The sequence below is a fragment of the Scyliorhinus torazame genome, chromosome 18 (genome assembly GCF_047496885.1).
Source record: "Scyliorhinus torazame isolate Kashiwa2021f chromosome 18, sScyTor2.1, whole genome shotgun sequence".
In the NCBI taxonomy this organism is placed as follows: domain Eukaryota; kingdom Metazoa; phylum Chordata; class Chondrichthyes; order Carcharhiniformes; family Scyliorhinidae; genus Scyliorhinus; species Scyliorhinus torazame.
The window spans coordinates 1,596,506-1,667,815 of NC_092724.1; the positions used below are offsets into that span (position 1 = coordinate 1,596,506).

At 52.4% G+C, this 71,310-nt stretch overlaps 1 long non-coding RNA gene across 3 annotated transcripts; it reads left to right on the forward strand.

Annotated features, from left to right (window-relative positions):
• Nucleotides 1–4,127: 4,127 nt before the first annotated feature.
• Nucleotides 4,128–60,008, forward strand: LOC140394888 (uncharacterized). Of its 3 annotated transcripts, none has more exons than XR_011936065.1 (5): nucleotides 4,128–4,281; nucleotides 9,556–9,781; nucleotides 20,143–20,342; nucleotides 28,654–28,770; nucleotides 58,562–60,008. It is a non-coding gene; the product is annotated as an uncharacterized lncRNA (long non-coding RNA). The 3 variants fall into 3 exon arrangements; XR_011936064.1 differs by lacking the exons at nucleotides 4,128–4,281; nucleotides 9,556–9,781 and adding exons at nucleotides 19,850–19,991; nucleotides 26,814–26,961; XR_011936063.1 differs by lacking the exons at nucleotides 4,128–4,281; nucleotides 9,556–9,781 and adding an exon at nucleotides 19,850–19,991.
• Nucleotides 60,009–71,310: the final 11,302 nt, after the last annotated feature.

A 71,310-nucleotide genomic window follows, 5' to 3' on the forward strand; every position in this document is an offset into this window, starting at 1 on the left:
ACTACTACCTCTGGCAGCCCATTCCAGACACTCACTACCCTCTGAGTGAAGAAATTGCCCATCTGGGCCCTTCTGAAACTCTCCCCTCTCACCTTAAACCTATGCCCTCTAGTTTTAGACTCCCCTACCTTTGGGAAAAGATGTTGACTATCTACCTTATCTATGCCCCTCATTTTATAGACCTCTATAAGATCACCCCTAAGCCTCCTACGCTCCAAGGAAAAAAGTCCCAGTCTATCCAGCCTCTCCTTATAAACGGTGGGAGTAGGGAATGCTGCCCCAGCGAATGGAGCTGTGCCGGGAAACTGGCGGCTGTGGAACCAGAGAATCTGCCTCAATGCTTTAATCTCTAAGCTAAGAATTGTACTGCCCCTGTGACCAGCCCCGCCCCTGTGACCAGCCCCGCCCCTGTGACCAGCCCCATCCCTGTGACCAGCCCCGCCCCTGTGACCAGCCCCGCCCCTGTGACCAGCCCCGCCCCTGTGACCAGCCCCGCCCCTGTGACCAGCCCCGCCCCTGTGACCAGCCCCGCCCCTGTGACCAGCCCCGCCCCTGTGACCAGCCCCACCCCTGTGACCAGCCCCACCCCTGTGACCAGCCCCGCCCCTGTGACCAGCCTCGCCCCTGTGACCAGCCCCGCCCCTGTGACCAGCCCCACCCCTGTGACCAGCCCCGCCCCTGTGACCAGCCCCGCCCCTGTGACCAGCCCCGCCCCTGTGACCAGCCCCGCCCCTGTGACCAGCCCCACCCCTGTGACCAGCCCCGCCCCTGTGACCAGCCCCGCCCCTGTGACCAGCCCCCTCTGTGACCAGCCCCGCCCCTGTGACCAGCCCCGCCCTTGACCAAACCAGCCCCTGTGACCAGCCCCGCCCCTGTGACCACCACGCCCCTGTGACCAGCCCCGCCCCTGTGACCAGACCCACCCCTGTGACCAGCCCCGCCCTTGACCAAACCAGCCCCTGTGACCAGCCCCACCCCTGTGACCAGCCCCGCCCCTGTGACCAGCCCCACCCCTGTGACCAGCCCCGCCCCTGTGACCAGCCCCGCCCCTGTGACCAGCCCCGCCCCTATGACCACCACGCCCCTGTGACCAGCCCCGCCCCTGTGACCAGCCCCACCCCTGTGACCAGCCCCGCCCCTGTGACCTGCCCCACCCCTGTGACCAGCCCCGCCCTTGACCAAACCAGCCCCTGTGACCAGCCCCGCCCCTGTGACCACCACGCCCCTGTGACCAGCCCCGCCCCTGTGACCATCCCCGCCCCTGTTACCAGCCCCCCCCCTGTGACCAGCCCCGCCCCTGTGACCAGCCCCGCCCCTATGACCAGCCCCACCCCTATGACCAGCCCCACCCCTGTGACCAGCCCCGCCCCTATGACCAGCCCCACCCCTATGACCAGCCCCGCCCCTGTGACCAGCCCAGCTGAGTCCAGTTAATGCAGCCCTGACAGGAATTAAATCTGGGCTTCCGCCATTACATATTGAATCATTCTGGACCCTGCCATCCTGAATGTTGAAAATTGGCCATTTTGTTATGGGTAGAAATTGCGTGAAGGAAATTATTGCTCGGACGTGGGTTCTGTCTAAATGCACCGAAGAGATTCAACAGTAAGTAAAATAAAGGAACAAAACGTTACAACCGTAATTCATAAATAGCCTCCTGTTTGTGTCTTCAGTTTATTACTTTCTCATGAAGTGAGACATTCAGTCGTCTTGAGAAAAAATATCTGATGCCTGAGGGAATAGACCATGTGACAGTTTTAATCTACTTACATGGAGTTATCAGGGTTTAAAAGCAGTCATGTGATGAGATGTCGTCAGAGTAATGCCTCAAGCCAGGTTCATCCAATTTAACCTTTTCATTTCCAAAATCTCTTCTACAGTTCATTGTTCGAATTGAATTTCAGGCAGCTTATATGGGAACTGTTTCGGGTCTTGGATGTCTGGCTGAACAGATTCTAAATGCAATCACCAACCAGATATTTAACTTTAATTTTTAATCCATTGTTGTTTACAACCAGGTGTGAAGACGAGCAGTCCCGGTTATACCAAAGCCAACTTGATGTGGGGACCAGACAGCAGTTTCTAATGATTGTAGCATCTGTGTCGTGTAAAGATCCCAGGGTTTTTCTTTTGTCCTGTTTTATAGCAACCACCTGCATTTATGTAGTGCCTTTATGTAGAAAACATTGAAATAAGCTTTACTAGAGGAGAAGAGAACACAAAAGGATAAAAGAATGGATAGTTTTTAAAAATTCGTTGATTTGGATTTGGATTTAATTTATTGTCCCGTGTACCGAGGTACAGTGAAAAGTATTGTTCTGTGTACAGTCCAGACAGATTGTTCCATACATGAAAAACATACGATAGATGCACAATGTAAATACATAGACACAGACATCGGGTGACGCATCGGAGCGTGGTACTGCTCAGTAGAGGAGATGTATGAAGAGATCAGTTCAGTCCATAAGAGGGTCATTCAGGAGCCTGGTAACAGCGGGGAAGATACTGTTTTTGAATCTCTTAATGCGTGTTCACAGACTTTTGTATCTCCCGCCCGATGGAAGAAGTAAGATGTGGGCGTCATTGCCCATCCCTAATTGCCCTTGAACTGTGAGTCTTGCTGGGCCATTTCAGAGGGGAGCAGTTAAGAGTCAACCACATTGTTGTGGGTCTGGAGTCACATGTCGGCCAGACCAGGTAAGGACGGCAGATTTCCTTCCCGCAAGGACATTAGTGAACCAGATGGGTTTTTATGACAGTCATTAGTGTCAGCACTACGGCACAGTGGTTATCACTACTGCCTCAGAGCTCCAGGGTCCTAGGTTCAATTCCGGCCCGGGTGACTGCGTGGGTTTCCTCCGGGTGCTCCGGTTTCCTCCCACAGTCCAAAGGTGTGCAGGTTAGGTGGATTGGCCATGATAAATTGCCCCTCCATGTCCAAAAGTTTAGGTGGGGTTACTGGAATACGGTGGAGGCATGGGCTTAAGTAGGGTGCCCTATAGCAGCACAGTGGCGCAGTGGTTAGCACTGCTGCCTCACGGCGCCGAGGTCCCAGGTTCGATTCCGGCTCTGGGTTACTGTCCGTGTGGAGTTTGCACATTCTCCCCGTGTTCACGTGGGTTTCGCCCCCACAACCCAAAGATGTGCAGGGTAGGTGGATTGGCCACGCTAAATTGCCCCTTAATTGGGAAAAATGAATTGGGTACTCTAAATTAAAAAGCTTTTCCAAGGGTTGGTGCAGTGTAGAGATGCTATGATTCCATGGTTCTATTTCATAGTCATCATTCGACATTTAATTCCAGATTTTTAGGGAATTGAAACTTCACCATCTGGGATTTGAATCCGGGTCCCCAGAGCGATAGCTGAGCTATCTGGATAACTAGTCCAGGGACACTCTGCCACTGCCGCTGCCTCCCGCCTGGTGGTTGAGTCATGTTTGAGTCACACTGTGAGTGTTGGGAAAGGTGACCAATACCTGGTCCTGATGAAAGTTCACGAGCTGAAACGTTCCACAGATGCTGCAGGACCTGTCAAGTATTTCGAGCTTTTTCTGTTTCCATTTTACAACCAATAGCTTGTTTGAAAAGATGGATTTTGAGAAGGTCGTTAAAAGTGAAATGCAGAACGGAGGAGTTTGGGAAGAGAATTCCCCAAAGTGACTCTAACAGTTAAATGGTCTGTCGCTGACATTCAACAAAGGTTCGGTGTCAGAGGACTTGCCCGAGGACGGAATTAACCAGGATGAGGATTTTAAATGCAATGGACAGGACTGAAAATAATGATGTTGTTAAAATGATTGCCATTTAGCACAATAAATATATTAATAATCATATACTTCAAACAAAACTCAAAAGTTACCCATTACTATTCATAAAACTCTACAAAAGTGATTCCTTGCCTGGGGCTCACTAAAAGGCCTGAATATGGTCAGAATTATCAGTCTTCTTTGGTGAAATTACCTGACCTCCATGTTTTTGTTTCCTCTGGACTTCACTGTCTTTGCAACCTCGTGACAAGCTTTCGTCTTTCACCCTCTATAAATTTAAGATTGTGCAAGACTGTGCTGTCTGAATCCTAACTCAACCTTCGCCCTCCTGTGTCCATTGATCGCGGATCTCAGCCGGCCCACACCTCAATTTTAAATCTCTCATCCTCGTTTTTAAATCTATGCATGGCCTATTCCCTCCCCATGTCTGTAACCTCCTCCTGCCCTGCAATCTCCCAGGTTTCTGGGTTCATTTTTATATTCAAAAGAGTAATTGAGGGACACTGGATTGGTGAGTAAGTACGACACTGATGTCTGTAAGTTAAGGAACTATCAGGAAAAAGGTTTGTGTCCAGATTCATACTTTACCATCTGACTTGGGAACCATTCATCGCCTGTTTATCTGGAAGAGAAGACAACATAAAACTAGAGACGTAAAAAGAAAAGAAAGGATATTAGGCTGGAGAGGTAAAAAGAGAATAGCAGGAAGGAGCGGTTACGAGGGAAGGTGGGTTGAAGCAGTAGGCCCATGGTTAATGCCATTCTAGCCCAGGGGCTGGGTACAGGCTGACGATGCCAAGAATGGGGCTCTGACAAGCTGGAGACCTGGAAGTGCAGCAGAGACGAGGGTCCAAGTTTCCATTGAATGTCAAACAATCAGAATGACATTGGCATTAAGTTTGGTAATGGAACCCAGGCATAGAGTGAGGTCACGGGGTGTGTAGTGGAGGTGAGGAAGGGTCGCAAAGTGTCTCAGCCCTGGTATTAAACCCTCTGCAAGTTGTTCCTTGGACTTAAACTTGTAAAGGAATGGAAAGAATATTTTTATTTGGGTACTGACACTCACATTGCAAATCCAAATTTGGTTAATTGTACACAGGTCAGTGATTGGCTAATTGTGAATCTATGGAATTTGACGGATCAGTAGAATGAAAGGAAGAGAAAATACTGAGGCTTCACACGAGAGGCACAGTAATCTCACAATTGTTCACTTATCTACATGAAGGTGGCAATGGGACAAGGTTGAGAATTTTACTTGTTAATCCAGCCTCGCTATTCAAGGCCAAAGCTCAAATACACTCTGTGGGAAAGTGGTCAAACAACAAGGCACAGCCACAGGTCAAATAGAGGCTAATTACTTTAGCTGTTGGAAGTTCCTTTAGATTAGTGAATAACTGTTTAGATTCTATCTGAATCCAAATACAGGGGGCGCGATTCTCCGCTCCCGCGACTAAGTGCCCACGCCATTGTGAACGGCGTCGAGGTTCACGACGGCGCGAAACGGCCCCGATCTCGACCAATTCAGGGCCCAAAAATGGGATAGGATCGGGGCCGCGGGAAACACGGGGGGCGTGTCGCGAAAGCAGCGTCGTCAGCGCGCGCCAGGCATTGGCGCCGCATAAAAGCGCCGCCGCGTTATCCGCCGCGTATCTGGCGTCACCCGCGCATGCGCGGTTGCCGTCCTCCCCGAGGCCGCCCCGCAAGAAGATGTCGGATGGATCTTGCGGGGCGCGGAGGAAAGGAGGTCCTCCTTCAGAGAGGCCGGCCCGCCGATCGGTGGGCACCGATCGCGGGCCAGACCCCTTTTGAGTCCTACCCCGGTGAAAGAACCCCCCTCGCGCCTCCACAGGCCCCCCCCCCCCAGCTGTTCCCGCCGGCGGCGACCAGGTGTGGATGGCGGGAAGACATTGTTTTGGGCTGGCCGCTCGGCACATCCGGGCCGGAGAATAGCGGGTGTAGCGGAGAATCGCCATTTTGGGTGTCCTGGGCGATTCTCCGGCCTGCGCCGCACAGAACTCGACGGGGCCGTTCTCGCCACTTGGGTGAATCGTGGGAGGGCGTCGGACCGGCGTCGCGAGGAAAAATGGCGTGCCAGGCGATTCTCCCAACCGGCGCGGGAGCGGAGAATCACGCCCAGGGAATTCGAGAAACCAAGACACTTACAGAGTTTCTGGAAAAAGATTTGCTTGCCCTTTGCTTTACCTGAAACTCACTTTTCCTTTACAAGAATACTTAGCAACAGTGGCGCAGTGGTTAGCACTGCTGCCTCACGCCGCCAAGGACACGGGTTCGATCCCGGTCCTGGGTCACTGTCCGTGTGGAGTTTGCACATTCTCCCCGTGTCTGCGTGGGTCTCACCCCCACAATCCAAAGATGTGCAGGGTAGGTGGATTGACCGCGCTAAATTGCCGCTTAATTGGAAAAAAGAGAATTTGGTACTCCAAACTTAATAATTGAATGAATTAATTAATAAACAAGAATACTTAGCACATCTAAGATAAAGAAATGGTTTCTAAGAAAGGGATAAAAGCAAAGGAAGAGCCCGTCATTGTGAAGACTGAGTGATTAACTGGAGTGATTTACTTGCTGTTTCTACAATTTTCTTTCCTTTTCTCTTTTTCCAAAAGTCCCAGTCGGGTAGAATTCCCGATTATTACTGCTATCATTATCATTATTATTACTACTGGTTGCCATCTGTAAGAAAAGGAAAGAATGGACTTTGGACAAGTTTCGATTTATTCCAATAACTTCTCATTTCCAGGATGGTGGTTGTAGGAACAACAACCACTCGCATTTATATAGCGCCTTTGACATTGAAACATTCCCCAAGGAGCTTCACGGCAGTGCAACCAGCCAAAAGCTGCCTGATGCGCTAAGCGTCAAGAACCACAAAGACATGTGAGACTTTAATTCAGGCTTTAATATACTACATGGGAGGCTTACCCGACACAGACGACCCCAGACAGAATGGGGCCTGTCCCAGAAGAGGTTCTTATACTGACTCCCGGGGGAGTGGCTAAGGCGGAGCTCTCCGTGGCCAGTTACCTACCAGTGACCGAACCTCTGCAGAGTTACAGTACAATACACAGTATTACAGGGCCACGTTACGCACAACTATTATATACTATGTACAATGGTAGGGAGGTACAGTGGTGTATCACCACACTGCCAACTAAAGCCAGGTAGGGTTTGAACATGAGGATTTAAAATGGAAGGTAATGGGGGAGACGGAATATGACTCAGCGGACACAGGGCTGCTGGGTGAGTGGAAATTGATGTTGTGTAGAATACAGAGAGCAGGGGTTTGGATGGGCTGATGTTTATGGATGATGGAGGATGATAGGTTGGCCAGGAGAGCATTGCAAACATTACCTGGGTAATAAGGACACGGATAAGGGTTCAGCTGCAGATCCAGGGCAGAGATTTACAAAGGTGGAAGAGAGCTGCCTCCTGATGGTGAGATAATGGGGTCTGGAACTCAACTCGGGATTAAAGATGAAATCGAGGTTGCGAGTCGCCTGCCTCAAACTGAGATGGAGGGTGGGGAGCAGTGTGGAACCTGTGGCAGGGTTTTTAAGTAATAATTTTTCCGGAATGTGGGCTTTGCTGGCTAGGCCGGTATTTATTACCCATCCCTAATTGCCCTTGAGTAGGTGATGATGAGCTTCCTTCCTGAACCCTGACAGTCCGTGTGGTGTAGGTACACCCACAGTGCTGTTAGGGAGGGAATTCCAGATTTTGACCCAGCGACAGTGAAGGAACGGCAGTATATTCCCAAGTCAGGGTGGCCAGTGAACAGTGTTTGTGACATACAAACATGAAATATGAATTAGCAGCAGGAGTAGCCCATTCGGCCCCTCGAACCTGCTCCGCCATTCAATAAGATGATGGCTGAATCTAACTGACCTCACTTCCACATTCTGCCTCCCACTGATTCCGTGTTAATCAAGAATCTATTCCCTCTGCCTTACAAATATTCAGTCAGCGTACCTCCATCGCTCTCCAGGGACGAGCGTTCCAAAGACTCACGACTCTGAGAGAAAGGAAATATTTTGGGGTTGAGGGGGTGTTTTTTGATCTCCCTGATGTTTAACCTAAAGAGAGTGAGATTCATTCAGGAATGAATGCCCGAAAAGCAAGAACAACACAGAGGCAGCGAGGGAGTTGGTGACGAGGTGGAGCAATGTGTTGTCTCTCTACATGTGGAATGCAGAGTTTTAACGTCCAACTCCCTCCGTGTAAGTGATGGATAATTCGGCCAAAGCTAACGCTAATTGTATCTATGGAAATTGACCGATAGGTCAGAGGAGTGAGAGAAAGTGAGAATACGGAGGTTTCATACAAAAGGCACAGTAATCTCACAATTGTTCATTTATCTGCACAAACCCACAGCAGTCAGCAGTGGGACGCGGCTGAGATTTTTATTTCTTAATCCAGCCTCACATTGTGCCCTATGATGGTGACACAAATTATGGGCTGGATTCTCCATTATTGGGACTATGCCCCAGGCCGGCATCAAAACGGTGGAGATTTACTCCTAAAACTCCTGGATTAAAGAGGCACGAATTCCCAGCCCTGCGATACGCCCCCCCCCCCCCCCACCTCTGGGTCAGAGGCCGCGCGTGCCAGCGCCATGCCGTGCTTCATTCTCGGACCGTGGCGGTAGACCCCCCGATCGGCCACGCGCCCGTCCCTCACACCCGCACAATCATTCTCCGGCCGCCTGAAAGGCCCCCCCCCCCCGGCCTCCGATCTGCCTGCCCCCGACCAGGGCGGCCGTGGACTGAGTCTGCAGCCGCCGCGCCAGCATCCCGACCGGCTGGAGCAGGTTAGTTCCACGCCGTCGGCAACTCGGCCGGTCGGGGACGGAGAATGTTGGAGCGGGCCTCTGGCAATGGCCCCAGCGTAGCGGCCTGCTCTCCAGTAACGCCACTTTGCTTCCTGACAGGGGTCTCTCTTCTGGGAGTGGTCAGCACAAGCAGTCATTGGATGTTCCTGAGAGTAAGGTCAATTCAGGGGCTCCAGTTCCATTGCCGACGCCTCTGGCACAGACGCCTCAGCAATGAGAATGTCATGTAGGTCACATCGGAAAAGGTCAGAAGCAAGGGTTCCGCCATTATCTGTACATAAGGTATACGACACAGAAACAGGCCATTCTGTCCATCCAGCCCATGCTGGTGCTATCCTCTCCTCAGATCCGAGTTTTGCTCCAGAGCTTTGACGGCATTGACACCAGTGGGACCGAGCAGACCAATTTTTTACACCCTGCAGATTTTGTTTAACCTCAAAACTTAAATTTCAACCTTAATTAAATGTCCCATTCTCCAAGTTTATTTTGTGAAGTGCTTTTTCTGTGTGCTTCTGAGTGAAGGATGTCAGTATCAGATTGGAAGAATTTCCAACATAGCTTTAACTATGTGGCTTTAATCTTCAGCAATGGTGACCCACGACTGTGACCCGATGATTTCACTCGCAGAACCAAACTTACCACAAAGTGACACCCCCAGGCAGGCCCTGCATTGCCTAAGAACAGGACATAGTCTGCCTTTACTAATTTGACACAGGATTATTACAGCTTGTGGGAGAGGCAGTGCTTTCATCCCTAAGGTCCACCCTGGTCTTGAACCTAGGTTCAAGACATGAAATAACATCCACCCAGTTGTCTGAAATCCCCACTAACCTCAAAATAAATGATGCATCGCACTGAAGCCTATTTCTGATTTGAAAGTACACACAATCTATCTGTATCTGTGGAGTACAATGTTGTCTCGTTGTGTTTCTGCCTACAGTAGCATTGCACCAATCCTCTCCTGCTGCACTGGGCGGATTTTAGTCTGAACTGGTTTCTGGGGTGAAACCACAAGGGTGAGTTAATTTGCCAGCCAGCAGAGACAGCAGGAAGCCACGGTGAGTTCAGATGCAGCACCTCATTTAAATAGTGAACGTCCCATCCTGAATGAGTGCGAGGAGGACTCGGCTGTTGCTAACAGGTATTGGCCGCCTCATTCTTTCCAGGTAAGCGGGCTTTGGGTGGGGGGAGCGGGAGGGTCAGAGTGTGGGAAGGCCGTGACTTTCCTTTTCAGGCACTGACCACCTGAGATCCTGACAAAGGTATGTTTAGACTGACTGACAACGACTCCTCTGCCTGCACCCACTTCTGCTTAGCACAAAAGCCAAGACAATGTTCCCTCGCCAACCTTGTTTAAAATTGCATTGGGTCTCTGTTCATTGCACAGTAGAACAGTAGCACAGTGGTTAGCACTGTTGCTTCACAGCTCCAGAGTCCCAGGTTCGATTCCCGGCTTGGGTCACTGTCTGTGCGAAGTCTGCACGTTCTCCCCGTGTCTGCGTGGGTTTCCTCCGGGTGCTCCGGTTTTCTCCCACAGTCCAAAGATGTGGATTGGCCAGGATAAATTATCCTTAGGTCAGGTGGTGTTACGGGGATAGGGTGGAGGTGTTGGCTTCAGTCGGATGCTCTTTCCAAGGGCCGGTGCAGACTCGATGGGCCGAATGGCCTCCTTCTGCACTGTAAATTCTACGATTCTATGAAAAACGGTGGGCTGGATTCTCTGTCCCATCACGCCAGATTTCTGGTTCACCCTGCCGGCGAGATGCTCTGTACCCGGCTGGTCAATGGGGTTTCCCGGTGTGGGGCAGCCCCACGCCGCCAGGCAGCCGCAAATCGGAGCATCCCGCCGGCGGAGAATCCAGCCCTCTAACTTAATAATAATAATCTTTGTATTGTCACAAGTAGGCTTACAGTAACACTGCAATGAAGTTACTGTGAAAAGCCCCTAGTTGCCACTCCAACATCTGTTCGGGTACACTGAGGGAGAATTCAGAATTCTCAGCCAGTACGGGAATTGAACCCGCGCTGCCGGCCTTGTTCTGCATCACAACCCAGCTGTCTAGCCCACTGAGCTAATTCCAGCCTAATTCAGGAAGGGTATTAAATATGATGTATGTAATATCACCTTCCCACTACAATACCACAGATTAATTTCAATAATCCTCCTCTCAATTAAATAATACGTTGGGCAGCAGGGTGGGGCAGTGGGTTAGCGCTGCTATCTCACAGCACTGAGGTCCCAGGTTTAATCCCGGCCCCGGATCACTGTGGAGTTTGCACATTCTCCCCATTTCTGAGTGGGTTTCACCCCCACAACCCAAAGATGTGCAGGGTAGGTGGATTGGCCACGCTAAATTGCCCCTTAATTGGAAAAAATGAAATGGGTACTCTAAATTTATACCAAAAAATTGAATAATAAGTGAAGAATTTGCAAACTATTAGTATTTACTGATCCAGCATACTGAAAAATCCAAGAATTTATAGGAAAAGTTGTCTTTTAAAAAACTTTCAGAGTCCTCAAGGATTCAACAAGAGTCCAATGTTGTCACTATTACCAGCTGTATCTGATTCTGTGCTGCATACACGAGTCTTCACTGGGCAGGCATTCCTGTGCAATTGTGTTCTTTGTGGTGAATCCTCAACAGGAACTGGACCATCAAATTGTTACCCGCCAAGGCAGAATTACCCCTCAGAGAATTTCCAAACACAATCATTGAGAATTTACTGTCCACATCTGACAACATGTGTAAATAACCCACGCTACACACGCTCAGCTAGGTCTCAATAAATGTGACATGACACTGGTACATATTAATGTTTTGTCAGTTACATTGTTGAGGTTTGTTAATATCAATTACATTGTTGTGGGAAACGATGATGGGTATTTGAACATAACTAGGGGATAGCTGGGTGTGAGTGAGGAGTGTTGACACTGGATAAGGTCAATAAACTCTCTCAGTAAGGAAAGGCTCTGGTTGAATTCGCAGATTTGGGGGCTATGTCCGGAGGATCCGTAGCGATTTAAGTGGGAAAAATCAGCGACCTGCAGCTGTCGTGCCATACAACGTGGCTGTGCTCGGACCCGACCTGCCAGATAGTGCCCTCCTGGATACCCCCTTGCCACCCCCGGGCCACCCTCCCCAGCCCTCACCAGCCCTCACCGAAGCCCCCCCCCCACCCCCGGCCAGCAGCACGGCTCCCGCCCGGCTGTTGGCGGCGCTGGGTACAGTCCGCAACGGCCACGCCAGGTTCCTGACCGCTGACACCGCGAGTCAACCGCGCGGTTGGGAACTCAGCCCATCGGGGGCAGGGCATCGGGGGCAGGGCATCGGGGGGAGGGCATCGGGGGAGGGTCTTTAGGTAACGTCCTAAGGCCGTCCCAATGGCGTACTCCTCAATGCTGTTTTGGACGGTCCGAGCATCCGAAAACAGGCGCCACTCCGAATTTCATCGCAAATGGGGATTCTCCGCCTGATCTCCGATTCCAAAATCAGGAAACGGAGAATCCCGCCTTCCGTGTCTTAGTTTTGACTTCACCAACTGCAGTTGACCTTGTTAATAGGGCAGAACTTCACTTACTTTCTGATCATTTAATCAATGGTATATTACATTGTAAACTTTGTGAACTTGCCTAGCTCATTTTAGACAAGTTTATAGTTAAATAGTTGACTGATTGACAGTTAATGCAAGAAAGGATAAGATAAAGTAGCATTCAACTGGCCAATGGAATAGCTCCGTTTATTCATGACAAGAATTGAAGGCAGCGCGGTGGCGCAGTGGGTTAGCACTGCTTCCTCACGGCGCCGAGGACCCAGGTTCGATCCCGGCCCCGGGTCACTGTCCGTGTGGAGTTTGCACATTCTCCCCGTGCCTGCGTGGGTCTCACCCCCATAACACAAAGATGTGCAGGGTAGGTGGATTGGCCACGCTAAATTGCCCCTTCATTGGAAAAAATGATTTGGGTACTCTAAATTTTTTTTTTTTAATTATAAGAATTGGTTAAAGGTTTCAAACTAGTTAATATCAATTTTGTTTTACGTCCATTTTAAAAAATAATTGAAGGTGAGAGTTTAGATTTGATTCTGGTTTGGCAGCTTCCGGCGTTCTGAAAATTAATGCTCAAGAATGAAGCTATCTGGATTGAAAGAACACAAAGGTTTGCCTAAATGGTCTGGGCGGAATGTACCCTCCCACCCCCACCCCCACCCCCACCCCCACCCCTACCTCCCCTCATCTCCTCAACTCCATTAGGCAATTCAGCCACTAGATTGTCAAGAATCAGCTGTAGCCAGGACAGTGTTAAATTACTTGGCCCATCAACAGACATCAGTTAAAAAGGAGACTCCATCCTAGTTAGTTTTTTAAAAAAATATATTTTTATTCTCCATTTTCACATTTTCTTCAGAATTTACACCCCACCAACAAACAGTGAACGGTAACGAATACAATGTCAAGCCCCTTATCAACAACAACAATCACATCCTCCCCCCTCCCCCTCCCCCAAGCAATGGCCCACCTGACAATATAAGCATCAAATCAGGGACGCCGACAGTGTCCCTGCTGATTTCATCTGTGGGAAGTGCACCCATCTCCAGCTCCTCAGAAACCACGTTAGGGAACTGGAGCTGGAGCTGGATGAACTTCGGACCATTCGGGAGGCAGAGGTGGTTCTAGATAGAAGCTTCAGGGATGTAGTTACTCCGAAGAATAAAGACAGATGGGTGACGGTGAGAGGGGCTGGGAGGAAGCAGTCAGTACAGGGATCCCCTGTGGTCGTTCCCCTTAGTAACAGAAGGATGTGGAGGCTTTAGAGAGGGTGCAGAAGAGATTTACCAGGATGTTGCCTGGTATGGAGGGCATTAGCTATGAGGAGAGGTTGAATAAACTTTGTTTGTTCTCACTGGAATGACAGAGGTTGAGGGCAACCTACCGGAGGTTTACAAAATTCTGGACAGAGTGGATAGTCAGAAACTTTTTCACCGGGTGGAGGAGTCAATTACTAGGGGACATAGGTTTAAGGTGCGAGGGGCAAGGTTTAGAGTAGATGTACGAGGCAAGTTTTTTACGCAGAGGGTAGTGGGTGCCTGGAACTCGCTACTGGAGGAGGTGGTGGAAGCAGGGACGATAGTGACATTTAAGGGGCATCTTGACAAATACATGAATAGGATGGGAATAGAGGGATACGGACCCAGGAAGTGTAGAAGATTGTAGTTTAGTCGGGCAGCATGGTCGGCACGGGCTTGGAGGGCCGAAGGGCCTGTTCCTGTGCTGTACTTTTCTTTGTTCTTTGTTCTTTGTTCAAATGCCAGGAGCATCCGGAGGTGGGTGAACTTGCGGCATGGGTTGGTACCTGGGACTTCGATGTTGTGGCCATTTCGGAGACATGGATAGAGCAGGGACAGGAATGGTTGTTGCAGGTGCCGGGGTTTAGATATTTCAGTAAGCTCAGGGAAGGTGGTAAAAGATGGGGAGGGGTGGCATTGTTAGTCAAGAACAGTATTACGGTGGCAGAAAGGACGTTTGATGAGGACCCGTCGATTGAGGTAGTATGGGCTGAGGTTAGAAACAGGAAAGGAGAGGTCACCCTGTTAGGGGTTTTCTATAGGCCTCCGAAAAGTTCCAGAGATGTAGAGGAGAGGATGGCAAAGGTGATTCTGGATAGGAGCGAAAGCAACAGGGTAGTTGTTATGGGGGACTTTAACTTTCCAAATATTGACTGGAAACGCTATAGTTCGAGTACTTTAGATGGGTCTGTTTTTGTCCAATGTGTGCAGGAGGGTTTCCTGACACAGTATGTAGATAGGCCAACAAGAGGCGAGGCCGTATTGGATTTGGTACTGGGTAATGAACCAGCACAGGTGTTAGATTTGGAGGTAGGTGAGCACTTCGGTGATAGTGACCACAATTCGATTACGTTTACTTTAGTGATGGAAAGGGATAGGTATATACCGCAGGGCAAGAGTTATATCTGGGGGAAAGGCAATTATGATGCGATGAGGCAAGACTTAGGATGCATCAGATGGAGAGGAAAACTGCAGGGGATGGGCACAATGGAAATGTGGAGCTTGTTCAAGGAACAGCTACTGCGTGTCCTTGATAAGTATGTTAGGGCAGCACGGTAGCATTGTGGATAGCACAATTGTTTCACAGCTCCAGGGTCCCAGGTTCGATTCCGGCTTTGGTCACTGTCTGTGCGAAGTCTGCACATCCTCCCCGTGTGTGCGTGGGTTTCCTCCGGGTGGTCCGGTTTCCTCCCACAGTCCAAAGATGTGCAGGTTAGGTGGATTGGCCATGATAAATTGCCCTTAGTGTCTAAAATTGCCCTTAGTGTTGGGTGGGGTTACTGGGTTATGGGGATAGGGTGGAGGTGTTGACCTTGGGTAGGGTGCTCTTTCCAAGAGCCGGTGCAGACTCAATGGGCCGAATGGCCTCCTTCTACACTGTAAATTCTATGATTATCTATGATAATCTGTGATGTACCTGGCAGGCAGGGAGGAAGTGGTCGAGCAAGGGAACCGTGGTTTACTAAAGCAGTCAAAACACTTGTCAAGAGGAAGAAGGAGGCTTATGTAAAGATGAGACATGAAGGTTCAGTAAGGGCGCTCGAGAGTTACAAGTTAGCTAGGAAGGAACTAAAGAGAGAGCTAAGAAGTGCCAGGAGGTGACATGAGAGGTCTTTGGCAGGTAGGATCAATGATAACCCTAAAGCTTTCTATAGATATGTCAGGAGTAAAATAATGACTAGGGTAAGAGTAGGGCCAGTCAAGGACAGTAGTGGGAAGTTGTGCTTGGAGTCCGAGGAGATAGGAGACGCGCTAAATGAATATTTTTCGTCAGTATTCACACAGGAAAAAGACAATGTTATCGAGGAGAATACTGAGATTCAGGCTACTAGACTAGATGGGCTTGAGGCTCATAAGGAGGAGGTGTTAACAATTCTAGAAATGGTGAAAATAGATAAGTCCCCTGGGCCGGATGGGATTTATCCTAGGATTCTCTGGGAAGCTAGGGAGGAGATTGCTGAGCCTTTGGCTTTGATCTTTAAGTCATCTTTGTCAACAGGCATAGTGCCAGAAGACTGGAGGATAGCAAATGTTGTCCCCTTGTTCAAGAAGGGGAGTAGAGACAACCCTGGTAACTATAGACCAGTGAGCCTTACTTCTGTTGTGGGCAAAATCTTGGAAAGGTTTAAAAGAGATAGGGTGTATTATCATCTGGAAAGGAATAATTTGATTAGACACAGTCAACACGGTTTCGTGAAGGGTAGGTCGTGCCTCACAAACCTTATTGAGTTCTTTGAGAAGGTGACCACACAGGTGGATGAGGGTAAAGCAGTTGATGTGGTGTATATGGATTTCAGTAAAGTGTTTGATAAGGTTCCCCACGGTAGGCTCCTGCAGAAAATACGGAAGCATGGGATTCAGGGAGATTTAGCAGTTTGGATCAGAAATTGGCTAGCTGGAAGAAGACAAAGGGTGGTGGTTGATGGGAAGTGTTCAGACTGGAGTCCAGTTACTAGTGGTGTACCACAAGGATCTGTTTTGGGGCCACAGCTGTTTGTCATTTTTATAAATGACCTGGAGGAGGGCGTAGAAGGATGGGTGAATAAATTTGCAGATGACACTAAAGTCGGTGGAGTTGTGGACAGTGCGGAAGGATGTTACAAGTTACAGAGGGACATAGATAAGCTGCAGCGCTGGGCTGAGAGGTGGCAAATGGAATTTAATGCAGAAAAGTGTGAGGTGATTTATTTTGGAAGGAATAACAGGAAGACAGAGTACTGGGCTAATGGTAAGATTCTTGGCAGTGTGGATGAGCAGAGAGATCTTGGTGTCCATGTACATAGATCCCTGAAAGTTGCCACTCAAGTTGAGAGGGTTGTTGAGAAGGCGTACGGTGTGTTAGCTTTTATTGGTAGAGGGATTGAGTTTCGGAGCCATGAGGTCATGTTGCAGCTGTACAAAACTCTGGTGCTGCCGCATTTGGAGTATTGAGTGCAATTCTGGTCGCCGCATTATAGGAAGGATGTGGAAGCATTGGAAAGGCTGCAGAGGAGATTTACCAGAATGTTGCCTGGTATGGAGGGAAGATCTTATGAGGAAAGGCTGAGGGACTTGAGGCTGTTTTCGTTAGAGAGACGAAGGTTAAGAGGTGACTTAATTGAGGCATACAAGATGATCAGAGGATTGGATAGGGTGGACAGTGAGAGCCTTTTTCCTCAGATGGTGATGTCTAGCACGAGGGGACATAGCTTTAAATTGAGGGGAGATAGATATAAAACAGATGTCAGAGGTAGGTTCTTTACTCAGAGTAGTAAGGACATGGAATGCCCTGCCTGCAACAGTAGTGGACTCGCCAACACTAAGGACATTCAAATGGTCATTGGATAGACATATGGACGATAAGAGAATAGTGTAGATGGGCTTTAGAGTGGTTTCACAGGTTGGCGCAACATCGAGGGCCGAAGGGCCTGTACTGCGCTGTAATGTTCTATTCTATTCTAAATAAAACAAATCCTCCCAAGGTGGGAAAAGAAAGGAAAAAAGTTAAAGGAATCAGGAATCGCCCCTGGTCACCGTTGACATATACGGTCCATCTCCAACCCCTCCCCTAATATTCAATGGCATCCAATCCCCGAAAGAGTACCGTGAATGACACCCATGAATTGTAGACACCCCCCACACGCCCCTTCCAGACTCCTCCCCTCCACTTTCTCTTGTAAACCCCTCCCCCAACCTCGGCTTAAACTGGCCAGCGTGGAGGCCCCCACCCGGGTCTCCTTCCCCCTTGCCCAGTCCCAGGAAAACCAAGAAATCCCCTTTAGCACACAACCCCTGCATACACACCCAAGCCCCAAAGAACCAACATTGCAAATGATCTCTTCACTTGTCCAAGTATATACAGCGTTGACTCATTTAGCACATACACCAACACGCAGTGAAAAAATAAAGTTACATGAGGCTACATCGGTACACGACCATTTCTCAATTCTGCATCACTCCTTCTGCCTTCGCAAACTCCTCCGCTGCTTCCGCCGTCCCAAAATAAAAGTCCTTGGATTTGTAGGTCACCCTCAACTTAGCTGGGTATACTATGCCGCACCGCACCGTGCTGATGTACAGTGCCTTCTTCACCCAGCTGAAGACAGCCAGCCTCCTCGCCAGCTCCACCGTAAAGTCCTGGTATATTCATATACCAGCTCCAGCCCACTGGACCACCCGCTTCTGCTTTGCCCAGCACAGGACCTTCTCCTTCACGCTATTCCTACGGAAACACAGAGTTATTACTCTTGGCGGCTCACTCGCCTTTGGTATAGGCCTCCACGACAGATAAGCCCGATCCAGTTCATATCGGGAGGGATCGTCCCCCTCCCCCAATAGCTTTGCCAACATCTATGATCTATGATCTATGATCTATGATCTATGATCGTGGCAAAATACTCCGTCGGCCTTGGGCCTTCCACACCTTTGGGCAGCCCCACGATCTTCAGACTCTGCCGCCTGGATCTGTTTCATCCAAGTTATTCTTGATCAGTGGCTGACATGTATCAACAAATTGAAGTGAATTTAAATTTTCAACTCGAGGGAGGTTCTTAAAAATGTTGTTTTAATTTATAGTCTAATTATGCTTTCAAAAATTTTTTTTTAAATGTTTTTAAAAATAAATTTACAGTACCCAATTTTTTTATCAATTAAAAGGGCAATTTAGCTTGGCGAATTGGTCTACCCTGCACATTTATGGGATTGTGGGGATGAGACTCACGCAGACACGGGGCTATTAAAAATTCTAAAATGAAAACAGAAAATACCAGGAAGACTCTGGTGACACCTGTGAGTCCATCTGGCTCCTCTTCAGAGCTGAAGAGAGGCAAAAAGGTGATGGATTCAAAAAATTCTAATTGGGTGTGGTTACTGGGATACGGGGATAGGGTGGAGGGCTTAAGTGCGGTGCCTTTCCAAGGGCCGGTGCAGACCTGATGGGCCGAATGGCCTCCTTCTGCACTGTAAATTCGATGATTCTATGATAATTAGATATCGACTGGAAAACAATTGGTCGGCTAAGGATTAACTGTCATTGACTGCATCAGATAAATATTTTTCCAAAATATTATCTATATCATTTGTGAAACATTTTCTCATTGTATGGCACATCGCTCTGCCACTTAACTGATCTGCATATTGAATATTGCACAGAGCATAATCTGAATGGACAAGGAACACATGACAGAGCATGAGATTATTTCACAAAGACTAGTCTTTCTATTACTTTAGATACAGAAATGCAGCCTTCAATGTTGTAATGGTGTGTTAAATGGATTCCGTGCTGTACTTTTAATCCTATTTATCAAAAATGGAATGAGGTAACATGTGTCCGATTTCTTCAGGAAATGTTTGAAATCTTTATAATGGCCATTTCTCATGCAGAATGCATTTAATTAGCAGTAATATCGTTTGTACCATTGAGCAAATATGTTGCACAAATAGCATAACATAAATTAGAATATTTATTTTCAACCTGATGAATAATGAAAAATGAAATGAAAATGAAAATCGCTTATTGTCACAAGTAGGCTTCAATGAAGTTACTGTGAAAAGCCCCTAGTCGCCACATTCCGGCGCCTGTTCAGGGAGGCTGGTACGGGAATTGAACCGTGCTGCTGGCCTGCATGGGTCTGCTTTAAAAGCCAGCAATTTAGCCCAGTGTGCTAAACCAGTCCCTGGTGGTTCTTTATAAATAAAAGGTGGTTCTTTTAACATATATTTTGCCGAGGGTTTGGAATTGCAGTCAACAGAAAATAAATGAGAATGGTGACCTCCATTTTCACTGTCTAACTTTCACGTGTACTGTTAACAGACAGACAGCAGAAACAAACCAGTTCTACGAAGAGCTGCCTGTTACATTCAGGATATTAATTTCATTGGATAATGAAAGGCAAGTGTAACCGCAAAAGGAGACAGATCATAAGGTAGTTTGTGGGTCACTAAAACTTCAGAGATTTGACTGTTCTGAGGTGGCAGAGAATGCCCCTATTGATGGATTTATTTGGCCTCTTTTGGGTCATGAGACAGGTCTTAAGACGAACATCCTTCCTGGTCATGAGGTTCCAAATTAATTAGAATTGTTAAGGTTTTTTCTTCACATGCAAATCACATGAACAAAGCTAATATAAAAGCCACCGCATTCAAACATTGTCAGACAACTGGGGCATTTGATTTAACAGCAGTTTCCTTATGTTTGCAAGTGGTGTGCAGGACTAAGGGGAAGGCAACAGGGACAAAGGCAATAAATAAAATAAACTAAGAGTGGGAAATGGAAAGATAAAGAAAGTAACTTAGTGAAGAAAAGGAAATTTGAAAAATGGAATAATGTTTCAGAGCAAGTGTTATATTTGTTTCAGAGTTTCCCAAGTTACATGTGGTGATAATTGACTATTTTGTAACCTTATGTTTGGTGTGAATTAGTATTTAGCTATTGTAACTTTACTGTGCTTGTTTGATCAATCCTAATTTACAATTGTATTCTTCAGTTTGACTGTAGGTTCTCTATTTCTGCCAAGCAAAAATTGTGATGCTCTCTTAGAAACAAAGAACATGGGATGAGTTTCTCTGTCTCCGAGTTGTGAGGTTGTGGAGCACAATTGTTTTCCCAAGACAAATGCAGCAAATGGCGATAAACAGCGACATCAGCCATGGATCATCTCACGGTTTTCCACTGTTCAAATTAGAGGTACTAAAGTACGAAGTTTATTTGATTTACTTCAAATGTAATTTGTGCGAAGTTTCTTTCTTTCGATAACCAGAGAGATCCATCCTGACAGGTGAGGAATGAATATATTCCTAGACTTCAAATACTGTGCAATGCCAGCGATTTCACTGCATCTCATTTGCCCAAGTTCGCCTTTTAATATTGAATATAAAACCTAGCTGGGCGTACACTTTATCTTGTATTTGATGCTGATAATTCCTGAGTAGTATTATTGTGGAACTTTTCAAATGTTCTGAGACAGCTGTTGACACTTAACTGGGACAGTACTTATTTTATCAAACCAATGTGTATTGAGAACATTGTGGTTAGATCTCATCAACAGTTCAAGCTAAACATTAGCAAGGCACAGTTGGCATTTTGGAAAAGAAGTTTCTAATGTTAAACAGAAATATTAGATGTGATTTACAGTAGGAGTGGTTCTATTCATAGATTGATGTGATTAACAAGTGCTGGTTCAAAACAACTGAGATGAGATTGCACCTAAGAGGTATTTTATGAAATACCACCTTTTCGTCAATGATAATTGTCATCATCCTACTGGGCTCCATTGTATAATGTGCGCACTCACAAAGTCATGAGTTAACAGGATTTACTGGGAAAATATCTGCAGTCTAGAAAATGTATTCCTATCTTAACTGATTAAACCAATAATGATTCCATTTTATTCGCCTCGATCATTTTTAAAATGATCTCCTCAAGTGAAGTTCATTCAGCTGAAAGCTTCAACAGCTGTGTGTGAGTGGGGCTATGGTGACGAGGACGGAATGGCAGCGAAATAATTATAGTGGCTGCAATGCCAGATTAATAAGGAGTGTCAATCCGGAGGACGGGTGACCTGAGGCTGGCAAGCCCCACACGTCAACCCAGGTTTTACTGATGCCACGGGCACTCAGCAGGTCAGTCATCTGTGTGAAGTCAACTATTGGAGGGAGAAGGGAGCATTTTCTGGTAAAAGTAAAGTATTTTGCTGCTGTATTTGTATTTCATAAAGTCAAATCAACAGAGTATAATACACAAAGGGTGGAGTTCTGCTCTTTACTCACATTGTAATTGGATAGGGAAGCTAAATGTATCATAATCACAGACACAGAACCCTATCTCCAGGCATGTAACTAGCATTTTACTTTTTTTTAAATTTAGAGTACCCAATCATTTTGTTTTCCAATTAAGGGGCAATTTCGTGTGGCCAAACCACCTACCCTGCACATCCTTGGGTTGTGGGGGTGAAACCCACGCAAACACGGGGAGAATGTGCAAACTGCACACGGACAGTGACCCAGAGCCGGGATCGAACCCGGGTCCCCAGCGCCGTGAGGCAGCAGTGCTAACCACTGCGTCACCGTGCCGCCCAACTAGCATTTTACTATTTGTAAGTGGGAAGAAACAGTTATTTTATCATCTTTAGAAAGTGTTTCTGTTACGGACAGGAGGGGGAATAATTTAAGCAGCACTAATTTCTCCTCTTGCTTCCCATCCATCAACAGAAAGGTGTTTTGATGTGTTTCCCTCTTTAAAAGGCGGGGTATATTTCCCAGTCCGTCAGTTTTGGTTTGATCAGATTTTCTATTGCCAACCCCACATCAAACTGGAGATGGGGGTGGGAAGTTCGGGTGCTGACCCGAAAGCGATGCTCCGACTCCCCCGCTGGTGGCGTGAATGAGGCCCACAATGTACGCCGGCGGGGGGATGTAAATAAATCGGATAGAGCGAGCCCGATGCTCTGGCCCTTTGCTCTGGTCCAGTGGCCGGGAATCATATGGCCACGGGTCACTTGTGGCCTCTACCAGTGTGGCCCTGTCATGGGGGACCCGTGGTGGGCCGGAGACAACCGTTTCCCGCCTGGCCTACCTCAGGGTCCACTGCCAGGGCCACACTGGTCGAGACCATCAGAGCCCCTCCAAGGGCACCCCCCCCCCCAGCAATGCACTGCCTACCCACACCTCCTCTACCAGACCCCCCCCCCCCCACTCCCCCCCCTACACCCCCACCCCCGGGCAATGCACTGCCTACCCACACCTCCTCTGCCAGACCCCTCCCTCCCACCCCCCCCCCCACCCCCAGGCAATGTACTGCCTACCCACACCTCCTCTACCACCCCCCACCCCCCCCCCACCCCCAGGCAATGTACTGCCTACCCACACCTCATCTGCCAGACCCCTCCCCCCCACCCCCCACCCCCACCCCCAGGCAATGTACTGCCTACCCACACCTCCTCTACCAGACCCCTCCCCCCCCCCACCCCCACCCCCAGGCAATGTACTGCCTACCCACACCTCATCTGCCAGACCACTGCCCCCACGCCCCTCCCTCAGGGACCCTGTAATAGGGAGACACCAAGGACAGCACGGTGGCGCAGTGGTTAGCACTGCTGCCTCACGGCGCCGAGGTCCCAGGTTCAATCCCAGCTCTGGGTCACTGTCCGTGTGGAGTTTGCACATTCTCCCCGTGTCTGCGTGGGTTTCACCCCCACAACCCAAAGATGTGCAGGGTAGGTGGATTGGCCACGCTAAATTGCCCCTTAATTGGGAAAAACGAATTGGGTACTCTAAATTTAAAAAAAAGAAAAAAAAGGCAATAGGGAGACCCTCCCCCACAAGGACCCCTGTAATAGGGGATCCCTCAGGGACCCCTGCCTAAAGGTACCCCCTCCACAGACCCCCCACACACATACTCCTCCTCCCACACACACTCACAGACCCCCCCCCTCTAGAAAAGGGATCCCTGGCTGGAATGGAATTTAAAAAAAATTAATTTACGGGATGTGGCCGTCGCTCGCTAAGCCGGCATTTATTGCCCATCCCTAGTTGCCCTTCAGAAGGCGGTGGTGAGCTGCCTTCTTGAATTGCTGCATGCCCTGGGGTGTATGTATACCCACTGTGCTGTTAGGAAGGGAGTTCCAGGAGTTTGAGCCAGAATAGATGGTGCTTGATGGTCGCGATGGGCTGAAGGGCCTCTTTGTGTACTATAAAACTCTCTGACTCTGTTGGTGCCTGTCTCAACCATTAATAATTGAAAGCAAGATTGTGGAGCCTTCGTTTTAGCAGATAATCTTCTGGCAAACCTGGGTAATTATGAGGGAACACTACCCCATACCCAAACGAGAAGAAATCACGAGCGAAATGGCTCGGGCAAAAATATTCACCAAGCTTGATGCCTCAAAGGGTTTTTGGCAGATTCAACTGGATCAGTCTGGCAGGAAGCTGTGCACTTTCAACACTCCATTTGGCAGATACTGCTACAATAGGATGCCATTCGGCATCATCTCGGCCTCCAAGGTGTTCCATCGCATCATGGAACAGATGATGGAGGGCATCGAAGGGGTACGTGTCTATGTAGACAACGTTATCAACTGGTCCACCACACCACAGGAGCACATCAGTCGTCTCCAGCGTGTCTTTGCACGAATACGAGATCAGGGCCTGCGCCTCAAACGAGCCAAGTGCTCTTTTGGCCAGACTGAGCTAAAGTTTTTGGGGGACCACATCTCCCGGTCAGGGGTGCGGCCAGATGCCGACAAAGTGGCAGCCATCGCAGCCATGCCGCAGCCGGCAGACAAGAAGGCAGTGTTACGCTTTCTCGGGATGGTCAACTTCCTGGGGAGGTTTATTCCTAACCTTGCCTCGCACACAACGGCTCTTCGCCACCTGGCCAAAAAGACAACGGAATTCCAGTGGCTGCCCGCACACCAGAAGGAATGGGAGGAGCTCAAGATCAAGCTCACCACCGCCCTGGTGCTGACATTTTTCGATACCACACGGGAAACAAAGATCTCAACTGACGCCAGCCAGTCCGGCATTGGGGCGGTACTCCTGCAACGGGACGACACCGCCTGTGCGTCACGGGCCATGACCCCCACAGAACAGCGCTATGCGCAGATTGAAAAGGAGTGCCTGGGTTTGTTGACCGGCATCGACAAATTTCACGATTATGTGGATGGTCTTCTGCAGTTCACTGTAGAGACCGACCATCGCCCCCTGGTCGGCATCATTCAGAAGGACCTCAACGATATGACCCCTCGCCTCCAGTGCATTCTGCTCAAGCTCCGGAGGTACGACTTCCAACTTGTCTACACCCCGGGAAAGGACCTCATCATCGCGGATGCTCTGTTCAGGGCGGTGAACACACCGCGGGGGGGTTCGTCTGTCAGGTTGACAAGTAGTCTTCACATCGGCCAATCTGCCGGCCACTGACGCATGTCTGGCCCACATTTCCCGTGAGACTGCGGCTGACCCCCTTCTACAGCGTGTAATGCGCCACATGACGGGAGGGTGGCTCAAGGGGCAGTGCCCACAATTCTACAATGTCCGGGACGATTTGGCCGTTATTGATGGTGTCCTCTTGAAGTTGGACCGGATCGTGATCCCACACAGCATGCACCGGCTTGTCCTCGAACAACTGCACGAAGGCCATCTCGGGGTTGAAAAGTGCAGGCGGAGGGCCCGAGAGGCTGTGTACTGGCCGGGAATCAGTGACAACATAGCCAACATGGTGCTCAACTACCCCACCTGCCAAAGGTTTCAGCCGGCGCAGCCCCCTGAGACGCTTCAGCCCCATGAGTTGGTCCCCCTGGGCGAAGGTGGGCGAGGACCTCTTTCATGTGCTCGGCAGGGACTAAATCATTCTGATTGACTATTTCTCAAATTATCTGGAGATCATACGCCTGCACGACATGACCTCATCAGCTGTCATCCGGGCATGCAAAGAAACCTTCGCTCGCCATGGAATTCCGCTCACTGTCATGTCTGACAACGGGCCTTGCTTTGCGAGCCAAGAATGGTCTTCCTTTGCCACTTCATACAACTTCACACACGTGATGTCCAGCCCCCTTGCATCCCCAGTTGAATGGCAAGGCGGAAAAGGGCATCCACATTGTGAAGCGGCTCCTCTGCAAGGCTGCTGATGCCGGATCGGACTTCTAATTAGCCCTGCTGGCCTATCGCTCGGCCCCACTGTCCACGGGCTTCTCGCCAGCCCAGCTGTTGATGGGTCGCACCCTCAGGACCACTGTGCCGTCCATTCATGTTCCTGACCCCGACCATGCTCCAGTACTGCAAAGGATGCAACAGCAGCGTGCTCAGCAGAAGGTGGCACATGACACTCAGGCAACTGATCTTCCTGCCCTGGCGCCTGGAGACAACGTCCGCATACACCTTCCGGAGGGTGGCTGGTCGGCAACCGCTGAGGTTCTCCGCTGCGTGGCTCCCCGCTCGTTCCTGGTTCGCATGCCTGATGGCTCCATTCGCCGATGTAATCGGCGGGCCCTTCGTCTGGTTCCGCGCTCGCTACGAGATCATGCACCGGTGCCACGCCCTCCTGTTGTCCCTGATGTCAACTTCGTTGAGCTTCTTGCCACTCTGCCAATTCCTCTCTCGCCTGTGGCCAGGCCCATTCCTCAGCCGGTGGATCCTGACCCACCCTTGAGGCGGTCAACCCAAATTCGTCGCCCACCTGATAGACTGGACTTATGAGCCTGTTAGCACATTGGACTCACTGAATTGTTTTACAGACTGTTAACGTGTTTCTTTCTTGTCGTTCCAGGAGTTCTCTTTCAATATTTGATGATTGCACTTGTTTTGTTTGTGCTACAACCTCGTTGCTCTGTTGCACCTGACACCTTCCTCTGTATATAGTTTAGCCTCATGTACATGTTGTAAATATTGCGCACACATACTCAGATGCACTCAGTACACACTTCTATTTATTAGCATGTAGGCACATGTCCTTGTGAAAAGGGGGGATGTCATGATATCCATATTAACATATCATGGTGCAATCACACACACACTGATGGACAGGTAGACGGACCAACCAACACACGCACAACATCGCAGCCAATCACCAGTGAGAGCACACGCACTATAAAACAGGGAACACCACAGTTCCCGCTCATTCTACCAGGAGATAGCTCAGAGCACAGAGCTCACAGTGCGCCACTCAGACATAGACCATGTGCTGTGTGCCTCACTAAGATAGTGAGAGGGCTGGATCCACAGGTTAGCTGGTGAAGCACGAACCACAGCCAGCAGTTAGTAATTGTTATTGTTTAAGACAATAAAACAGAGTTGTACCATCACAGCCGTGTTGGATCATTTGTGCATCGGAACACCCAACACGACAGTCTGCAGCTCTATATAGCAGCAACACAGACAACAGTCTGCAGCTCTATATAGCAGCAATACAGACAACAGTAATATTTCCAGTCACAGGTTTGAGAAGCGCTGTCAATGATCCTTGGCAAGTTGCTGCAGTAAGATAGTACACACTGCAACCATGGTGGGCCAATGGTGGAGGGAACAGGTAATTAAGTTGGTGGATGTCAATGGTTAATTATGGTACCTAATGAGGTAGGTCTTGTCTCTTGGGGTTGGGCCCTTCCCACTCCTTCCAGATGATTCAGCAACCTCTTGCTCTCGTGCCTCCTCTTCTTCTCAGACATGGTCACTCGGGTTTGAGGATGACTTGCTGCTCCTCCAATTGAATGGGTTCTGAGATATCGGATAAATCCAGTGCACGTTTAACAGACTCTGCCAGATGTGGCACAGATGCTGCTGGGAGGATCGGGTGGATGAGCGGTTGGGAGGTTTGTGCGCGCTCTCTCGAATCCCGTTACTTCACCTCTGCCTATTTCCAATGAAGTCCCGCGACGTGTCCTGCTCCTTCCCAAATGAAACATCTGCATTTTGGTAGGTCGCAAGACAGGGACTCCCATGAACCACGGGGGGTGTTTTAATTTCTTTAGCGATGTTTTGAGGACATCCTAAAGTGTTTCCACTCTCATGCTGCCAGTCTCCTGCTGGTGCCAAGTTCTGAGTAGGGTAGTTACTTCAGGAGACTGGCACATGGAGCACGACCGATATCTCCCCAATGGAGTTGGTTTTGAGTGACTTGTGCCTTGGTGCTGGGCATATTGGCCAAGGTCTTCCAGGCCGGACAAGAGCTCCCAGTCCTTAGACAGTCTTTAACTCAAAAACCCATCTCCTTTTCAGTCCCAGAGTAATTTTTGCTAAAAGGTAACACAATCTCAATGACTGAGTTAAAATTATTCCAACTGACCTGAACATGTTGCCACCTGTAACAGAAACTTAGCAACACCCACATCATTTATATCGATAGCAATTCTCATTCTTAATAGGAGACAATTCTAATTTCCACTTCATCAAATGGTTTTTAACACAATGATTGGAAGAGGAAAATGAGAATATTTTAAAATTGACTGAGTGCAAAAATAACCTCGACAGCTTGAATAAGTCTGTAAACAAGCACTTATTATTAAACATGGGGAGGCTGGGAGATGGTTTGCAGCATAACAATTAGGAATAGAGACATTAGCTTATTTATATCTCCCCTTCCATTTCCTAAAGGGGCACATTCTACTGCCTTGACTGAGATTGGAGGAGGTTACACCACTGAGTTAGTTACTAACTGTCCACTCAAAGTGAGGGAGCTGCAAGTAGCAATTTTAGTTCTGAAATTTAGTATGGCAAAATATAATTGTGATCTATCGAAACATTCGATCGGATCCAAAAAGTGAGCCCTTGGGCTGGATCCTCTGATCCTGCGGCTATGTTCCCAGGATCCGTCTGGTCTTACAACCAGAAGGTTGGCGGCGCCCCTGCACTGACCCTCCGCCAGGCGGGGGGGCTAGCAGCCAGACAGTGCCTGCGGATATGGCCGGAGAATGGCTGGATCCATGGGCACGCACGCGCACAGCAGCGGCCGCACTATGCACCATGGCGCCAGTCATGACCCGGCCTGTCAAAAACTACCCCCCCTGTAACCAGCCTCGCCATCCCCGGACCACCCCCCACCAGTCCCCCAGGCCCTGCCGAAGCCCCCCTGCCAGTGGGATGGCTCCCCCCCCCCGACTGTGGCGCCGCTGGACACAGTCCGCAGCCGCCACACGAGGTCCCTGAACGTTGTGAGGACGTGCGACTGATGCCGTTGGCGACTCGGCCCATCGGTGGAGGGCCGCACGTGACACCCTGAGGCCGTCCATACGGCGTGCGCCATACTCCCCGGGGTACGCTGTTTTTGAGGGGGCGGAGCATCGCAAACTCGGCACCCCCCCCCCCCCCCCCCCGCCCCCCCCCCCCCGATTCCAGTGTAAAGGTGGATTCCCGGCCGATTGCCAAACGTTGTTTCAGCGGCATCGATTGGAGAATCCTGCCCCTCATGTCAACTTTGCAAAGAAGTGTCTCTCAGTATTCTGGCTAATATTCATCCCTCAATGAACACTACTAATGGCTGCCCTTTAACCTCACTGCTGTTGTAGGATCTGGCTGTGCGCTAATTGGCTGTGGCGTGTGCCTACAAAACAATGATGGCAATCTTCAAGAAAGTAACTCATTGGTTATAGAGGCCTTTGGGACGAGGAGGGCACCATCCAAATGTAAGTTTGCTCTTTGAAACATAACGTACTGGCATCAGCCTGCTTAATTGTGGCACCTTTGCCAGTGGGTTTGTAGGTTCAATTCCCACACCAGGATGATCAAGTCTGACATTTCCGAACTGAGGGAGTGTTCCACTGTCGGGAGAGATGTTAATTCATGGATTCGTCTGACATTCCTCACAGCTAAAAATAAACTAAGTGGTTATTTTTTTCCCGGATTTGTTCAGATGTCGATGTAACAACAAATTAATTGAGTGTAAATACTTTCAGCTGTCATCAGATATGGGAAAAGACAAATCCAAGTGCAAATTGTTCCTGCCTTTTAAATCAATTCTGTTTTAGCAATTCTTTATGTTGAAAATCTCCACTCTTTAACCATTGAATCTTCCAATGGTTAGAGCACAGAAGGTGTGTCCATAGCTGCCTCTCTGTAACTCCCCTGCGAGGCGCTCTCGTCACAATCCCCTTTCGAAAGCCACAGTTGATGCTGCCTCCGCCCATTCTCGGGCCGTGCATTCCACATCCTAACCCCTCGCTGCCCCTTCCTAAATTACTGTTGCTTCTTTCGGAAATCACCTTAAATCAGTGTCCTCTGGTTTAAATCAGTGTCCCCTTGCGCCTGTGCACACACCCTTCATCATTTTGAACACCTCGATTAAATCGCCTCGCAACCTTTTTTCTGAGGAGAACGGCCCCTCTATTTTCCAATCTAACCACATACCTGGGGTGGGATTCCCCATCCAACGATGCTGGAAACGAAACGATTGGGCGGAGAATCGCGCGTGAGCCGATAATTGTTGCCCGCGCTGGGCGCCTGATGGAATGCCATGCTCCGGCGTCTCGCCAGCGGTGCCAATACATTTTACTCCGCATGTACAGTAAACACTGTTCACGTATCATTAACGGGCCCGACCCGGTATTCTCTGGAGCCTCCGCGGTGCTCTTTCTCTGCCAGGAGGAATTACCGACAGTGAGTCTGTGCCCGAGCCCCTAACGTTATCCTGGGTGCTGCAGCTGTGCCAACTTAACTGGTGTCTAAATTTATGGCCTTATGGGCCCTAACACTGTGTCTAGGTGGATCCCCAGACGGTACAGCAGGAGCGGAGGAGGCGGTCTGCTGTGGCTCCTGCCCTGCGATCTGGGTCCCCTTTAGCGATGGTGCCTGGACGGGGCCGGCAGTCTCTCGGGTGTCCCAGGTGGCGTGATGTCGCCCAGTTCTGCCCGTTGCCCGAGGGTAGCGCCAGGGATGGTGGCGGGGAAACCTGAGGTGCTGTGGTGTTCGGCACCCTCCCACAGGGGTCGCCGGCAGGGCCCCCATCATCTCCCCCTCCTCCTTGGGAAGCAGCTATCCCCTGAGGCTCCTCTGTTAACTGGTGCTGCCAGTCTTACAGGTCAACTCTTGCCCAGGGTCTCAATGCACGCAGCCATGGAGCTCAGGGACTGGGCCACCTCCCTCTGTGACTGGCTCAGATCAGCAGCACACAGGAAACACTCTCGACGCTCTCGAGTACCCTCGCAGGGCACCCCTGCTCCAATCACGTGCACCAAAAAAAGTCAGCTTGGCACTGCCAGGCAGGCACCAGCAGTGTCAGGACACCCCCCTGCCCAAAGGGGTCCACCCATCCCCTGGGAGACCCCCATGAGCCATTCCATATGGCCCCAACTTGTGGGGTCCAGCGCTGACCGGCGCTCGCCGAGGTCTGTGAGGCAAAGGGTTTGAATCCCAAAGCCTCAGCTACCTCGGGAATTGGCACATTAAAGTGAGACTCACTGCCTCGCTCTAATATGCAGATTTACCAATAAGTGATCCCGCCTATTGATGGTGAGATTTACATCACAACGTCTAACGGGATCTCGTTCAATCTCGGGAGGTGTTACGAGCCGGGTTGATCCCGGAAGCCGGGGTCTTCCAGCTTTCATTGGCCACGCTGGGCCGCTTTGTGCTGCGGTGGGCCACACTGGGCCATGCTGGGCCACACTGGGCCATGCTGGGCCACACTGGGCCACACTGGGCCACACTGGGCCATGCTGGGCCACGCTGGGCCACACTGGGCCATGCTGGGCCACACTGGGCCACGCTGGGCCACACTGGGCCACGCTGGGCCACACTGGGCCACGCTGGGCCACACTGGGCCACGCTGGGCCACACTGGGCCACGCTGGGCCACGCTGGGCCACGCTGGGCCACACTGGGCCACGCTGGGCCACGCTGGGCTGCTTTACAGGTGCAGCGTGGCCAATCGATTGCGCCCCTAGAATTATTTTCACCACTGGGGAGCTGAACTCCGAGATCGGGCTGCATCTCGAAAGGGTGCCCCAATCTCTAAGTGAGTTTGTGAGTCCCTCCCACCCATGGGCAATGTCACCCCCCCACACACATGGGCATCACCCAATACACCCCCAAGTGAGGCCCCCCTCTTCAGCCCCCCCCCTACACGCCTTTGCAGGCCCCCCCTTCTAGGACCCCACCCGCCAGCCCCCCAACTTCCCAGAGGCCCATTCTTACCTGCCCTGCAGCCCCTCCCCCCCCCCCCCCCCCATCGTTCATACCCCCCTCTACCCTCCTTTCATGGGAATGGCTCCCCTCGGGCCATGACCCTTGGCACTGCCACCGTGGCACCTGGGTGGTGCTCCTGCTGGCTGGACAGTACCAACTGGGCATCTTGGCAGTGCCAATGTACCAGCTGTGATGTGCCATGGTGCCAGCTGGGCAGTGCCAAGGTGCCCGCATTCCTGGAGGGGAGCCAGTGAGCAACCTTGCAATTTCGCTACGCACCCAGTGGCCTACGATGGCCTGGGAGTCTCCCTGGGTGCCGTTCCGCCTGGTCCAAGTTTGTGTGGACTGTTTGAACGGTGCCCAGTGTGGCTTCCTGGGGAGGCCAGTAGATACCGGATAAGTAGGCCTTAAGAAGGTTTAAGGCCCACTTACTGTGAGTGCAGCTTATCCCACCCATTGTGGGCGGCTTCCTGATCGTGACGCCTTGCGGGACTTGGGTAGATCCCACGAGGCGTTGTGGCTGTCGGGAAGTTCGCGGGAGGCTTCTCCCGGGATGTACCAGCCATGCCGCGATCCCATTGGTGCATGGCCAGTAGATCACGCCTCTCTGTTTCTCTCTCCTCAGACACTATCAGATCTGCTGAGTTCCTCTGTTTTTATTTTAAAACCGTGGTTTCATTGCTGTAAAGAGTCCTGTGGAGATGCCAAGCTAACATCTCTTCCCACGTCTACTAATTGGAGAGAAGTGGGAGCGTTTCTAAAATGCCTTAGTGCGTGTCTAAGTAGTTACAAATAATGGAAGAATAATGTCCAGGCCCCGCTCTACACTCCTTCTGGTCAGGGTACAGGATGGGTGACTCCAGGTGAATGGTCATTACGCGGAGGTCCAGCAATGATTTTGATGCCTTAACGTGAGAGAAATGAGGAGAGTGTGGAATTTGAAAATATTTTCATAAACAAATGGTATAAGTGGGTTTAATGCGTCTCTCACACTTTCACTAGTTTTTGCTCTCCAATGTGATTCCAGTAGGCTAAACTTTGCTACTTTGGTAAAGTTTGCTCATTAATTCCCATACATTATCAGACAGGTGAACAGCTGTGTTTAATTCTGTGGCCTGTGACCTTCCCTTTGTCATCCTATGCCTGGTGTTTGATGGGGCTGGGACGATAAGGGGGTGTTCATCTGTCATTGCTCCATCATGTCCATTCTTCTGTCAAAACAAAGTGGTTACGGTTGGTTCACTTAAACCACAAGTTGCGTCAAAGCAGTTTCCTCTTTTCTGTAACATGTTAAGATATTAGCTGGCAGACCAACAGGGTGTGGATTTAGACAAGTGCAACCAGCAGAACTGCCTCGTAAATTTCACCCCGGTGATTTCTGAAGCCAAGTGATATCGATGTGAATTACTGAAGCTGGTAACTGAAGGGTCGGGAATGTTCCACTTTCACCGAAAGTAAAGATTGATTACTCAGTCTTGCCATTGTATCAGTGAGACCAGAAGACATCATGTGCACTCTTCTCAAATGATACAGAGAAATGGATGTGTGTGATTTTGTAAGGTCAGCCTGTTTTAAATAATTGTCAAACACTCCCTGCTTCGATTGACTAATTCACAGGGGCGTGTGCGCGAGCAAAATACCCACTGATTCAGCAGGTCTTAAAGGACTGCTGCTCACAGCTTAAGCAATTCTGCACAGCTAGAAAAGATTAAAGCTTTGAAAATGGAAGCTATCGAGGCCAAGGGTAGGACCCTCGTTGAGAATGAAACTCTGGAGGTCTTACTCAAAAAGATGGGCTTCAGGGCGGCATGTAGCGCAGTGGTTAGCACTGCTGCCTCACGGCCCTGAGGACCCGGGTTCAAATCCTGGCCCCGGATCACTGTTTTGTGGAGTTTGCACATTCTCCCCTGTCTGCGTGGGTCTCACCCCCACAACCCAAAGATGTGCAGGGTAGGTGGATTGGTCACGCTAAACTGCCCCTTAATTGGAAAAGAAATTGGGTAATCTAAATTTATTTAAAAAAAAGATGGGCTTCTTTATTTAGCAAGGGGTGGTGCATTTGAGATAGCAGCGGTGTGGTAAGTTGGCTGTAGTGGAGTTAATGTACTCTTTAATTTTCCTAGATTGTAGGAGCAGCAACAGCAATTTGCATTTATATATAACCCTTTTGGCAGATTAAAAACATCCACGACAGTCTTATCAAACAAAAATTGACACAGAACCACATATAGAGATATTAGAACAGGTTATCTAATGCATGATCAGAGATTTACACTTAAAGGTGAAGAGAGACAGGCAGAGAGCCTTAGAGAGGAATTTCCAGAGTTTAGGATCTAGGCATTTGAAGGCAATGGAAAACCGCTCAAATTTGGGGGTGTGGCAGAGGATAGAACTGAAGGAGTGCAGAGATCTCGGAGGGATGTAGGGCTGGAGGAAGTTCCAGAGATCTCGGAGGGATGTAGGGCTGGAGGAAGTTCCAGAGATCTCGGAGGGATGTAGGGCTGGAGGAGGTTACAGAGATAGGGAGGGATGTAGGGCTGGAGGAGGTTACAGAGATCTCGGAGGGATGTAGGGCTGGAGGAGGTTACAGAGATAGGGAGGGATGAAACCTTTCAGATACTTTCAAACACATAACTGGCTATGTTGGTTATAGTAGAGTTCTGCTGTCACAAAATGTTTCTCACCATTATGTACCACCAAGTATACAGCCAGCAAATTACACGTCCCCGTATTCACACAAGTGGAATAGCGTCCAGGCCCCTTAGTGTCATAGAGTCATAGAATTCATAGAATTTACAGTGCAGAAGGAGGCCATTTGGCCCATCGAGTCTGCTCCAGCCCTTGGAAAGAGCACCCTGTCATAATATACATCAGTACATTATGGTGCAATCACATACACACACTGATGGACATGCAGTGGGACCAATCAGCATACACAACACCGCAGCCAGTCACCAGTGAGAGCACACGCACTATAAAGACAGGGGACAGGAGAGTTCCCGCTCATTCCAGCAGCAGCCATCTCAGAGCACAGAGCTCACAGCCTGCAACACAGACATTCACCATGTGCTGAGTGCCTCACCAAAGCTAGTGATAGGAAAGGGTCTATAGTTAAGCTGGTATATACCCACTTTTACATGCCCATGTTAGCATAGTTGAACAGTTAATAAAATAGCGTTACACCACTTCCAGCATTGTTGGCTTGTTCGTGAACCAGAGCACCCAACACGACACACCCTACTTAAGCCTACGCCTCCACCCTATCTCTGTAACCCCACCTAACTTTTTGGACACTAAGGGTAATTTATCATGGCCAATCCACCTAACCTGCACACCTTTGGACTTGTGGGAGGAAACTGGAGCACCCGGAGGAAACCCACGCAGAAACGGGGGAGAACGTGCAGACTCCGCACAGACAGTCACCCAAGGCTAGAATTGAACCTGGGACCCTGCAGCTGTGAAGCAACTGTGCTAACCACTGTACTACTGTGCCACCCACACAATGTCAATGGCCAAATATCTATGATGAGGGGGGGGGGGGGGTTTACTGGGGAGAAGGCAAGCTTGCTGCCCAGTGGGAAAGTCAATGGTAAACAGACTGTTGGAAATGCTTCCCTGTAATCAGGAAGAATCAGAGCAGTGTGATGGAGGGGGGAGGGAATCCGAGGGCGACAGTCAGGAAAATGGGAGGGAGGCAAAGAATGGGGATTTGGCCTGGCCCACAAGCAGTGGCACAGAGTTTCTGTACTGCCAGGCTTCCCAACACCTGGGAAAGCGGTGTGTCAGCAGTTCAGTCTAAATTAGGCTCTCTGCACAGTGGGAGGCAGATTTAAATATAATAATTAAATGTTCTGCCTCTTCACAGAGGTGATAGATGTGCAGCCTGGCATGTTACTGTATAAATGGTCGCATTCAAGGATGCGCAGGTGCAGATACACAGCATGCTTTTCTTAAATTTTGCACGTCAATCCAATCAGGCAACTCTTTTGAAATATAACCCGTGCGACTGGTATTCACTTAAAGTAAAAGTGCCGCAGCCTCATTTAAACTCTTAGAGAAACCACACAAACTGTCTCCCATTGGGTCATTATAAAGATATTACCCAGAGAATCCAGAGCGGGGTTCCATACAGAGATTGAAGCCCGAGTTCCCAAAAGCTCAGAGCTCCGACTATTCTCAACTCATTATTTTTATTTACTCACTCACCCACTCATGACAATTTAAGAGATTTCACGAGTGCAGCAAATAAAAAACTGGGCCACGGTGAAGACTGGCAGTAATTACAACGATAAAACTGAGTAAGCATTGTGGGAAAATGGGTCCTGTAAATATAAATGCCAGCTTGAGACAGGAATCTTCAAAACGGCTGAAGAGGCTGGTTTAGCACAGTGGGCTAAACAGCTGCCTTGTAGTGCAGAACAAGGCCAGCAGCGCGGATTCAATTCGGCCTCCCCGAACAGGCACCGGAATGTGGTGACTAGGGGCTTTTCACAGTAACTTCATTGAAGCCTACTTGTGATGATAAGTGATTATTATGATATTATTATTATGTAACTCCCACTTTCAATGGGACTGTCCTTGCTGCCCACTCCCGGGAAAAACATGGGGAATATCACCGTCAGGTAACTAAAATAATGTGCGAATCCATTAGGAGGAATTTGCACGTGAAATTGTGATCACCTTTCATACCGAGAATGCAGCCAAGCCACTGGCAGGCTATTGGCTTTGGCGGGGGTGGGGAGAGGGGGAAGGGGAGGTGGGGGGGGGGAGAGGAGAGGTTGTGGGGGAGGGAAGGGAGGTGGTGGGGGGGCGGGGATGGGGGGGAAGGTGGTGGTGGGAGAGAGGAAAGGTGGTGGGGGAGGGGTGAGGAGAGATGGTGGGGGAGGGGAGAGAGGTGGGGGAGGGGAGACGAGAGGTGGTGGGGGAGGGGAGAGAGGTGGGGGAGGGGAGAGGAGAGGTGGTGGGGGAGGGCAGAGAGGTGGTAGTGGGAGAGGTGGTGGGGGAGGGCAGAGAGGTGGTAGTGGGAGAGATGGGGGGGGGGGGGGGGCGGGGGGGGAGATTTGGCTTCCAGCCCGTTAATTTCACTCAAAGTAACGGCAAGTTGCTGTTTGTATGTTCTTGTCGGTGAAGGGCCGGAAGCTCAGTATGGTCAGCAGGAGCGGAGACTGGGAATGGGTCTGCTTACGGGCACCTGGATTCCCGATCCAGGTGGCGGGAAAGGAGAATCCCGGCCAACTTCTTCGATGTGGAAATAGAAATATTGCGATCGGTCATGAAGACCACACATTAAAACAGCAAAGAAGGTTCTGATTATTCTTTTTTTAAATTTAGAGTACTCAATTTCTTTATTCCAATTAAGGGGCAATTTAGCGCGGCCAATCCACCTAACCTGCACATCTTTGGGTTGTGGGGGCGAAACCCACGTAAACACGGGGAGAATGTGCAAACTCCACACGGACAGTGACCCAGGGCCGGGATCGAACCTGGGACCTCAGCGCCGTGAGGCAGCGGTGCTAACCACTGCGCCACCATGCTGCCCTTGAAGGTTCTGATTTTAACAGGCTGGCCAGCTCTGCTCCTTATCTCTGGAACCTTGCAAACTTAGAGCAGTGACGACACCTTTTCACACATTAGGAAATATATCTGGGCTAAAAGGCTGGGCTAATAGGTAGAATCCAGCTTTAAGTCTGCCGATTACAATCCCTTTGTTTCTAACCACAAAACTGAAAAGACAACACTGGGCGGCACGGAGGCACAGTGGTTAGCACTGCTGCCTCACAGCGCCAGGATCCCGAGTTCAATTCCGGCCTCGGGTGACTGTGCAGAGTCGGCACGTTCTCCCGTGTGTGCATGGGTTTCCTCCGGGTGCTCCGGTTTCCTCCCACAGTCCAAAGATGTGCAGGTTAGGTGGATGGGCCATGATAAATTGCCCCTTACTGTCCAAAAGGTTAGGTGGGGTTACTGGGTTACAGGGATAGGGTGGAGGTGTGGGCTTAAGTGGGGTGCTCTTTCCAAGGGCCGGTGCAGACTCAATGGGCCGAATGGCCTCCTTCTGTACTGTAAATTCTATGAACCTAGCATCAAAGAGCCTAATTATGGGAAACTAAACCCGAGCAGTGAGATATTGACCAAACCCCATTTATAAAACATTGGAGATATGTCTCAAACAGGTGCTGCACTCCCACACTGCAAGAACATCATGGGGCTGTGCACTCATTTAAATTTAATGAGCTTTGTGACTAGTTCAAGCACTGACTCAAAGTGCTCAAAGTGTGCACATAGTGGGCGAAATTCTCCCCAAACGGCGCGATGGCGCCGACTGGCGCCTAAAACGGCGCCAATCAGACGGGCATCGCGCCGCCCCAAAGGTGCGGAATGCTCCGCATCTTTGGGGGCCTAGCCCCAACATTGAGGGGCTAGGCCGACGCCGGAGGGATTTCCGCCCCGCCAGCTGGCGGAAACGGCCTTTGTTGCCCCGCCAGCTGGCGCGGAAATGACATGTCGAGGCGGCGCATGCGCGGGAGCATCAGCGGTCGCTGACGACATTCCCGCGCATGCGCAGTGGGGAGAGTCTCTTCCGCCTCCGCCATGGTGGAGACCGTTGCAGAGGCGGAAAGGAAAGAGTGCCCCCACGGCACAGGCCCGCCTGCGGATCGTTGGGCCCCGATCGCGGGCCAGGCCACCGTGGGGGCACCCCCCGGGGTCAGATCGCCCCGCGCCCCCCCCAGGACCCCGGAGCCCGCCCATGTCGCCTTCTCCCGCCGGTAAATAGGTACTTTAATTTACGCCGGCGGGACAGGCAATTTATCGGCGGGACTTCGGCCCATACGGGCCGGAGAATCCAGCAGGGGGGGGCCCGCCAACCGGCGCGGCCCGATTCCCGCCCCCGCCGAATATCCGGTACCGGAGACTTCGGCAACCGGCGGGGGCGGGATTCACGGCAGCCCCCGGCGATTCTCCAACCCGGCGGGGGGTCGGAGAATGACGCCCCAGTGTGCAGAATGACACAGACCTCCACCTGGAGGGCACCAGCCCTCAGCACCCAGCAGTCCGATCACCACACCAAACTACCCCTGTCCTAACTTTCAGATCAAAGCGGAATGTTGACAAAATCCTCGCGGTGACCATTTCAGTAAGCACAGATATTTCTCAAGAAATCCCACATCCTTCCAATAATCAACTGCTGTCATTGCTGGGTAAAGGGATCACCACAGTATTTACAGAACTGACTTTCCATGCAGCTGTGTCATTACAATGGTGAGCTCTGTTTCAAAAAATTCAGACTGTGATCTATTTCAGAAGTTCCTGGACTCTGAAAATGTGAAAATTCAAACCCACACTTTAATACACATGTACAATGTCGTCCAAACTAACTTTACTCCTGTGCAATTGGACACCGAGTTTCAATTTCCCACCATTTGTTACTAATTAATTTCCCCAAAGTCCTTGAAAAGTAGCTGTTAACTTGTGGCCAATACTGTTTGAGAAAATAAAACATTTCTGCTAATGTACACGACTCATATTGTATTATTGTACAGTGATATAATCACACCAGTTACACCTCTTGTTGTAAATTTGGAACCAGGTGTGAATCTGCTACGATGTACGTCCTTCCCTCGGCAGTTTATTGCATCGACACAGAGGGCAGGATTGCCCGTTCTCCCAGCCGTGTGTTTCTGGGCGGCACGCTATTTGCTGATGCCGGGATTCTATACTCCCATGGCTTGTCAATGAGATTTTCCATTGGAGTCACCCCTACGGAGCCGTGAAACCCCCGGGCAGGGATGCGCTGCCGAGGCGAAAAATGAATGGGAAAGGTCAGAGAATTCCAGGCAGAGTTCTCTGTGTAACCCGCGTGAAAAAAAAAAGCAGCAACTAGAATTTACAGCCCAGGGGTGAAATTCTCCATAATCGGTGCGATGTCCGCCGACCGGCGCCAAAAACGGCGCAAATCTGTCCGGCATCGCGCCGCCCCAAAGGTGCGGAATCCTCCGCCCCTTGAGCGGCCGAGCCCTAACCTTGAGGGGTTAGGCCCGCGCCGGACTCATTTCCGCCCCGCCAGCTGGCGCGGAAATGACATCTCTGGGCGGCGCATGTGCGGGAGCGTCGGGGGCCGCTCACAGCATCCCCGCGCATGCGCAGTGGATGGAGTCTCTTCCACCTCCGCCATGGTGGAGACCGTTGCAGAGGCGGAAGGGAAAGAGTGCCCCCACGGCACAGGCCTGCCCGCGGATCGGTGGGCCCCAATCGCGGGCCAGGCCACCGTGGGGGCACGCCCCGGGGCCAGATCGCCCCGCGCCCCCCCCAGGACCCCGGAGCCCACCCGCGCCGCCTTGTCTCGCTGGGACGGTAGGTGGTTTAATCCACGCCAGCGGGCAGGCATTCTAGCAGCGGGACTTCGGCCCATCCGGGCCGGAAAATCGCTGGGGGGGGGGCCGCCAACCGGCGCGGTGCGCTTCCCGCCCCTGCCAAATATCCGGTGCTGGATAATTCACGTCAGCCCCCAGTGATTCTCCGACCCGGTGGGTGGTCGGAGAATCTCGCCCCTGATTTTAACAGCATCAGGGGTGAAATCTCCGGAAACGGCGCGATGTCCGCCGACTGGCGCCCAAAACGGCGTAAATCAGACGGGCATCGCGCCGCCCAAAGGTGCGGAATGCTCCGCATCTTTGGGGGCCGAGCCCCAACCTTGAGGGGCTAGGCCGGCGCCGGACGAATTTCTGCCCCGCCAGCTTGCGGGAAAGGCCTTTGTTGCTTCCAGCTGGCGGGACTTCGGCCCATCCGGGCTGGAGATTCGCGCGGGGGGGGCCCGCTAACCGGCGCGGCGCGATTCCCGCCCCCAGCGAATCTCCGGTGCCGGAGAATTCGGCAACCGGCGGGGGCGGGATTCAAGCCAGCCCCCGGCGATTCTTCGACCCGGCGGGGGGGTCGGAGAATCTCGCCCCAGGCCTTTTTGAAAATAAATTTTGAGTACCAAATTCATTTTTTCCAATTAAGGGGCAATTTTGATTGTTCAATCCACCTACTTTGCCCATCTTTGGGTTGAGGGGGCGAAACCCACGCAAACACGGGGTCAGGCCTGACGAAAACTGTGGGCGCAATTCTCCCAACGGGAGTCTACGTGCCGACGCCGGAGTGAAAACCGGAGTGTTTCACTCCGGCGTCGGAGGCCGCTCCCAGCCCCCTATTCTCCCACCCTGGGGGGCTAGGAGCGGCATCGCGTCATTTACGCACGCCGGGCCTTGGCGCCGTGTAAATGACGTGGCCGGCGCCGCGCAAATGACATCACCGGCGCATGCGCGGTTGCCGTCCTCCCCAAGGCCGCCCCGCAAGAAGATGTCCGATGTATCTTGCGGGGTGGCGGAGGAAAGGAGGTCCTCCATCAGAGAGGGCAGCCCGCTGATCGGTGGGCACCGATTGCGGGCCAGACATCATTTGATGCCCCTCCGGTGCAGGAACCCCCCCCCCCCCAGCGTTCCCGCGCTGTTCCGCCGACAGCGACCAGGTGTGGACGGACCCGGCGGGAACCCGTCGTATTGGGTAGGCCGCTCGGCCCATCCATTCTCCCGGCGGCCAGCCGTGATTCTCGCCACGCCGGTTTGGCGGGGGAGGGGGGAGAATCGCGTGCGGGCATCGGGACGGCGTGGGGGGACATGCGTGGTGCCCCGGCGATTCTCCCACCCGGCAGAATTCCGCCCTGTGTGTGGACTGTTGAAATAGGGAGAAGCACTTACCTGTGTCCCTTTTGAGCGACACATCCTTTCCCCCCCTCACTCCCCCCCAACAATTTAACTCCAGGGTTTTGGGAGGAATAATGTGCGTGCCGAGGCGGGCGTGCCGAGGTGTGTGTGCCGAGGCGAGTGTGCCGAGGTGTGTGTGCCGAGGCGGGCGTGCCGAGGTGTGCGTGCCGAGGTGTGTGTGCCGAGGTGTGTGTGCCGAGGTGTACATGCCGAGGTGTGTGTGCCGAGGTGTGCGTGCCGAGGTGTGTGTGCAGAGGCGGGCGTGCCGAGGTGTGTGTGCCGAGGTGTGTGTGCCGAGGTGTGCGTGCCGAGGTGTGCGTGCCGAGGCGAGTGTGCCGAGGCGAGTGTGCCGAGGTGTGTGTGCCGAGGTGTGTGTGCCGGGGTGTGTGTGCCGAGGCGTGTGTGCTGAGGCGGGCGTGCCGAGGTGTGTGTGCCGAGGTGTGCATGCCGAGGTGTGCGTGCCGAGGCGAGTGTGCCGAGGCGAGTGTGCCGAGCTGTGTGTGCCGGGGTGTGTGTGCCGAGGCGTGTGTGCTGAGGCGGGCATGCCGAGGTGTGTGTGCGGAGGTGTGTGTGCCGAGGTGGGGGTGCCGAGGTGGGGGTGCCGAGGTGGGTGTGCCGAGACGAGTGTGCCGAGGCGTGTGTGCCGAGGTGTGTGTGCCGGGGTGTGTGTGTCGAGGCGTGTGTGCCGAGGTATGTGTGTCGAGGTATGTGTGCCGAGGTATGTGTGCCGAGGTGTGTGTGCCGAGGTGTGTTTGCCGAGGTGTGTGTGCCGATGTGTGTGTGCCGAGGTGTGCGTGCCGAGGTGTGCGTGCCGAGGTGTGTGTGCCGAGGTGTGTGTGCTGAGGTGTGTGTGCCGAGGTGTGCATGCCAAGGTGTGTGTGCCGAGGTGTGCGTGCCGAGGTGTGTGTGCTGAGGTGTGTGTGCCGAGGTGTGCATGCCAAGGTGTGTGTGCCGAGGTGTGCGTGCCAAGGTGTGTGTGCAGAGGCGGGCGTGCCGAGGTGTGTGTGCCGAGGTGTGTGTGCCGAGGTGTGCGTGCCGAGGTGTGCGTGCCGAGGTGTGCGTGCCGAGGTGTGCGTGCCGAGGCGAGTGTGCCGAGGCGAGTGTGCCGAGGTGTGTGTGCCGGGGTGTGTGTGCCGAGGCGTGTGTGCTGAGGCGGGCGTGCCGAGGTGTGTGTGCGGAGGTGTGTGTGCCGAGGTGGGGGTGCCGAGGTGGGTGTGCCGAGGTGGGTGTGCCGAGACGAGTGTGCCGAGGCGTGTGTGCCGAGGTGTGTGTGCCAGGGTGTGTGTGCCGAGGCATGTGTGCCGAGGTATGTGTGTCGAGGTATGTGTGCCGAGGTATGTGTGCCGAGGTGTGTGTGCCGAGGTGTGATTGCCGAGGTGTGTGTGCCGAGGTGTGTTTGCCGAGGTGTGTGTGCCGAGGTGTGTGTGCCGAGGTGTGTTTGCCGAGGTGTGTGTGCCGAGGTGTGTGTGCCGAGATGTGTGTGCCGAGGTGTGTGTGCCGAGGTGTGTGTGCCGAGATGTGTGTGCCGAGGTGTGTGTGCCGAGGCGGGCGTGCCGAGGTGTGTGTGCCGTGGTGTGTGTGCCGAGGTGTGTGTGCCGAGGTGTGTGTGCCGAGGTGTGTGTGCCGAGGTGTGTTTACCGAGGTATGTGTGCCGAAGCGGGCGTGCCGAGGTGTGTGTGCCGAGGTGTGTGTGCCGAGGTGTGTGTGCCGATGTATGTGTGCCGAGGTGTGTGTGCCGAGATGTGTTTGTTGAGGTGTGTGTGCCGAGGTGTGTGTGCCGGGATTTGTGTGCCGGGGTATGTGTGCCGAGGTGTGTGTGCCGGGTTTTGTGTGCCGTGGTATGTGTGCCGAGGTGTGTGTGCCGAGGCGGGCGTGCCGAGGTGTGCGTGCCGAGGTATGTGTGCCGAGGTATGTGTGCCGAGGTGTGTGTGCCAAGGTGGGCGTGCCGGGGTGTGTGTGTCGAGGTATGTGTGCCAAGTTATGTGTGCCGAGGCGGGCGTGCCGAGGTGTGTGTGCCGAGGTGTGTGTGCCGAGGTGTGTGTGCCGAGTTGTGTGTGTGCCGAGGTGTGTGTGTGCCGAGGTGTGTGTGCCGAGGTGTGTGTGCCGAGGTGTGTGTGCCGAGGCGGGCGTGCCGAGGCGGGTGTGCCGAGGTGGGTGTGCCGAGGCGGGCGTGCCGAGGCGGGTGTGCCGAGGCGGGCGTGCCGGGGTATGTGTGCCGAGGTGTGTGTGCCAAGGTATGTGTGCCGAGGTGGGCGTGCCGAGGCGGGTGTGCTGAGGCGGGCGTGCCGGGGTATGTGTGCCGCGGTGTGCGTTCCGAGGTGTGTGTGCCGAGGCGGGCTTGCCGAGGCGTGTGTGCCGAGGTGTGTGTGCCGAGGCGGGCGTGCCGGGGTATGTGTGCCGAGGTGTGCGTTCCGAGGTGTGTGTGCCGAGGCGGGCATGCCGAGGTGTGTGTGCCGAGGTGTGTGTGCCAAGGTGTGTGTGCCGATGTGTGTGTGCCGAGGTGTGTGTGCCGAGGTGTGTGTGCCGAGGTGTGTGTGCCGATGTGTGTGTGCCGAGTTGTGCGTGCCGAGGTGTGTGTGCCGAGGTATGTGTGCCGATGTGTGTGTGCCGAGGTGTGTGTGCCAAGGTGTGTGTGCCGAGGTGTGTGTGCCGAGGTGTGTGTGCCGAGGTATGTGTGCCGATGTGTGTGTGCCGAGGTGTGCGTGCCGAGGTGTGTGTGCCGAGGTGTGTGTGCCGAGGTGTGTGTGCCGAGGTGTGTGTGCCGAGTCGAGTGTGCCGAGGCGTGTGTGCCGAGGTGTGTGTGCCGAGGTGTGTGTGCCGAGGTGTGTGTGCCGAGGCGAGTGTGCCGAGGCGAGTGTGCCGAGGTGTGCGCGCCGAGGTGTGTGCGCCAAGGTGTGCGTGCCGAGGTGTGTGCGTGCCGAGGTGTGTGTGCCGAGGTGTGTGTGCCGAGGTGTGTGTGCCGAGGTGTGTGTGCCAAGGTGTGTGTGCCGAGGTATGTGTGCGGAGGTATGTGTGCCGAGATGTGTGTGCCGAGATGTGTGTGCCGAGGTGTGTGTGCCGAGGTGTGTGTGCCGAGGTGTGTGTGCCGAGGTGTGTGTGCCGAGGTGTGTGTGCCAAGGTATGTGTGCGGAGGTATGTGTGCCGAGATGTGTGTGCCGCGGTGTGTGCGCCGAGGCGGGTGTGCCGAGGCGGGTGTGCCGAGGCGGGCGTGCCGAGGTGTGTGTGCCGAGGTATGTGTGCCGAGGTGTGTATGCCGAGGTTTGTGTGACGCGGTGTGTGCGCCGAGGCGGGTGTGCCGAGGCGGGTGTGCCGAGGCGGGCGTGCCGAGGTGTGTGTGCCGAGGTATGTGTGCCGAGGTGTGTGCCGAGGTGTGTGTGCCGAGGTGTGTGTGCCGAGGTGTGTGTGCCGAGGTGTGTGTGCCAAGGTGGGCGTGCCGGGGTGTGTGTGTCGAGGTATGTGTGCCAAGTTATGTGTGCCGAGGCGGGCGTGCCGAGGTGTGTGTGCCGTGGTGTGTGTGCCGAGGTGTGTGTGCCGAGGTGTGTGTGCCGAGGTGTGTGTGCCGAGGTGTGTTTACCGAGGTATGTGTGCCGAAGCGGGCGTGCCGAGGTGTGTGTGCCGAGGTGTGTGTGCCGAGGTGTGTGTGCCGATGTATGTGTGCCGAGGTGTGTGTGCCGAGATGTGTTTGTTGAGGTGTGTGTGCCGAGGTGTGTGTGCCGGGATTTGTGTGCCGGGGTATGTGTGCCGAGGTGTGTGTGCCGGGTTTTGTGTGCCGTGGTATGTGTGCCGAGGTGTGTGTGCCGAGGCGGGCGTGCCGAGGTGTGCGTGCCGAGGTATGTGTGCCGAGGTATGTGTGCCGAGGTGTGTGTGCCAAGGTGGGCGTGCCGGGGTGTGTGTGTCGAGGTATGTGTGCCAAGTTATGTGTGCCGAGGCGGGCGTGCCGAGGTGTGTGTGCCGAGGTGTGTGTGCCGAGGTGTGTGTGCCGAGTTGTGTGTGTGCCGAGGTGTGTGTGTGCCGAGGTGTGTGTGCCGAGGTGTGTGTGCCGAGGTGTGTGTGCCGAGGCGGGCGTGCCGAGGCGGGTGTGCCGAGGTGGGTGTGCCGAGGCGGGCGTGCCGAGGCGGGTGTGCCGAGGCGGGCGTGCCGGGGTATGTGTGCCGAGGTGTGTGTGCCAAGGTATGTGTGCCGAGGTGGGCGTGCCGAGGCGGGTGTGCTGAGGCGGGCGTGCCGGGGTATGTGTGCCGCGGTGTGCGTTCCGAGGTGTGTGTGCCGAGGCGGGCTTGCCGAGGCGTGTGTGCCGAGGTGTGTGTGCCGAGGCGGGCGTGCCGGGGTATGTGTGCCGAGGTGTGCGTTCCGAGGTGTGTGTGCCGAGGCGGGCATGCCGAGGTGTGTGTGCCGAGGTGTGTGTGCCAAGGTGTGTGTGCCGATGTGTGTGTGCCGAGGTGTGTGTGCCGAGGTGTGTGTGCCGAGGTGTGTGTGCCGATGTGTGTGTGCCGAGTTGTGCGTGCCGAGGTGTGTGTGCCGAGGTATGTGTGCCGATGTGTGTGTGCCAAGGTGTGTGTGCCGAGGTGTGTGTGCCGAGGTGTGTGTGCCGAGGTATGTGTGCCGATGTGTGTGTGCCGAGGTGTGCGTGCCGAGGTGTGTGTGCCGAGGTGTGTGTGCCGAGGTGTGTGTGCCGAGGTGTGTGTGCCGAGGTGTGTGTGCCGAGTCGAGTGTGCCGAGGCGTGTGTGCCGAGGCGTGTGTGCCGAGGTGTGTGTGCCGAGGTGTGTGTGCCGAGGCGAGTGTGCCGAGGCGAGTGTGCCGAGGTGTGCGCGCCGAGGTGTGTGCGCCAAGGTGTGCGTGCCGAGGTGTGTGCGTGCCGAGGTGTGTGTGCCGAGGTGTGTGTGCCGAGGTGTGTGTGCCGAGGTGTGTGTGCCAAGGTGTGTGTGCCGAGGTATGTGTGCGGAGGTATGTGTGCCGAGATGTGTGTGCCGAGATGTGTGTGCCGAGGTGTGTGTGCCGAGGTGTGTGTGCCGAGGTGTGTGTGCCGAGGTGTGTGTGCCGAGGTGTGTGTGCCAAGGTATGTGTGCGGAGGTATGTGTGCCGAGATGTGTGTGCCGCGGTGTGTGCGCCGAGGCGGGTGTGCCGAGGCGGGTGTGCCGAGGCGGGCGTGCCGAGGTGTGTGTGCCGAGGTATGTGTGCCGAGGTGTGTATGCCGAGGTTTGTGTGACGCGGTGTGTGCGCCGAGGCGGGTGTGCCGAGGCGGGTGTGCCGAGGCGGGCGTGCCGAGGTGTGTGTGCCGAGGTATGTGTGCCGAGGTGTGTGCCGAGGTGTGTGTGCCGAGGTGTGTGTGCCGAGGTGTGTGTGCCGAGGTGTGTGTGCCAAGGTGGGCGTGCCGGGGTGTGTGTGTCGAGGTATGTGTGCCAAGTTATGTGTGCCGAGGCGGGCGTGCCGAGGTGTGTGTGCCGAGGTGTGTGTGCCGAGGTGTGTGTGTGCCGAGGTGTGTGTGCCGAGGTGTGTGTGCCGAGGTGTGTGTGCCGAGGCGGGCGTGCCGAGGCGGGTGTGCCGAGGTGGGTGTGCCGAGGCGGGCGTGCCGAGGCGGGTGTGCCGAGGCGGGCGTGCCGGGGTATGTGTGCCGAGGTGTGTGTGCCAAGGTATGTGTGCCGAGGTGGGCGTGCCGAGGCGGGTGTGCTGAGGCGGGCGTGCCGGGGTATGTGTGCCGCGGTGTGCGTTCCGAGGTGTGTGTGCCGAGGCGGGCTTGCCGAGGCGTGTGTGCCGAGGTGTGTGTGCCGAGGCGGGCGTGCCGGGGTATGTGTGCCGAGGTGTGCGTTCCGAGGTGTGTGTGCCGAGGCGGGCATGCCGAGGTGTGTGTGCCGAGGTGTGTGTGCCAAGGTGTGTGTGCCGATGTGTGTGTGCCGAGGTGTGTGTGCCGAGGTGTGTGTGCCGAGGTGTGTGTGCCGATGTGTGTGTGCCGAGTTGTGCGTGCCGAGGTGTGTGTGCCGAGGTATGTGTGCCGATGTGTGTGTGCCGAGGTGTGTGTGCCAAGGTGTGTGTGCCGAGGTGTGTGTGCCGAGGTGTGTGTGCCGAGGTGTGTGTGCCGAGGTATGTGTGCCGATGTGTGTGTGCCGAGGTGTGCGTGCCGAGGTGTGTGTGCCGAGGTGTGTGTGCCGAGGTGTGTGTGCCGAGGTGTGTGTGCCGAGGTGTGTGTGCCGAGTCGAGTGTGCCGAGGCGTGTGTGCCGAGGTGTGTGTGCCGAGGTGTGTGTGCCGAGGTGTGTGTGCCGAGGCGAGTGTGCCGAGGCGAGTGTGCCGAGGTGTGCGCGCCGAGGTGTGTGCGCCAAGGTGTGCGTGCCGAGGTGTGTGCGTGCCGAGGTGTGTGTGCCGAGGTGTGTGTGCCGAGGTGTGTGTGCCGAGGTGTGTGTGCCAAGGTGTGTGTGCCGAGGTATGTGTGCGGAGGTATGTGTGCCGAGATGTGTGTGCCGAGATGTGTGTGCCGAGGTGTGTGTGCCGAGGTGTGTGTGCCGAGGTGTGTGTGCCGAGGTGTGTGTGCCGAGGTGTGTGTGCCAAGGTATGTGTGCGGAGGTATGTGTGCCGAGATGTGTGTGCCGCGGTGTGTGCGCCGAGGCGGGTGTGCCGAGGCGGGTGTGCCGAGGCGGGCGTGCCGAGGTGTTTGTGCCGAGGTATGTGTGCCGAGGTGTGTATGCCGAGGTTTGTGTGACGCGGTGTGTGCGCCGAGGCGGGTGTGCCGAGGCGGGTGTGCCGAGGCGGGCGTGCCGAGGTGTGTGTGCCGAGGTATGTGTGCCGAGGTGTGTGCCGAGGTGTGTGTGCCGAGGTGTGTGTGCCGAGGTGTGTGTGCCGAGGTATGTGTGCGGAGGTATGTGTGCCGAGATGTGTGTGCCGAGATGTGTGTGCCGAGGTGTGTGTGCCGTGGTGTGTGTGCCGAGGTGTGTGTGCCGAGGTGTGTGTGCCGAGGCGAGTGTGCCGAGGCGAGTGTGCCGAGGTGTGCGCGCCGAGGTGTGTGCGCCAAGGTGTGCGTGCCGAGGTGTGTGCGTGCCGAGGTGTGTGTGCCGAGGCGAGTGTGCCGAGGCGAGTGTGCCGAGGTGTGCGCGCCGAGGTGTGTGCGCCAAGGTGTGCGTGCCGAGGTGTGTGCGTGCCGAGGTGTGTGTGCCGAGGTGTGTGTGCCGAGGTGTGTGTGCCGAGGTGTGTGTGCCGAGGTGTGTGTGCCAAGGTGTGTGTGCCGAGGTATGTGTGCGGAGGTATGTGTGCCGAGATGTGTGTGCCGAGATGTGTGTGCCGAGGTGTGTGTGCCAAGGTGTGTGTGCCGAGGTGTGTGTGCCGAGGTGTGTGTGCCGAGGTGTGTGTGCCAAGGTATGTGTGCGGAGGTATGTGTGCCGAGATGTGTGTGCCGCGGTGTGTGCGCCGAGGCGGGTGTGCCGAGGCGGGCGTGCCGAGGGGTGTGCCGAGGTATGTGTGCCGAGGTGTGTGTGCCGAGGTGTGTGTGCCGCGGTGTGTGCGCCGAGGCGGGTGTGCCGAGGCGGGTGTGCCGAGGCGGGCGTGCCGAGGTGTGTGTGCCGAGGTATGTGTGCCGAGGTGTGTGCCGAGGTGTGTGTGCCGAGGTGTGTGTGCCGAGGTGTGTGTGCCGAGGTATGTGTGCGGAGGTATGTGTGCCGAGATGTGTGTGCCGAGATGTGTGTGCCGAGGTGTGTGTGCCAAGGTGTGTGTGCCGAGGTGTGTGTGCCGAGGTGTGTGTGCCGAGGTGTGTTTACCGAGGTATGTGTGCCGAAGCGGGCGTGCCGAGGTGTGTGTGCCGAGGTGTGTGTGCCGAGGTGTGTGTGCCGATGTATGTGTGCCGAGGTGTGTGTGCCGAGATGTGTTTGTTGAGGTGTGTGTGCCGAGGTGTGTGTGCCGGGTTTTGTGTGCCGGGGTATGTGTGCCGAGGTGTGTGTGCCGAGGCGGGCGTGCCGAGGCGGGCGTGCCGAGGCGGCCGTGCCGGGGTATGTGTGCCGAGGTGGGTGTGCCGAGGTGGGTGTGCCGAGGTGTGTGTGCCGAGGTGTGTGTGCCGAGGCGGGCGTGCCGAGGTGTGCGTGCCGAGGTATGTGTGCCGAGGTATGTGTGCCGAGGTGTGTGTGCCGAGGTGTGTGTGCCAAGGCGGGCGTGCCGGGGTGTGTGTGTCGAGGTATGTGTGCCAAGTTATGTGTGCCGAGGTGTGTGTGCCGAGGCGAGTGTGCCGAGGCGAGTGTGCCGAGGTGTGTGTGCCGAGTTGTGTGTGTGCCGAGGTGTGTGTGTGCCGAGGTGTGTGTGCCGAGGTGTGTGTGCCGAGGTGTGTGTGCCGAGGCGGGCTGCCGAGGCGGGTGTGCCGAGGTGGGTGTGCCGAGGCGGGCGTGCCGAGGCGGGTGTGCCGAGGCGGGCGTGCCGGGGTATGTGTGCCGAGGTGTGTGTGCCAAGGTATGTGTGCCGAAGTGGGCGTGCCGAGGCGGGTGTGCCGAGGCGGGCGTGCCGGGGTATGTGTGCCGCGGTGTGCGTTCCGAGGTGTGTGTGCCGAGGCGGGCTTGCCGAGGCGTGTGTGCCGAGGTGTGCGTTCCGAGGTGTGTGTGCCGAGGCGGGCATGCCGATGTGTGTGTGCCGATGTGTGTGTGCCGAGGTGTGTGTGCCGAGGTGTGTGTGCTGAGGTGTGTGTGCCGATGTGTGTGTGCCGAGGTGTGCGTGCCGAGGTGTGTGTGCCGAGGTATGTGTGCCGATGTGTGTGTGCCGAGGTGTGTGTGCCGAGGTGTGTGTGCCGAGGTGTGTGTGCCGAGGTGTGTGTGCCGAGGTGCGTGTGCCGAGGTGTGTGTGCCGAGGTATGTGTGCCGATGTGTGTGTGCCGAGGTGTGTGTGCCGAGGTGTGTATGCCGAGGTGTGTGTGCCGAGGTGTGTGTGCCGAGTCGAGTGTGCCGAGGCGTGTGTGCCGAGGTGTGTGTGCCGAGGTGTGTGTGCCGAGGTGTGTGTGCCGAGGCGAGTGTGCCGAGGTGTGCGTGCCGAGGTGTGTGCGCCAAGGTGTGCGTGCCGAGGTGTGTGCGTGCCGAGGTGTGTGTGCCGAGGTGTGTGTGCCGAGGTGTGTGTGCCGAGGTGTGTGCGCCGAGGCGGGTGTGCCGAGGCGGGTGTGCCGAGGCGGGTGTGCCGAGGCGGGTGTGCCGAGGTGTGTGTGCCGAGGTGTGCGCGCCGAGGTGTGTGTCCCGAGGCGGGCGTGCCGAGGTGTGTGTGCCGAGGTGTGTGTGCCGAGGTGTGTGTGCCGAGGTGTGTATGCCAAGGTGTGTGTGCCAAGGTGTGTGTGTCGAGGGATGTGTCCCGAGTCGGGCGTTCCGAGGTGTGTGTGCCGAGGTGTGTGTGCGGAGGTATGTGTGCCGAGGTGTGTGTGTCGAGGTATGTGTGCGGAGGTGTGTGTGCCGAGGTGTGTGTGCCGAGGTGTGTGTGCCGAGGTGTGTGTGCCGAGGTGTGTGCGCCGAGGCGAGTGCGCCGAGGTGTGTGTGCCGAGGTGTGTGTGCCGAGGTGTGTGTGCCGAGGTGTGTGCGCCGAGGCGGGTGTGCCGAGGCGGGTGTGCCGAGGCGGGTGTGCCGAGGCGGGTGTGCCGAGGTGTGTGTGCCGAGGTGTGTGTGCCGAGGTGTGTGTGCCGAGGTGTGTGTGCCGAGGTGTGTGTGCCGAGGTGTGTGTGCCGAGGTGTGTGTGCCGAGGTGTGTGCGCCGAGGCGAGTGTGCCGAGGTGTGTGTGCCGAGGTGTGTGTGCCGAGGTGTGTGTGCCGAGGTGTGTGCGCCGAGGCGGGTGTGCCGAGGCGGGTGTGCCGAGGCGGGTGTGCCGAGGCGGGTGTGCCGAGGTGTGTGTGCCGAGGTGTGTGTGCGGAGGTGTGTGTGCCGAGGTGTGTGTGCAGAGGTGTGTGTGCCGAGGCGGGCGTGCCGAGGTGTGTGTGCCGAGGTGTGTGTGCCGAGGTGTGTGTGCCGAGGTGTGTGCGCCGAGGCGAGTGTGCCGAGGTGTGTGTGCCGAGGTGTGTGTGCCGAGGTGTGTGTGCCGAGGTGTGTGCGCCAAGGCGGGTGTGCCGAGGCGGGTGTGCCGAGGCGGGTGTGCCGAGGCGGGTGTGCCGAGGTGTGTGTGCCGAGGTGTGTGTGCGGAGGTATGTGTGCCGAGGTATGTGTGCCGAGGTGTGTGCGCCGAGGTGTGTGCGCCGAGGTGTGTGTGCCGAGGTGTGTGTGCAGAGGTGTGTGTGCCGAGGCGAGTGTGCCGAGGTGTGTGTGCCGAGGTGTGTATGCCAAGGTGTGTGTGCCAAGGTGTGTGTGTCGAGGGATGTGTCCCGAGTCGGGCGTTCCGAGGTGTGTGTGCCGAGGTGTGTGTGTCGAGGTATGTGTGCCGAGGTGTGTGTGCCGAGGTGTGTGTGTCGAGGTATGTGTGCGGAGGTGTGTGTGCCGAGGTGTGTGTGCCGAGGTGTGTGTGCTGAGGTGTGTGTGCCGATGTGTGTGTGCCGAGGTGTGTGTGCCGAGGTGTGTGTGCCGAGGTATGTGTGCCGAGGTGTGTGTGCCGAGGTGTGTGTGCCGAGGTGTGTGTGCCGAGGTGTGTGTGTGCGGAGGTGTGTGTGCCGAGGTATGTGTGCGGAGCTATGTGTGCCGAGGTGTGTGTGCCGAGGTGTGTGTGCCGAGGTGTGTGCGCCGAGGCGAGTGTGCCGAGGCATGTGTGCCGAGGTGTGCGCGCCGAGGTGTGCGCGCCGAGGTGTGTGTGCCGAGGTGTGTGTGCGGAGGTGTGTGTGCCGAGGTGTGTGCGCCGAGGCGGGTGTGCCGAGGCGGGTGTGCCGAGGCGGGTGTGCCGAGGTGTGTGTGCCGAGGTGTGTGTGCGGAGGTATGTGTGTCGAGGTGTGTGTGCCGAGGTGTGTGCGCCGAGGTGTGTGTGCCGAGGTATGTGTGCCGAGGTATGTGTGCCGAGGTGTGTGTGCCGAGGTGTGTGGGCCGAGGTGTGTGCACCGAGGTGTGTGTGCCGAGACGGGCGTGCCGAGGTGTGTGTGCCGAGTCGGGCGTGCTGAGGCGGGCGTGCCGAGGCGGGCGTGCCGAGGTGTGTGTGCCGAGGCGAGTGTGCCGAGGTGTGTGTGCCGAGGCGGGCGTGCCGAGGCGGCCGTGCCGGGGTATGTGTGCCGAGGTATGTGTGCCGAGGTGTGCGTGCCGAGGTGTGTGTGCCGAGGCGAGTGTGCCGAGGTGGGCGTGCCGAGGTGTGTGTGCCGAGGTGTGTGTGCCGTGGTGTGTGTGCCGAGGTGTGTGTGCCGAGGTGTGTGTGCCGAGGTGTGTGTGCCGAGGTGTGTGTGCCGAGGTGTGTGTGCCGAGGTGTGTGTGCCGAGGTATGTGTGCCGTGGTGTGTGTGCCGAGGTGTGTGTGCCGAGGTGTGTGTGCCGAGGTGTGTGTGCCGAGGTGTGTGTGCCGAGGTGTGTGTGCCGAGGCGGGCGTGCCGAGGTGTGTGTGCCGAGGTGTGTGTGCCGTGGTGTGTGTGCCGAGGTGTGTGTGCCGAGGTGTGTGTGCCGAGGTGTGTGTGCCGAGGTGTGTGTGCCGAGGTGTGTGTGCCGAGACGGGCGTGCCGAGGTGTGTGTGCCGAGGTGTGTGTGCCGAGGCGGGCGTGCCGAGGTGTGTGTGCCGAGGTGTGTGTGCCGAGGTGTGTGTGCCGCGGTGTGTGTGCCGAGGTGTGTGTGCCGAGACGGGCGTGCCGAGGTGTGTGTGCCGAGGTGTGTGTGCCGAAGTGTGTGTGCCGAGGTGTGAGTGCCGAGGCGGGCGTGCCGAGGTGTGTGTGCCGAAGTGTGTGTGCCGAGGTGTGTGTGCCGAGGTGTGTGTGCCGAGCTGTGTGTGCCGAGGTGTGTGTGCCGAATCCCTCTGTCCCTCTATACCCCCATTCCCCACCTGGATGTCCACTCCCTCTATGCCTCCACTCCCCACCAGGATGTCCAATCCCTCTCCCTCCATTCCCCACCGGGATGTCCAATCCCTCTCCCTCAAATCCCCACCAGGATGTCCAATCCCTCTATATCTCCATTCCCCACCAGGATGTCCAATCCCTCTATACCTGCTTTCCTCACCAGGATGTCCAATCCCTCTATTCCCCCATTCCCCACCAGGATGTCCAATCCCTCTCCCTCCATTCCCCACCAGGATGTCCAATCCCTCTCCCTCCACTTCCCACCAGGATGTCCAATCCCTCTCTCTGCATTCCCCACCAGGATGTCCAATCCCTCTCTCTGCATTCCCCACCAGGATGTCCAATCCCTCTCCCTCCATTCCCCACCAGGATGTCCAATCCCTCTCCCTCCATTCCCCACCAGGATGTCCAATCCCTCTATCCCTCCATTCCCCACCAGGATGTCCAATCCCTCTATACCTCCATTCCCCACCAGGATGTTCTGAAATCTCTCCGCTTCTTCCTCGAACAGAGGCCTGAACAATCCCCATGCACCACCACTCTCCTCCATTTGGATGAACTTGTCCTCTCACTCAACAATTTCTCCTTTAACATGTCTCATTTCCTCCAAACCAAAGGTGTGGCTATGGGGACCCGCATGGCTCCCAGTTTTGCCTGTCTCTCTGTGGGGTATGTGGAACAGTCCTTGCTCCAGCCCTTCTCCCACCATTCCTCCATTGGTACATTGATGACTGTTTTGGTGCCACTTCGTATTGTTCCCGTCTGGAACTGGAAAAACTTCACCAATTTCACTTCCAATTCCCACCCCTCTATCACCTTCACATGGTCCACCTCCACCACTTCCCTTCCGTATCTTGACCTCTCTCTCCATTTCTGGGGATAGACTGTCCACTAATATCCATTACAAACCCACCGACTCCCACAGCTACCTCGACTACAGCTCTTCACGCCCCACATCCTGTAAGGACTCCATTCGCCCGGCACTCACAAGAGCCGAGAAACACCCTGCTATTTAATGCACCCCCGGTTAGAAAGGGGACGTCAGCGGGGAATGCGTGGCACATAATCTAAATCCAAAGAGTTCTACATAGAACATAGAACATAGAACGATACAGCGCAGTACAGGCCCTTCGGCCCACGATGTTGCACTGAAACAAAAGCCATCTAACCTACACTATGCCATTATCATCCATATGTTTATCCAATAAACTTTTAAATGCCCTCAATGTTGGCGAGTTCACTACTGTTGCAGGTAGGGCATTCCATGGCCTCACTACTCTTTGCGTAAAGAACCTACCTCTGACCTCTGTCCTATATCTATTACCCCTCAGTTTAAAGCTATGTCCCCTCATGCCAACCATTTCCATCCGCGGGAGAAGGCTCTCACTGTCCACCCTATCTAACCCCCTGATCATTTTGTATGCCTCTATTAAGTCTCCTCTTAACCTTCTTCTCTCCAACGAAAGCAACCTCAGGTCCATCAGCCTTTCCTCATAAGATTTTCCCTCCATACCAGGCAACATCCTGGTAAATCTCCTCTGCACCCGCTCCAAAGACTTCACGTCCTTCCTATAATGTGGTGACCAGAACTGTACGCAATACTCCAAATGCGGCCGTACCAGAGTTCTGTACAGCTGCAACATGACCTCCCGACTCCGGAACTCAATCCCTCTACCAATAAAGGCCAACACTCCATAGGCCTTCTTCACAACCCTATCAACCTGGGTGGCAACTTTCAGGGATCTATGTACATGGACACCTAGATCCCTCTGCTCATCCACACTTCCAAGAACTTTACCATTAGCCAAATATTCCGCATTCCTGTTATTCCTTCCAAAGTGAATCACCTCACACTTCTCTACATTAAACTCCATTTGCCACCTCTCAGCCCAGCTCTGCAGCTTATCTATATCCCTCTGTAACCTGCTACTTCCTTCCACACTGTCGACAACACCACCGACTTTAGTATCGTCTGCAAATTTACTCACCCACCCTTCTGTGCCCTCCTCTAGGTCATTGATAAAAATTACAAACAGCAACGGCCCCAGAACAGATCCTTGTGGTACGCCACTTGTAACTGAACTCCATTCTGAACAGTTCCCATCAACCACCACCCTCTGGGGCCGTGCTTCTTTCAGCTAGCCAATTTCTGATCCACATCTCTAAATCACCCTCAATCCCCAGCCTCCGTATTTTCTGCAATAGCCTACCGTGGGGAACCTTATCAAACGCTTTACTGAAATCCATATACACCACATCAACTGCTCTACCCTCGTCTACCTGTTCAGTCACCTTCTCAAAGAACTCGATAAGGTTTGTGAGGCATGACCTACTCTTCACAAAGCCATGCTGACTATCCCTGATCATATTCTATGACCAACAGTTCTGGTCAGGTTGCCAAGATTCAAAGTTTAGTGAACCCCACCAACCTGCACCCCCCTGGTCTTTACGTTCTACCCATATGGCTTCTAAGATGTCGTACCTCCTTGTTGATATAATTGATTCCTGATCAAAATTGGTGATCAGGAATCCTCCCCCTCCTCATTTACATCCTTCCCTGTCTCGCCTGAAGATCCTATATTCTGGAATATTGAGCTGCCAATCCTGCCCCTCTCTCAACCATGTCTCAGTGACAGCAATGACACATGCCCCACATTTTAATTTGTGCCCCAACTCATCTGCCTTGTATGTCAGACTCCTTACATTAAAATAAATACCATCCAATCTTGCCAAACTCCCTTGTGACTTAACTGAATGATAACGCCTATGCCTTTCTGCCTCACTTGCTCTCTCTTCTAATTTTGCACTGGCAATTTTGCACTAGCACTAGCAAACCTCCCTTCAAGAACACATTTGGTCCCACTCCTGGACAGCACCGTATATGGTACGAGGCAAGGAGACGATGGAAGGGAATAGAGGCAAGAAATAAATTAAGAAACATTGTTGCTGCGTTCATTTTAGGAACTCTGTCATGAAAATTTAAACTGGAAACAAACACACACACATACACTCACATGCAAGGACACAAACACACGCACACACACACACAGACACACATACAGACACATACACATGCACGCACACAGACACGCACAAACACAAACACGCACACACAGACACGCACACACAGAAACACACACAAACACACGCACATGCACACAGACACGCGCGCACACAGAGACAAACACACACAGAAACACACACAAACACACGCACATGCACACAGACACGCACGCACACACAGACAAACACACACACAAACACACATGCATGCACACAGTCAAATACACAGACCAACATATGCACAAACACACAGACAAACATACGCACAAACACACACACAGACACACATACACACGTGCACATACAAACACATACAAACACATGCATGCACACAGACAAACACACACACAGGCAATCACACAAACACACACACAGGCAATCACACATGCATACAGACACATAGACAACCACACACAGACAAACACATATGCGTACAGACACACAAACACACACACGTAAATGCCAAATCTGTGTACCTATGAGAATATTTGTTGGGCCAGTTGACCTAACATATGTTCATCAATCAGGCTTAAATGGAGCTTTGCTTCCTTTAGAAATACAATCTGTTCAGTCATGAAAATAAATATTTTTGGCAGGTCCTTTTCAAAGCTTCAGCCCAACAGTTATCTTAACTCTTATCCCTGGAACAAGTTGGAAGCATATTTTACTCTTTACACAGGATATTTATGGCAACAGCAATATACTCTGAACAGAGGCACAGAATGAAGAATATGTCATTGTGCCGGAATAAACAAATAATGCAGGAGTATGTGTGCCTGGCACATATGGATTTAAGAGCAAGGATAAGCCCAGAATATATCATTCTGCTGAACCAGTATTTTTCCTTTGTGAAGCTTAATTTTATCTGTTTTTTTATGGGATTGTTTTTTTCACTGTTTAATAAAAGCAGTTTATTTATTAAGTGACTTGTGTTTATATGGTGCTCTGTCACATCTAACACAACACTCTCTGAAGTGTTTCACACGCAATGCATTTTGATACCATCTCGATCGCCATGGAGATGGATTCAGCCAGAAGAGTGGTGTTGTATGGCCTCGTAAACACGTAACGTGATAATACTGCAACATAATTTTTACCCTCATGTGAAGAATATTGTGGCTGACTTGAAGATCCAAATGGGAAGTGGCAGATCGATTGCAATGAGTATGAACAATAGAATAAATAATTCCCATTTTACAATGGAGGTAAATTATACCGATTCACTGAGAAATGTATATTCAGTGAAAAAGGCAAGACGCTGAAAAGAAACAAGATGAGGATATGAATGAAACTTATAAAGAATTTTTTTTTTCATTTTTTAAAATTTAGAGTACCCAATTATTTCTTTTCCAATTAAGGGGCAATTTAGTGTGGCCAATCCACCTAACCTGCACATCTTTGGGTTGTGGGGGTGAAACCCACACAGACACGAGGAGAATGTGCAAACTGCACACAGACAGTGACCCAGTGCCGGGATTCGAACCTGGGTCCTCAGCGCCTTAGGCAGCAGTGCTAACCACTGCGCCACATGCCGCCCCGAAACTTTGAAAGAATATGAAAAAAGATCAATTATCCGGCTTATTTTTAATGGTCTGTTCAATATTGTCAATTAATGGTACTTAACAGCAAGTGCAACAAATTCCCTAATGCCACGACCTGAAGTCGGAATTACAATTTGAAGGTATAGAGGGTCCTTTATAGCTGAAAGCAATGGCTTCGTAGAAGAGTCACCACTCTCCACACCAACTAACCCCAGGGCTATGTGATTTGGCTAAAAAGGGGCTATATGTCCATAACAGAGCAACCCTGTGTGCATCCCTCTGGGTGTCCAGGGGAATAGCCACTGACCTGTACTGCATCCTAAACATAAAACATACTGTGCAGAAGGACATAACCTTTTTGGTCACTAAGGGCACTTTATCATGGCCAATTCACGTAACCTGCACATCTTTGGACTGTGGGAGGAAACCGGACCACCCAGAGGATACCCACGCAGACACAGGGAGAACGTGCAAACTCCGCACAGACAGTGACCCAGCAGGGAATCGAACCTGGGACCCTGGCGCTGTGAAGCCACAGTGCTATCCACTTGTGCTACCGTGTTGCCCTTAGGCATAGTCTTCAGTCAGGACTGGCCTCCCTATGGCAGTCAGTAATACATCACTGGCCCTAACAAGGAGCACCATGGGTGAGTGCAGCTATTCCATCCATTGTCATCACAAAACAGGTCACAAACTCTGACCAAGAGCCTCCAGACTCGAAACGTCAGCTCTGTACTCTCCCCACAGATCAGACCCACTGAGATTTTCCAGCATTTCCTGTTTTTGTGACAAGTGCCCTATTTTGACCACATCCAACAGCACTGCAGCTTTGACAGGGACCAATGTGTGTAATAACAAAGGTAGCAGTGCTTGGACAAAACATGCAGTTGCTTTGGGAACAGGAAACCATTGATAATACCCATGTGACTAGATAAACAATGTAGCAATGTCTTGGAGTATATAGCGCAAAAAAGCTTTTCATTCCTTTATAATGCAAATAGTATATGACCATTAACTTCAAATTGTATAAATCAATGCTTGAAAATATCTTCATTTGTATATCCAGAGCCATTTACACATTGAAACAAGTTCTTCTAAAGAGAGATGAGTCCTTTTGCTGCTGGGAGGTAGGACAATATCTTGTACCACATGGCTGAACAATGTCACTTCACAACCAGTGTACCAGGTACGAGATTCACTCTGATAAGAACAGGGAATTGATCAAGCCATGTTTCAGCCAACCTGACAGCTACGACATGTATGACCTAAATAACTGATTATAAATAGGAATGCCCAAAACTATCCATGGTTCACATGTCCTGAGCCAATACAGAATATGGCCAAAGTAGCGATGGTGTGCTATGAGTTTATGAGGGAGACGAAGGTGAGGAGAAGCCACATTCATTTGAAGAAGCAGATTTGCTACGACGCCATTGTTCTGATGAAAGGTCATCGACCTGCAGTGTTAATTCTTCTTGTATAGAACACCTCAGCTGTGTGCCCCAATTTGAATGTAGACAGTGAATATTACATCATCATAATTGTAATATCAGAATGCAACTTGATCTATGTAGACAACTTAAATGCCATTGCATTTTTTGTAACGCCCATTGAGAAAGGTCGAACGTTCCTTTGACTGTGCTGAAGCACCTCGGAGTACAACATGATGTATGTAGAGAACCTGAATTTTATTGCACTTTGTGTGATGGCCATTCTAAAATGTTTGTAATGTTCTTCCAGATATTTTATATATATTTTTGTAACAAAAAAAAGTATTAACTCTTTATGTAGAGACATGGGTTCGATTCCCGGCTTGGGTCACTGTCTATGCGGAGTCTGCATGGGTTTCCTCCGGGTGCTCCGGTTTCCTCCCACAAATCCCGAAAGACGTACTGTTAGGTGAATTGGACATTCTGAATTCTCCCTCACTGTACCCGAACAGGCGTCGGAATGTGGCGACTAGGGGGTTTTCACAGTAACTTCATTGCAGTGTTAATGTAAGCCTGCTTGTGACAATAAAGATTATTATTATAGAATTACCTCGATTGCAAAGCAGCAAAACAGGTCGGACTCTACCTGCCAGTGTTTATGCTTCACACACCTCTCTTCATATCACCTTATTAGCAAAATGCTCTATTCCTTATTCCCTCACCTGTTTATCGAGATTTTCTTTAATTACATCTTTGCTGTTCCTTGTAGCAAGTTTCACATTGCAACAATTCTGGGTGAAGTTGTTTCTCCTGAATTTCCTATTTATTGGTGACAATAGCTTATTTATGGCCCCTGCTATACAGCACAAGTGGAAATGTGTCTGACCATATCAAACTCTTTCATAACTTTGAAGACTTCTATCAGATCATCCCGCCCGTCTGTTCAATCAATCCTGCTTGGTACAATCTCTCAATTCACAAACCTTAATCTCCAAGTCCTCTAATTAAGAATTCATTTAAGTTGGGTGGCACGGTGGCGCAGTGGTTAGCACTGCTGCCTCACGGCGCCGAGGTCCCAGGTTCGATCCCAGCTCTGGGTCACTGTCCGTGTGGAGTTTGCACATTCTCCCCATGTCTGCGTGGGTTTCACCCCCACAACCCAAAGATGTGCAGGGTAGGTGGATTGGCCACGCTAAATTGGCCCTTAATTGGAAAAAAAATAATTTTTTAATTTAAAAAAAGAACTAATTTAAGGAATATTAATTTAAAAAAATGAATGTGATCATTAGTTGCACAGTTTCCTCACCTCCAGTGAAAGTTCCCGATTGGGGGAAACTTTGCCAAGTACCAAGCATCCATGAAAATCTTTATTTTGCACCTTCTTCAGTGCCTTTATATCCTTATAAATTATAAAAAGACATTTATATAGAACCTTGAACAACCACCAGACTTCCCAAAGTACATTACAGCCAATTAACTGCTTTTGAAGTGTAGTCACTGTCGTAATTTGGGAAACAGAGCAGCCAATTAACACCCAGCAAAATCCCACAGGCAGAAATGTGGGGCGGGATTCTCTGGTCCTGAGGCTAAGTGTTGACGCCGTCAGAAACGCCGTCGCGTTTCTCGACGGTGTCAACACGGCCTCAGGATCAGCGATTCTGACCCCGACAGGGGGCCAGCACGGCACTGGAGTGACTCTCGCCGCTCCAGCTACCGATCCCGGCAACAGATGGGCGCCGCGGGGTCAGCGCATGGGCAGTGGCACCGGCGCCAACGCGCACATGGGCAGTGGCTCCCTTCACCGCGCCGGCCCTGATGCAACATGGCGAAGGACTCCGGGGGCTGGAGTGGAAGGAAGGAGGCCCCCAGGCCGAGAGGCCGGCCCGCCGATCGGTGGGCCCTGATCAGGCCACAGCAGAGGCCCCCATTGGGTCGGACCCCCCCCCCACTCCCAGAGGCCGCCCCCGGACCCGTCCATGCCGAGGTCTCGCCGGGCAAGACCACACGTGGACGGTGCCGGCGGGATTCGGGTTTTTTGTTACAGCCGCTCGGCCCATCCCGGGCTGAGAATCGGAGGGGGAGGGGCCACATAGAGCGGCCCCCGACCGACACCGCGCCGGCCACGCTGGCGCCAATGGCGCCAATTCTCTGTGGAGAATCGCATCCCGGCGTCGGGGAGGCGTGGCACTATTCGCGCCGGTCGCATCGATTCTCCGCCCCGCCTCTGATGACCAAATGGGATTCTGCGTTTGGGAGACAAGTGTTGCTGCGGAGACTGAATTGTGTGTTCTGTGTTCCCATTGGCGACACTATTTCGGGAGCAATTGAGGGGATGCTAACGAACCAGCACTCTGCCCACAAAATGTAGAGTAATTACCATTCTCGCTGGCATCGGACTGGCTGGGACCAGAGTTGGTGCTGGAGTGCTGGCCAGGGCTGGAGCTGCTTATAAACGCTCCACTCCCCACACACTCATTGCAGCCATGGAGATGACACAGAGGGGACCAGCCCCGAGGTTCAGGGAGGTAGGCTGGACAGAATGCTGGACGCGTTGGTGGAGAGGAGGGACACCCTCTTCCCCAGGGTTCGCAGGAGACTCCAGCCTACTATCCAACTAAGGGGCAATTTAGCGTGGCCAATCCACCTAACCTGCACATCTTTGGGTTGTGGGGGTAAAACCCACGCAGACACGGGGAGAATGTGCAAACTCCACACGGACAGTGACCCGGGGCTGGGATCGAACTTGGCACCCTGAGGCAGCAGTACTAGCCACTGTGCCACCGTGCCGCCCCTTAGAGGTCCTGCTTTTAAATTTATTTCCTTGCTCCCTTTATTCAGCTTCCAGGACTTAATCCCTCTTCATACCAATGTCATTGGTGCCGATATGCACCACAAACTCTGGCTCCTCACCCTCCCACTTCAGAACATCCTGCAGCTACTCAGTAACATCCTTGACCCTGGTACCAGGGAGGCAACACACCATCTTGGTGCTGAATGTAGGAATTACAGTTATATTGTAACATATGATTTTTTAAAATTCATTTACGGGATTTGGGCGTCACTGGTTAGGTGAGCATTTATTGTCCATCTCTAGTTGCCTTCGGAAGGTGGTGGTGAGCTGCCTTCTTGAACCATTGCAGTCCTTAAGGTGCAGGCATACCCACTGTGCTGTTAGGGAGGGAGTTTCAGGATGTTGCCCCAGCGACACAGTGAAGGAATGGAGACATATTTCCAAGTCGGGGTGGTGAGTGACTTGGAGGGGAACCTCCAGGTGGTGGGGTTCCCAGGTATCTGCTGCTCTTGTTCTTCTAGATGGTAGTGGTCGTGGGTTTGGAAGGTGCTGTCTAAGGAACCTTGGTGAGTTACTGCAGTGCATCTTGTAGATGGTACACACGGCTGACACTGTTCGTCGGTGGTGGAGGGTTTGAATGTTTGTGGAAGGGGAGCAATCAAGCGGCTGCTTTGTCCTGGATGGTGTTGAGCTTCTTCAGTGTTGTTGGAGCTGCGCTCATCCAGGCAAGTGGAGAGTATTCCATCACACTCCTGACTTGTGCCCTGTAGATGGTGGACAGGCTCTGTGGGGGGGGGGGGGGGGTCACTCGTCGTAGGATTCCCAGCCTTTCACCTGCTCTGGTAGCCACAGTATTAATGTGGCTGGGTCCAGTTCAGTTTCTGATCAATGGTAACTCCCAGGGTATTGATTGTGGGGGATTCAGCAATGGTAATGTCATTGAATGTCGAGGGGTGGTGGTTAGATCCTCTCTTATAGGAGATGGTCATTGCCTGGTACTTGTGTGGCGCGAATGTAACTTGCCCCTTGTCAGCCCAAACCTGGATATTGTCCAGGTCTTGCTGCATTTGGACATGGACTGTTCATCATCTGAGGAGTCGTGAATGGTGCTGAACATTGAGCAGTTATCCGCAAACATCCCCACTTCTGACCTTATGGTGGAAGGGAGGTCATTGATGAAGCAGCTGAAGATGGTTGGGTCTAGGACACCACCCTGAGGAACTCCTGCAGTGATGTCCTGGAGCTGAGATGATTGACCTCCAACCAGCGGAGAGTTTTCCCCCTGAGTCTCATTTACTCCAGTTTAGTTAGGGCTCCTTGATGCCACACTCGGTCAAATGCTGTCTTGATGTCGAGGGCAGTGACTCTCACCTCTCCTCTGGACTTCAGCTCTTTGTCCATGTTTGAACCAAGGCTGTAATGAGGTCAGGAGCTGAGTGACCCTGGCGGAACCCAAACTGAGCGTCAGTGAGCCGGTTATTGCTGAGTAAGTGCTGTATTGGTGCAGTAATGGTTAGAAGTTTGGGTCAGTGTGTGCAACTGCTGCAGTCATGTTTTTAAAAATTCTGGTGTGCAAGACAGCCAGCCTTTTTGGAGCAAGAGGGGCAATTAAAGCCATAAAAGTTTGGGCTGATGGACTTTTATTTATATTACGAGGATTTCCTGCAGAGAAGTTAGAGACAGTTGTGTTCAGTTTAACAAGATGATGTTTTAATGAGAGGAGCCAGGGGTTGAAGCAGTCGGGTATTGAGGTTTTCAGGGTTAGCTTTTGGCTGGAAGGTGAGCTGAGAAGATTCTGAAGAAATACAGCCAGAGATTCAGCATTATTCTGACAGGGAGTTATGTTTCTTTCTTTCAAGCAATCTCAAAAGATATCTCTATCTCAAAGTGGAGTATAAAATACATCTCTGTACAGCAAGTATTCCTGAGTCTGTTAACTGTATTCAAAAGTGAATTGAGATCTGAGATGGTTTTGTTGTTTGAGTGGGAGTAAAGATAGCAGTTAAGGGTTATTGTGTCACTGTATCGATTAGCATTGTTTAAGGGGTAATTGTAAACTATTTTCTTGTGTGATGTTAAAGATATTTTAATACTGTGTTCGCAATAAAGTTTGTTTTAATACACCATATCCCACGTGTGTGTGAAATCACTCCTAGAGCGAGGTAGTACGGTAGCACAGTGGTTAGCACTGTTGCTTCACAGCGGCAGTGTCCCAGGTTCGATTCCTCGCTGGGTCACTGTCTGTACGGAGTCAGCACGTTCTCCCCGTGTCTGCGTGGGTTTCCTCCGGGTGCTCCGTTTTCCTCCCACAAGGCCCGAAAGACGCGCTGTTAGGTGAATTGGACATTCTGAATTCTCCCTCTGTGTACCTGAACAGGTGCCGGAGTGTGGCGACTAGGGGATTTTCACAGTAACTTCATTGCAGTGTTAATGTAAGCCTACTTGTGACAATAATAACAATTATTATTATTATATCCTTTCCTCACAGACTTACAAAATTTAAATAATATATTGGGGTTTCTGACCAGGATCCTGCCATTATTGGGGTCTGGTCTGGGATTGGAATATTGGGGTGTCACGCCTGCAGAAACATATATCTAATCCCTTATGCTGAATATCGTTCCTGCTCTCCAGTAGATCTCTCAATGCCAAAAGCTTTCCTGTACCTGATATCTTGCTCATATGAAATTGAACATTGCTTCTGTAACATGCAGGTTGGGGGGGGGGGGGGGGGGGGGGGGGGGGCGGCATCACAGTTGATCCTGATCCTGACTTTCTCCAATAGCCACAATATTCAGGACTAACCAGGCAGAGAAAAGAAATAATGATTTCTTTTATTTTTTTTAAACTAAGTTTTCTAGACCAGGCTCACTGTGATGATCTTGACTTTATGTGATTGTGTCAAACTGGTGAGAGGGAGTTGACAGACCATTTTCGATCTCTGCCGTGGCTTATTTCCATTGGATTACCCCAATGTTCCAGATGAGAGCGATGTGGAGCAGGTATCAATGTGAAAGCTTCTTGCCTTGTGAATCTCAGTAACAATCAGGAGAGACCTGTAACACTTTTTATCAGCAGACGACACCTATGCTGGGATCACCCTGTTTCCTCGCCGCAAGGTTTGAAAGGACAGGTTGAGGCCCTTGGCCCTGGTCTCTGCTCCCCGATCTCTTAGGAGCTGTTCTGGAGATGCAGAGGCTGTGGGCACAGAACAAGTGCATTCCAGGACTTCCCACCTCACTTGGCTGTTGGTCGGTCACCCAAATAAATAGGGTGGCACGGTAGCACAGTGATTAGCACAGTTGCTTCACAGCTCCAGGGTCCCAGGTTCTATTCCTGGCTTGGGTCACTGTCTGTGCGGAGTCTGCACGTTCTCCCCGTGTCTGCGTGGGTTTCCTCCGGGTGCTCCGGTTTCCTCCCACAGTCCAAAGATGTGTAGGTTAGGTGGATTGGCCATGATAAATTGCCGTGAGTGTCCAAAATTGCCCTTAGTGTCCAAAAAGGTTATGTGGGGTTAATGGGTTACTGGGATAGGGTGGAATTGTGGGCTTGGGTAGGGTGCTCTTTCCAAGGGTTGGTGCAGACTCGATGGGGCAAATGGCCTCCTTCTGTACTGTAAATTCGATGATAATTCTGTGACATGGGGCAATAAGTCATTCACCAGAAACAATATTTGAGTTGGATTTCTTTTTACTGTTGTGGATTTATCTTTTTCACTATTTCGCTTATAATGCCATTGTCAAGATTATGAGCGAGGACTAAGGGCGGGACCCCCCGGGACCCCCCCCCCCCGCCACCGCCCCCTCCCCCCAGGAACCCCCGCACCCTCCCCCCCGGGACCCCCAGCCCCCTTCCCCCAGGACCCCCCGCCCCCTCCCCCAGGTGCCCCCCGCTGCCGCCCCCTCCCCCAGGTGCCCCCCGCTGCCGCCCCCTCCCCCAGGTGCCCCCCGCTGCCGCCCCCTCCCCCAGGTGACCCCCGCTGCCACCTCCTCCCCCAGGTTTTCCAGCAGCCGAAATCTTCCAGTCCCGTTGATGTCTACATGGCCCACCTTCCCACCACTGGGTAACTGGTCAGTTATTCCTGTTAGTTAACCTTTCATAAATACTCTTCCAATAGAGGGCAGAATTCTATTCACAGGATTTTCATTGGAAAGGATGATAACTCATTGTGACTCAGATTATCTCAAGATGTTTTTGAAGCTTCCTTTGATCCCCTACAACAGTACCTTACATGGCTGTATAAACATCAATTGTCTTTTCCATTGACTTCAATTTGTTTTAAATAAAACCAGCAAGAACTGTGTTGTGCTGCTTTCAATGAATGACAAGTTGTGTCTGTGACACTGATTGCCTTTAATTCCCTCTGTCTTCAGATCTCCCTTGCTACTCAGATGTTGCTCCCAGATGTTGCTGCAGTTCCACAGCTGCTTCGCAGTCCAGTCAGTTCCTTTTCCAGATGTGCGAGAGGATTTTGTTCTCAGTTAATTCATCTCCTCTGAATCTAATTACAACTTCCTCCTATTTCCCTTCCTGTACCTGTAGGGGGGCACTAATGCACACCTTTGTCAGTTTCCATAGCTAGTAATTCCCAGAACAAGTCACTAGACTGTTGCCAGGGGCTTATACTTTGAGGGACTCGCTCCAAAGCCTTCACGTCCTTCCGATAGTGCGGTGACCAGAATTGGACACATTATTCCAAATGTGACTTAACCAACGTCCGATATAACTGGAACATTATTTTTGAACTTTTATACTCGATACCCCGTCCTATGAAGGCAAGCATGCCATATGCTTCTTAAAGAAAGTTTTTAAGATAACGATAGATTTTTTTTGAAGAATAAAGGGATTAAGGGTTATGGTGTTCGGGCCGGAAAGTGGAGCTGAGTCCAAACAAGATCAGCCATGATCTCATTGAATGGCGGAGCAGGCTCGAGGGGCCAGATGGCCGACTCCTGCTCCAAGTTCTTATGTTCTGATGTTATTCTTACCAAAATGGATAACCTCACATTTGTCAACATTGTATTCCATCTGCCAGACCCTAGCCCATTCACTTAGCCTATCCAAATCCCTCTGCAGACTTCCAGTATCCTCTGCACTTTTTGCTTTACCACTTATCTTAGTGTCGTCTGCAAACTTGGACACATTGCCCTTGGTCCCCAACTCCAAATCATCTATGTAAATTGTGAACAGTTGTGGGCCCAACACTGATCCCTGAGGGATACCACTAGCTACTGATTGCCAACCAGAGAAACACCCATTAATCCCCACTCTTTGCTTTCTATTAATTAACCAATCCTCTATCCATGCTACTACTTTACCCTTAATGCCATGCATCTTTATCTTATGCCAACATTTCCATCTGTGCTGCCACTTTTAAGGGTCTGTGGACCTCCTCGCCCAGATCTGTCTGTATCTCTAGTCTCCTGATGGTTCTGCCATTTATTTATTTATTTATTTTAATTTCGGTTACCCAATTATTTTTTCCAATTGAGGGGCAATTTAGCGTGGCCAATCCACCTACTCTGCACATTTTTGGGTTGTGGGGGCGAAACCCACGCAGACACAGACAGAATGTGCAAACTCCACACGGACAGTGACACAGAACCGGGATCAAACCTGGGACCTCAGCGCTGTGAGGCAGCTGTGCTAACCACTAGGCCACCGTGCTGCCCAGGATCTGCCATTTATTTTATAACTCCCACCTGAATTGGACCTCCCAAAATTCATCACCTCGCATTTATCCGGGTTAAATTCCATCTGCCATTTCTCTGCCCAGTTTTGCAGCCTATCTATATCCTGTTGTATTCTCTGACAATCTTCATCACTATCCGCAACTCCTGCAATCTTAGTATCATCTGCAAACTTGCTAATCAGCCCTGCTATGTTTTCTTCCAAGTCATTTATATGTATTACAAAGAGCAGAGGTCCCAGTACTGATCCCTGCAGAACACCACTAGTTACAGACCTCCATTTGGAAAAACACCCTTCCACTGCTACCCTCTGTCTTCTATGGCCAAGCCAGTTCTAGAACATAGAACATAGAACAATACAGCGCAGTACAGGCCCTTCGGCCCACGATGTTGCACCGAAACAAAAGCCATCTAACCTACACTATGCCATTATCATCCATATGTTTATCCAATAAACTTTTAAATGCCCTCAATGTTGGCGAGTTCACTACTGTAGCAGGTAGGGCATTCCACGGCCTCACTACTCTTTGCGTAAAGGATCCATCCAGTTAGTTCACCACTGACCCCATGCCTGCCATGAGGGGCCTTATCAAATGCTTTACTAAAGTCCATGTAGACAACATCCACAGCCCTTCCCTCGTCAACCATTTTTGTAACCTCTCAAAAAATTCAATCAAATTAGTGAGACATGACCTCCCTCGTACAAAACCGTGCTATCTGTCGCTAATAAGACCATTCACTTCCAAATGTGCATAGATCCTGGGCGTGATTCTCCACTCCCACGCCGGTTGGGAGAATCGCCTGGGCCGCCGAGATTTCCGGGGACGCCGGTCCGACGCCCTCCCGCGATTCTCCCGAGCGGCGGGAACAGGCCGGTCGAGTTTCGCGGGCCGCAGGCCGGAGAATCGCCGGAGACACCCAAAATGGCGATTCTCCGGCACCCCCATCGATTCTGAGGCCCGGATGGGCCGAGCGGCCAGGCCAAAACGGCGGGTTCCCCCCAACGCCGTCCACACCTGGTCGCTACAGTCGTGGGCGGTGCGTGAACGCTGGGAGGGCGGCCTGTAGGGGGGCGAGGGGGGATCCTGCACCGGGGGGTACGTTGAATGTGGGGTGGCCCGCGATCGATGCCCACCGATCATCGGGCCGTCCTCTCTGAAAGAGGACCTCCTTCCTTCAGCGGCCCCGCAAGATCCGTCCCCCATCTTCTTGCGGGGTGGATTTGGACAGGACGGCAACCTGCGCATGCACGGATGACGTCCGTTATGCGGCGCCGGCCGCGTCATCTATTCGGCGCCGCTTTTACGCGGGCGACAAGGCCTGGCGCGGGTAGATGACGCGGCCCCGATACTGGCCCATTGTCAGGGCCTGAATCGGTCGGGACCGGGGCCGTTCCGCGCCGTCGTGAACCTCGACAGCGTTCAGGACGGCGCGGCCACTTCGGTGTGGGGGTGAAGAATCGCGCCCCCTATCTCTGAGAATCTTTTCCAACAATTTCACTATCACTGACGTCATGCTCACTGGCCTATAATTATCCGGATTATCCTTGCAACCCTTCTTAAATAACGGTACAACATTGGCTATCCTCCAATCCTTTGGGGTCTCACCTGTGGCCAATGAGGACACAACAATTTCTGTCAGAGGCCCAGCGATTTAATCTCTTGCCTCCCTCAGTAATCTGGGATAGATGCCATCTGACCCTGGGGATTTGTCTACCTTAATGTTTTTTAACACTCCTAACACTTCCTCCCTTGTAATAATCTTGCCTTAAGCTGTGAAATTCTGACTCTATAGATCTCCCTTTCCACTGTTAAGACACTCCATAACCTTCCTTTTCATCATCCGGCCTAATCTCCTCATGTGGCTCAGTGTTAAAATGTGTTAATGCTTCCGTAAAACACCTTTATGGGGTTAACGGAGCCTTATAAATGCCAGTTGTTGTTCCTGTAGTTGCTGTTGTTGCACTCGAGCAAGAGTTCTTCGTTCACAGGGATTTTATTTTAATTCTGAGATCTCCCTGAGCCATATATTTCAGCACACTGCAGAAAGAATCCATTTACTCACTGATCCATTACAGGGACTCCACCTCTTGGCTGCCAGCTACTACAACATATTTGTTCAGATCTTATAGCGATGGGTCACTTGCTTTCTTTTATTCGGGTTCTTTGAGGAAGCAACAAGCAACGTGGATCATGGGGACCGGTGGATGTGGTGTTCTTGGATTTCCAGAAGGCACCACATCAAAGGTTATTTCACAAAATAAGAGCTCTTGGTGTAGGGGGTAAGATGTTAACGTGGATAGAGGATTGGAAAACTAACAGGAAACAGAGAGTGGGCATAAATAGGCCATATTCGGGTTGGCACGTGTAACGAATGGAGTGCCACAGGAATCAATGTTGAGGCCTCAACTATTTACACTTTACATCAATGACTTGGATGAAGGAACTGAAAGAAAGGATGCTAATTTTACTGATGACACAAAGATAGGTAGGAAAATACATTGTGAAGGACACAGGAGTCTGCAAAGGTATTACAGAGAGGCTAAAGGAGTGAATAACATTTAGGCAGATAGAACATAATGTGGGAAACTGTGAACTTGTTCACTTTGTCAACAAGAACAGAAAAGCAGCAAATTATCTAAATGGAGAGGGATTGCAGAACTCTGATGTACAGAGGGATCTGGGTGTCCAGGTAGGTGGATCAGCAAAAATTAGTATGCAGCTCCAGCAAGTGATTGGAAGGCAAATGGAATGTTGACACTTATTGCAAGGGGAATGGAATATAAAAGTAGGGAAGTTTTGCTACATGTCTGAAGGGCATTGGCGAGATGATACTGAAGAGCACTGTGGACAATTTTGGTCTCCTTATTTAAGAAAGGACACAATTATATTCAAAGCCTTTGGAGAAGATTCACTCAACCTATTCCTGAGGTGAGTGGATTATTTTATGGGGGGAGGTTGGACAGGCTGGGCCTGTATTTGTCAGGACTAGAAGGCTGGGAACAGACAAAGCCTGTGTGGTAGATAAGGAAAGTAGGAAGGAACTTAAGCAAGGAGTCAGGAGGGCTAGAAGGGGTCACGAAAAGTCATTGACAAATAGGGTTAAGGAAAATCCCAAGGCTTTTTACACGTGCATAAAAAGCAAGAGGGTAGCCAGGGAAAGGGTTGGCGCACTGAAGGATAGGCAAGGGAATCTATGTGTGGAGCCAGAGGAAATGGGTAAGGTACTAAATGAATACTTTGCATCAGTATTCACCAAAGAGAAGGAATTGGTGGATGTTGAGTCTGGAGAAGGGTGTGTAGATAGCCTGGGTCACATTGAGATCCAAAAAGACGAGGTGTTGGGCGTCTTGAAAAATATTAAGGTCGATAAGTCCCCAGGGCCTGATGGGATCTACCCCAGAATATTGAAGGCGGCTAGAGAGGAAATTGCTGAGGCCTTGACAGAAATCTTTGGATCCTCACTGTCTTCAGGTGATGTCCCGGAGGACTGGAGAATAGCCAATGTTGTTCCTTTGTTTAAGAAGGGTAGCATTGATAATCCAGGGAACTACAGGCAGGTGAGCCTGACGTCAATGGTAGGGAAATTACTGGAGAGAATTCTTCGAGACAGGATCTACTCCCATTTGGAAGCAAATGGACGTATTAGTGAGAGGCAGCATGGTTTTGTGAAGGGGACGTCGTGTCTCACTAACTTGATAGAGTTTTTCAAAGAGGTCACAAAGATGATTGATGCAGGTAGAGCAGTGGACAATGTCTATATGGACTTCAGTAAGGCCTTTGACAAGGTCCCTCATGGTAGACTGGTACAAAAGGTGAAGTCACACGAGATCAGGGGTGAGCAGGCAAGGTGGATACAGAACTGGCTAGGTCATAGAAGGCAGAGAGTAGCAATGGAAGGGTGC